The sequence below is a fragment of the Zingiber officinale genome, chromosome 6B (genome assembly GCF_018446385.1).
Source record: "Zingiber officinale cultivar Zhangliang chromosome 6B, Zo_v1.1, whole genome shotgun sequence".
NCBI classification, from domain to species: domain Eukaryota; kingdom Viridiplantae; phylum Streptophyta; class Magnoliopsida; order Zingiberales; family Zingiberaceae; genus Zingiber; species Zingiber officinale.
In genome coordinates this window covers 106,334,419-106,406,348 of record NC_055996.1, presented here as the reverse complement: position 1 = coordinate 106,406,348, position 71,930 = coordinate 106,334,419, and the positions used below count along the sequence as shown (strand labels likewise).

Genomic DNA, 71,930 nt, shown 5'->3' with positions numbered 1-71,930 from the left:
CCGGGAAGGAAGGCTGCTCGAGGAGAAGGCCGGAACATGGGTTCGGGTGAGCCCTATTCCGGAAGGCCGAGATCACCCAAGCTAGCGGAGCCGGAGCGAACATACCCGGACCGAGGCTGGGACTTGACGGAGAAGTGATCCCGGACAAAAGTCAACCGCAGTTGACTTTTTGCTTCGGGGCGCCCGGAACCATTCCGGGCGCCCGGAGCATGATTTTGACCAGGATCGCGATTTTCGCAATCTGACCGTTGGGGGATAAAGTTTATCCCCCCGGGGGCGCCCGGAACCCTTCCAGGCGCCCTGACCAAGACTATAAATATAGCCTTGGTCCAGAAGCAATGATCAATCAAGAAAAACTATTTGTAATCCAGTGTTTTCATTTGTGTTATTTATTTCAGTGCTTTCATTTGTGTTATTTATTTCTGTGCTTTCAACGCTGTAAGAGGCTACTCCGCCCAGAGGAGAATCAATTAGTGCGCCGTCTTTGCCTTGGATTAGCAATCCTCTGATTGCAAACCAAGTAATTCCTATGTATCCATTTTCTGTTTTAATTAGTCTCTGCCTTTTTAATTACAAGTTCTTTTAAGTTAGTTGAATATCCGAGAAGGATTTTTGGGTTTTATTTTGTAGGGCAATTCACCCCTCCCCTCTTGCCGGCCTCCAAAGGGACCTACAACAGTTTCCTTCTATAATTAACAACACACACTATAAGTAATATCATTTCCCAACTTATCGGGCTTATTGATTTATCGAGCTAAATCTCACCCTTTGATAAGTCAAAGAAATAAATACTAAATATATGTGCTTGTTATTATATTAGGATTAAGAGCACACACTTCCATAATACTAAGGTCTTGTTCTTTTATTAAGTCAGTATAAAAAGAACTTACCTTAAATGGTCCTGCTCAATACACTCAGAGTGTACTAGTGTAATTTATCAGTCAAGATAAACTAATACCTAATTACACTATGATTATTCCAATGGTTTGTTCCTTTACATCTCAGTCGTGAGCTATTGTTTATAATTTATAAGGAATTGATAACATAATCTTCTGTATGTGACACCACACACCATGTTATCTACAATATAAATTAATCGAACAACTACACTTAACTTATAAATGTAGATATTCTTATTTCTAAGTAAATGTTTATACAAAAAGCTAGACTTTTAGTATACATTCCAACACTAAGCATGAGGTCGATCGAGCGAGCTACCTTCCCGGTCAGCATGAAGAATAGCCGATCTGACACTTCGACAGCTCGGACAGATACTGAGCTTCCGATGCTCATAAAGCTCAAGCACGGAGGGGCAAAGGCCGAGCGGTCATCTCGCTCAGCTAAACAGCGAACGCAGCCTCGACCCGGCAGGCCAGGCTCCCTCGCTCGACAGGGCGAAGCCGGGTAGCAGATCATTGGCCGAGCGAACGCTCTGCCCGGCCATTGTATCACCTAGACGACAAACTGGTCGAGCGGCTCTCCCGCTCGGCCCAATAACAGACAAAAGGGACAGTTGGCGATATCTTCCTATAGACCAGTGTCACCGACGGGCTGCATGGTTGGCAGCATGGTCGGGTAGAGAATCATACGGTGGAAGCTTCCACTGTCACGTCAGGGATATGCTCGGGTTGTTCGGGGTATGTCGTTAGGCACGCTTTTCTGAGACGTCCTCTCCAGGTATGTTTTGAGAAGCGCGCACGCCTTGGGAAGCATGCATGCGCCTCCTGGTAGCCCTATATAAGGATCCCCAGGCTTCCACGGAGGTATGTTCACTATTGTAGCTACAGTTACACTGCTGCTCCTTTCTCTACTTCATTCTCTTGCCGTCGGTAACTAACTTGAGCGTCGAAGGGCCATCCCCGGGGAACCCCTCCTTGGCTCGGCACTAACGACTTGTGGTTGCAGGCTCAGATCGTTGGAAGTCCACATCATCTTCAGTTGACATCTAGTCAACGTGAGCGTCATCTCCCCAGCGTCCGTCGACTCACTCTTGGAAAGGATCAAATTTGGCATCGTCTGTGGGAACACACTTGAATCCGAGCCGAGAAGATGGAAGAAGCTGGATGTCTCCACACCGTGATGCTCACACAAGAGGATCTTGACGCGCTCATACAAGTATGGGCGGCAAAAATAGTCGAGCAGCAGCAACAAAAGGCGCTAGTCGATCAGCTAGCGCAGCAAGCAACATCGGCCTCGGGAGCCCGAGTGGTGCAAGAAGACCGGCCAGAGCAACTCTCCATATAGGGACAGAATAAGCTGCCGACCGACACTCTTGGAGAAGCTCCTCCCGCACCCATTCCGTTTCACCGGGCGTTGTTTGAAACACCCTCTAAAATAGCGCAAGCAAATCAAGAGCAAGGATCTACATCAAATGAAGCTCCCGTGCGGGACGTGCGAAAGGGCAAAGCGACCCGAGCTGGTCTTTCTCCCGAGCGGATCAATCGGTAATTCTTCGAGGCAATCCTGCAAGATCCACTGCCAAGGCATTACGCCCCCTTGGCGATCGGAGAATATAACGGGTCGACCGACCCGGATGACCATCTCGGTAAGTTTAATAACGTCGCTACTCTTCATCAGTACACAGATGGAGTCAAGTGCAGAGTTTTCCTCACTACGCTCTCCCGCTCGGCCCAACGGTGGTTCAAATGGCTGCCGGACGGGTCTATCCGAAGCTTCAAAGACTTCCGAACGGCTTTCCTCCACCACTTTGCGTGCAGCAAGCGCTATCAGAAGACAAGCGTCAGTCTGTTCTCTATGAAGCAAGGGCCAAGAGAGACTCTCCGAGCCTACATCCAGCGCTTCAACCAGGTGGCGATGGATATTCCCTCGGTCTCATCTGAGACCATGATGAACGCGTTCACACAAGGGCTCATGGACGGGGACTTCTTCCGATCGCTCGTCAGGAAGTTGCCCCGCGACTACGATCACATGCTGAAGAAGGTCAACGAGTATATCAATGTAGAGGAAGCTCAGGCAGCAAGAAGGAAGGAGGCATCGTCCGAGCCGCCCTCGGCGATCGAACAAAGGTCGCCGGTCAGCCATCAACCTCCGAGAGGGCCCCGAGCCGAAGGAGTACGCCCACACCAGGAAGCAGGGCCACACACCGTCTAGCATGTTGTCGCCGAGCGGCCGAGACCCAAGGGGAAGGTATAGACCTCTTTGTTCTGCTCATTCCATCAGTCTGCAACTCACAACACCCGCGACTATCACAGATTCAACCCGGTCGCCCAACCGGCGCCTAAGAGTTATCGTTGTCGGTCCCCCTCTCCTGATCAACGACACGAGCATCATCGTTCCGATCAGCGAGAGGACACAAGAAGATCCTCGCAGCAACCACGTCGAAGAAGCACCGATCCGACCAGAGCCGCACGCGACCGAAGCAGGTCGTCCGCTCGGGAGGAAAAAAATAGAAGTAACACCGCACGGGGCGAAATCAACATCATCGCTGGTGGGCCGACCAGTGAAGACTCCAACCGGGTCTAAAAGTCCTATGCTCGACGGTTGGAGATCCATGTTGTAGGTTGCAGCAGGGAAAAGGCGAGCAGACTAGAGATCAACTTCGGCCCCAGGGATCTTGAAGGAGTTGAAGTGTCGTACGACGACACCCTCATTATCCGATCAGTAATCGCCAATTATACCATTCACCGTGTATTCGTTGATACTAGCAGCTCAGTCAACATCATCTTCAAAAAAGCGTTCGATCAACTCCAAATCGATCGCGGAGATCTGCTGCCGATAACAACCCCATTGTACGAATTCATCGACAATGAGGTCCAACCAATCGACCAAATCAAGTTGGCCATATCACTTGGGGAGGAGTCGCTCAGAAGGACGAGGACCATGAACTTCATCGTGGTAAACGCTCCCTCCACCTACAATGTCATTCTGGGCCGACCGACCCTCAATGAATTTCGAGCGGTCGTCTCGACCTTTTGCCAGAAAATCAAGTTCCCAGTGGAAGATCGGGCCGGAGAAATAAGAGGAGATCAGTTGGCCGCTCGACGCTGCTACGTCGAAATGGTCAAGACGGAAGCAAAGTCCGCTCGGAAGATGCCCCGGTTGGAGGTAAGTGCCATAACCGAGAAGCCTCCTTTAGTTTATGAAGAAAAGGAGGAAGTACAGATACATCCGGTCCGAGCAGAAGCAACGACCTTCATAGCGTCTGACCTGGAAGCCGAGTAGAAGGCCGAGCTGATTAGATGCCTTTGGCAGAATCATGATGTCTTCGCATGGTCGACGCATGAGCTGCCTGGCATTTCCCCGAACGTCGCGCAGCATAAGCTCCACGCCCGACCGGACACTCGGCCGGTGAAGCAAAGGAAGAGAGACTTTAGTGCTGAGCAGAATCTGATTATCCGGACGGAGATTGAGAAGCTACTGGAGGTCGTCCACATACGCGAGATTTAGTTCCCGAGCTGGCTCGCTAATATGGTGCTGATCTCCAAGCCAAGCAATAAATGGAGGGTCTGCATCGACTTTCAGGATCTTAACAAGGCGTGCCCAAAGGACTTCTATCCCTTGCCCAGGATAGATCATATGGTAAACTCCATGGTCGAGTGCGAGCTGATATGCATGTTGGACGCTTATCAAGGGTATCATCAAGCGTCGCTCGCCCGTGAAGACCAAGAGAAAGTTAGCTTCATCACTGTCGATGGTACATACTGCTACAACGTAATGTCGTTCGGCCTAAAGAATGCAGGAGTCACCTACCAGAGGTTGATGAACAAAGTGTTCCGACGGCAGATCGACCGCTTCATGAAGGTATATGTCGACGACATACTAATTAAATCTCTCCAAGCCACTGATCTCTGTGCAGATATCAAGGAGACCTGCCATACCCTCCGGACGTATGAAATCAACTTAAATCCTGAGAAGTGTCTGTTCAGCGCGAAAAGTGGGTGCTTCCTGGGATATATCGTCACCCTAGCAAGGTGAAGGCACTTCAAGATATGCCACCATCGAAAAACTTGAAGGAAGCTCAGCGCCTCACTGCCAGGATAACATCATTATCACGATTCATCTCCAAGTCGTCTGACCAGAGTCTTCCTTTCTTCAAGATTCTGCGCCGAGCCACCAGGTTTCAGTGGGACGAGGAGTGACCAGACCTTCGAGGAACTCAAGGTGTATCTGAACTCGCTACCCGTACTAGCTAAGCCTACTATCGGTGAACCACTCCGGATTTATCTGTCTTCGACCAAGCACGCTGTCGACTCGGCGCTGGTTCGGTCGAACGACGAAGAACTGCCAGTGTACTTCTTGAGTCATATATTAAAGGATGTTAAATCTCGCTACACCGGTCTTGAGAAACTTGCATTTGCATTGGTACTCGCCGCTCGGAGGCTTCGTCCTTATTTCCTCGCTCACACTATCATTGTGATGACCAACAACCCTCTGGGAAGAGTCCTGCTTAACCCAGAGGCGTCCGGTAGGCTGATCAAATGGACAACGGAGCTTAACGAGTTCGATATCCAATATCAACCCCGAACGACCATCAAGGCGCAGTCCTTGGCAGATTTTTATCACGGAGGTACAAAACTCTGAACCCGACTCGATCTGGAAAGTATATGTGGATGGGTCGTCGACCCAGCAGGGCAGTGAGATCGGCGTACTGCTTATCTCCCCGCAAGAAGAGCGGGTGCAGTTGTCCGTTCGGCTAGAATACCGGACAACTAACAACGAAGCTGAGTACGAGACGCTTATAGCCGGCCTACAAGCCGCTCGGCATGTCGGGGCCAGCAAGGTGCTTATCCACTCTGACTCTCAATTAGCCGCTTAGCAGCTGATTAGAGCATTCGAGATAAATAACACGTGGCTCAAGTTGTACGCCGAAGCCTTCGAAAAGCTGAAGGCAAACTTTTAAGAGGTGATCATCCAGAAGATCCCCCGGGCAGAAAACTAAGCGGCGGACGAGCTGGCTAAATTGGCAAGCTCACTCTCGTCGATCGTCATTGCGCAGTCGATTGAGCAAGTATCTTTGGTGGCGCACGTCGATAGGATGGAGGGGCTCACTTTCCTTAGCGATTGGAGAACGGCCATAGCCGAGTTTCTACGATCGGGAGCTACACCGTCCGATCGGGAGGAAGCTCGCTTATTGAGAAGAAGAGCTGGTCGTTTCACCCCAGTCGGTGACCAGCTCTACAAGAAGGTCTTCTCCAGGCCATTGATTAAATGTGTCAGATCGGGGGGGGCCGACTATATATTGCAAGAAGTACATCAAGGCTCCTGTGGAGGGCATCCGGGCGATCGATGTTAGAGTGTATACTAAAAGCCTATCTTTTGTAAACATTTATTTTTGAAATAAAAGAATCACATTGGTCAATATCTGTATTTATTTGTTAAATGTAATTGTTCAATTAATTTATATAGTAGATAACATGAAGTGTGGTGTCACACTCAGAAGATCATGTTGTCGGTTCTCTATAAATTATAAACAGTTGCTCACGACTAAGATGGAAAGGAACAAACCATCAGAATAGTCGTAGTGTAATTAAGTATTAATTTATCTTGACTAATAAATTACACTGATACACTTTAAGTGTATTGAGTAGGACCATTTAGGTAAGTTCTTTTTGTACTGACTTAGTAAAAGAACTAGACCTTAGTTATTATGGAAGTGTGTGCTCTTAATCCTAATATAATAACAAGCACAGATATTTAATATTTATTTCTTTGACTTATCAAAGGGTGAGGTTTAGCTCGATAAATCAATATGCCCGAAAAGTTAGGAAATGATATTATTTATAATGTGTGTTGTTGATTATAGAAGGAATCTGTGTCCTAATTATCTAGGTTGAGAATGTCCCCAAGAGGAGCTCATAAGGATTGTCATGTTAAACCCTGCAGGTGGATTTAGTCCGACATGACAATGAAGTTGAGTGGTACTACTCTTGGAGCTAGATATTAATTAAGTGAGTTGTCAGTAACTTACTTAATTAGTGGACATTCGTAATCTTAAACACAGGGAGACTAACACACTCATAATAAGAAGAAGCCCATAATGTAATTTAGGATTGGTGCGGTAGTGCGGTAATAACTCTCTAGTGGAATGAGTTATTATCGATGAACTTGAGTTGTGTGTTCGGGGCGAGCACGGGATACTCAAGCTCATCGGAAGGCCAAAACCAATTTCTCCTCAAGGTCCCTGTCGTAGCCTCATTATAGCATCAAGTCTATCCAAATGTAAGGCTCTTCTTGGTGTCCAAGAAGTGGGTCGGTCCAATACTTGGTGACCAAGCAAGGGCCGGCCACATCCTCTTCTATAGGGGTCGGCCCTTTGCTTGGTGACCAAGCATGAAGGGGTCGGCCACAATAAATCAAAAAGGGAGGGTTGTTTTGAATTTTTAAAATATTCTCTTTATAGAAAACTATAAGTTTTAAAAGAGATATTTTAATTTTTAAAACTTTCCTTATTTAAATTAGGTCACATGTTTTAATAGAGAGTTTTAAAAGTTTTAAAACTTTCCTTTTTTAACCATCCTCATGGTTTAAGGAAAAAAGGAAGATAAGTTTTAAAATTAAAATTTTCTATTATCATGTTAAAAAAGGAAATTTTATAAGAGAAGTTTTAAATTTTAAAACATGGTTTTAATTTTTAGAACTTTCCTTTTTTAACTCCTACTTTAGGAAAGAGAAGTTGTAAATTTTATAAGAGGATTACTTCTTGTAAAATTTTAAAAATATTTTTTCCTTTTTTCTCTTAATGAGGTGGCCGGCCACCTTGCTTGGTGCCCAAGCAAGTGGCCGACCATAATTAAAATAAAAAAATAATCAAAAAAAAAATTAATGTTGGTGATTGATTCAATCAAGAGGAAAGAAAAGGAAAAATTAAAAGGAAAAAGGAAAAATTCTTGGATGATTTTATTTTTTATAAAAAGTTTTTCCTTATTTGCCTTGGGCAAGTAATATAAAAGAAGGGGTGAGGAGGCTTCATGAGACACAAGTCTTATTCTTTTGCTTGGAGACCTCTTGGTGGTCGGCCCCTCTCTCTTCTCCTTTTCCCTTTTCTCTCTTCTCCTTGGTGGTGGTGGTGGCCGGATTTTAGAATAAGAGTAAGAAGCTTTTGGGTGGTGTTCATCTTGGAGGATCGTCGCCCACACGACGTCCAAGGCGAGGCGAGGAATACGGCAGAAGATCTCGAGGTCATTAACTTACACAGAGAAGGTATAACTAGTAATTTTCTTCCGCATCATACTAGTTATTTTCTTTTTTAAGAATTCTAAATACAAGAGGCAATTAGATCTAATTTATCGAATTTATTTTTTGAGTTCGTGTTTTTTTTTTTTCGAATTTGTGATTCGATTGGTCTTTTTGGTTAACCTAGAGTTATTTAAGGAAATTAAATATTAGCTTTCCTTAAAAGGCTTTGACTAGGCGGTGGTGGTTGCTCCCATATCCAAGAAGGTCATGTGTCTCGCCATGCAGTCCTGGAAGCCAATTTTGGAAATTAATATTTAATGGAATTAATAACATAGGTGGATTTGAATCAATAGTGTTAAGTTCCGCTTGCGATTCAAATCTAAACCATTAAGAACAGATAAGTTAAATTTGGAATCAATGATATTAAGTTCTATCTGCGATTCCTAATTTAACTTCTAAAGAACATAATAGGTTATTTAAGGAAAGGTTCGACACTTGTACAAAAAAATTTTGTACAGTGGAACCGATACGTTTTCCTAGGACTAACCAACAGTCGGTCGCTAGCAAGGAGGATTCTGTTGGCTGGGTACTTCTGGCCGACTCTACAGGAGGATGCCGCTCGGACAGTAGCTAACTGCCTGTCCTGCTAGAAGTACCACCACCTCTCCCACCAGCCAACCCAAGAGATGAAGGCTTCCACTGTGTCGTGCCCGTTCGACCAATGGGGCATGGATATTGTGAGACCCTTTCCCATGGCGACCGAGCAGCGAAAGTTTTTGCTCGTCGCAGTGGACTACCTCTCCAAGTGGGTTGAAGTCGAGCCGCTAGTGAGAATAACCAAGCAGATGGTCCAAAAATTCATCTGACAGCATATCATCTGTCAGTTCGACATTTCACGTCGACTCGTCTCAGACAATGGTAGACAGTTCACTAGACGGAAACTCAAAGAGTGGTGCGAGGAGCATGACATCCAGCGGGCCTTCACCTCCATAGCATACCCTCAAAGCAACGGACAGACTGAAGTCGCCAATCAGGAGATCTTGCGGATTTTGAGAGTTCGGCTCGACCACAGCGGAGGAAGCTGGGTGAACGAGCTCCCCAGCATGTTATGGGCAATTTGCACGACCCCTAAGGAAGGCACGGGGGTAACCCCGTTCCACCTGATGTACGGCGGTGAAGCGGTCGTCTCGGTCGAGGTCAGAGTCGAGTCCAATCGAATACAACACTACAGGGAAGACAACGCCGAGCGAAGGCTTCTGGAGCTGGACTTTGTGGATGAGATGCACGGCAAAGCAGCCGTTCGACTGATGACTTATAGGAAGAGGACAAGACAGAACTGCAATCGACGGGTGATCCCGAGGTCGTTCCAAGTTGGCGACCTCGTGTGGAATAAGGTGAAGTCGGTCGGGAACGTCACTAAACTAGAAGCTTCGTGGGCTGGACCATTCAAAGTCGTGGAGAAGCTCCGCTCAGGCGCCTACTACCTAGAGGATGAAGACGGGCGACAACTAGAATGTCCTTGGAGCGCGAACCATCTCCAGTCATACCGAACTTGATGAAAGGTGTGCTAATGTAATTGAGGTGTACTCTCCGTTTTTCCTGTTTCCTTTGAGTGTAGGATTGGAATGAAAAACAAAAGGTTACCAAAATTCTCGTCAAGCGACGACGTTACACCCAGGTCTCCACCGACGGTCGAGCGGCGACCTTAAACCCCGGTCATCACCAAATCGTCGAGCGGTGACGTTAAACCCAGGTCTCCATTGACGGTCAAACGACGACCTTAAACCCTGGTCTTCACCAAATCGTCGAGCGGCGACGTTAAACCCAGGTCTCCACCGACGGTCGAACGGCGACCTTAAACCCCGGTCTTCACCAAACCGTCGAGCGACAACGTTAAACCCCAGAGTCGAGCGACGACTATAAACCCCAGGGTCGAGCGGCAACCTTAAACGCCTTACTTCATCAAATCGTCGAGCGGCGACATTAAACCCAGGTCTCCACCGACGGTCGAACGACGACCTTAAACTCCTGCCTTAGAAGATCGTCGAGCGGCGACGTTAAACCCCAGAGTCGAGTGGCGACGTTAAACCCCAGAGTCGAGCGGCGACCTTAAACTCCTGCCTTAGAAGACCGTCGAGCGGCGACGTTAAACCCCAGAGTCGAGCCGACTATAAACCCTAGGGTCGAGCGACAACCTTAAACTCCCGCCTTAGAAGATCATCAAGCGGCAACGTTAAATCCCAGAGTCGAGCGGCGACTATAAACCCCCGGGTCGAGCGACGACCTTAAACCCAGGAGGTATGATCCTAGCGAATTTATCAATAATGAAAGTATGGTTGTAGCAGCCGTTTGGGACTATACAACCAGATACTAGCAAAAAAACAACATATGAAGAAAAATCACAAAAAGACTTCATTTGATAATAAGTCAAGCACTGCCGAGCGACAGGAATACATTCAAGGCTTCCAAAATATATTCTCTATACAAACCCCTCGCTCACTCAATATAATCGAAGGCTGTGTCAGGAATGGAGTCGAGGAGTTGGACGCGGTTAACATCGCTGTCAGACAGGGCTTCGGAGATGTGGTCGTTCGCCTTCAGCTGGCTGAGCGTCGCATCGATGGCCAGCTCAAACGATCAGACAATCCAATTGGTCGTCTTTTCAAGGAATTGGTCCGAGCGGAGGTATTGTTGTCTTAGGACCGTGAAACGGCCCGATTCAGCCTCCTGGTAGGCTGTCAGTGCAGCACGGGAGGCCTCCAGATCCTCTCCAAGGCGCTTCACCTGATCTTGAAGCTCAGCCTCCTTAGCCGAACGACTCTCCCGCTAGGCAACCAGGGAGTTATCCGCATTCTTGAGCTTTTCAGCCAACTGACGAGCCTCCTAGTTCTTCAGTTCCAGGTCAGCAATGACCCGCTGTTCCTTTTGGAAGCCAGCTCGAGCTTCCAATCATAAGTCTTCAGTTGCGCCTCGATCTAACCCAACCTGCTGGCCTGGTTAGTCGACTTCTGTTGTTCCGCTGTGAGAAGTTGTCGGGCCTTTTCCAGGTCAGCCTCTAGCTGAGCGATCGGTGGCCCCTGAGAGGAAGAGGAAGCACCTCCATAGATCTTGAGCCTCTTCAGCTCGTCCTCCACTTGAGCAAACCGCTGACACATGACAATGTTCTCCACCTAGAACTACAAGCAAGCATTAGTGCCGATCGGAGGTAACTCATGAATTGATAGTTGAGAATACTAACCCCGGTGGACATTTTCATATGACTATCGGCGAGCACGCCGGGGAGTTTCACCGTCGCTCGTGCCCTTGATTCCTCCCAGATACGAGCGAGTCGACCGCGAATATAGACCTGATGCTGGGGAGAGCTGGGTTGGTCGCTGGCACAAGAAGGTCCTCCGTCGGCAGGTGAAGCGTGGCGGTGATGGATCGTCGCCCGCTCAGCGCCGATTGAGAAGAGGATATCGAGTCGGAAGCTTGGGCAGGAGGGGCTGGAATAATAGCGGACCGTGTTATCCTCCACCTAGCCGGAGGCAAGGAAGTGATCGGCTGAACGGCGAGCAGCTCTGGCGGCAGCTCAGCCAAGGACGGAGTCCGATCAGAGGAAGTAGCCTCCACTGTTTCGGGGGTGGCGGGAGACGGGGTGCCTCCCCCCGCGGAAGCTTGTACGGCCGAAGTGGCGGAGCGAGAGGGTGTGTCCGTTCGGCGTCTCTTTCGAGTAAGCGGTACTTCATCACCTGAAAACCCCGAGCCCTCAGTATGGACGGCGGCTGGCACTTCTCGAACCGGGCGCGGGCCAGCTGCCCCTCCTAGCTGGGCGTCCGTTCGGCGGTCCCCTCGCCCATAGTTGGGGTCTCCCCAACTGTACCCTCTTGGGGGGGAGGGGGGTTAAGCCGAGTCATTCCATCTCCTTGGATGCAGCTGCTTCAATCTCTGCTTGCTTGACCTTCATTATGCCGGCTGCCCAAGCGCGCATCATGATGTCGGCTGCAAAAGAATAAAAGAATCAGTTAGACTCAAAGGAAGAAGGTTGAGAAATTTCATACCTAGGCTGCTCGGGAGCTTCGTTCGGATCAGATTCAGCCCGAACACGTACATCACATCCTCCGACAACAACTTATGGATGTCGAGCTTCAGGTCGGCCAGCGCGTTAGCGGCATGGAGGTAGTCCGGCCAGGTTTTGTACTTCTTCAAATCGGGTTGAGGAGGAAGCCCGACCTGCCATTTGGTCCGGTAACTTGGTCGCTCGGGGATTCTCAAAAAGAAGAAGTACTCCTTCCAGTGTTTGTTGGAAGTGGACATTTTGTCAAAAAAGACCAGACCGATCCGGGATTGGAAAAGGTAAGTGCCCAGCTCAGACTGTTTGGGATAATAGAAGTAGTGGAAGACCTGAGGGGTCAGTGGAATGTTGTGTACTCGGAACAACACTACCACGCCGCACAGCAGGTGGAAGGAGTTAGGAACAAGTTGGGCGAGCGGGACATGGAAGTAATTGCAAACCTCGGTTATGAAAGGGTGGACGGGAAACCAAAGACCGACCACGAATTGGTCTCGGAAGAAACAAATTGTGCCGACTAGCGGATGATTGGGCGGTCGGACTGGGAGGCTAGAACTATTTCATGGTCAGAAGGGATGTTAAAGGTGTTTATCAAGCTCACAGCGTCGCCCGCGTTGAACCGAGTCTCCATGGCATTATACCAGAGACCGGGAGCTGGGTCGGAAGGCTGAGAGGAACTCGCCATCGCCGCAAAACTGAAAAGCAAAGAACTCGACGGATGAAGGGGGAGAAAAACGTAAAATGGACGCTGGACAGACGTCGGAACAGTGGCGGAGAAAGAGCAGCCGAAGAGCAGCGATAGAAAGGGAGAAGGAAAGCTTACGAGAGGAAGAGGACCGTCGCAGGGAACAGTGGATCGCTGCAGCAAAGAGCCGAGGTTCGCCGGAGCAACTAAACACACTAAATCGCCGGAGCACACAGCAGACGCAAGACGATGGAACAGAAGCCAACACCGCGGTTTTATAAAGAATGGCTCGGCCAACCGGAGCTGTCTGATCTAGGGCACGGGAATCGAAGCACACATCCAACCGTTGAATTCAAATCGTCAAACGTCACATCAGCAGCTGTCACCTCGGACGTGCGGCGACTGCGACGACGACACGTGGCACCCTCCCACAGGGTAGCATTTAATGGGTGTGGCCACGTGCTCGGCCTTAATGGGGGTGAGTTGCGCGTATCCGAGGAGATTCGGGTGGCGTCGGCATTGACCGTCTGGCTCACGCCCCTCCGGGAACAATGAGGAAAAAATATCCAAGTACGAAAGCTCAAAGCGTCGACCGGCAAAGCAAGATCAGTCCTACACGGGCCGATCGGGATCCAACCAACCCATTAGTCAATCGGTCAATCGGTCGCTAGACTACTTGTCCAGTCAGTCGGACTTGCAGCCTCCTTCGACTAGACTTGAGAGGAAGGCACGTGATCCGGTGGTAAGGTGGGGCCCGTCTAACAGGAGGTCAAAGTGGTCAACGTCCTAGGCATGAGGCCAATCAGGCGAGCTACCTTCCCGGTCAACATGAAGAATAGCCGATCCGACACTTCGACAGTTCTATCAGATACCGAGTTTCCGACGCTCATAAATCTCAAGCAGGGAGGGACAAAGGTCGAGCGGTCGTCTCACTCGGCTAAACAGCGAACGCAGCCTCGACCCGGCAGGCAAGGCTCCCTCGCTCGGTAAGGCGAAGCTGGGTAGCAGATCATTGGCCGAGCGGACGCTCGGCCTGGCTATTGCATCGCCCAGACGACAAACTGGCCGAGCGGCTCTCCCGCTCGGCCCAATAACAGACAAAATGGACACTTGGCGATATCTTCCTAGAGACCAGTGTCACCGACAGGTTGCATGGTTGGCAGCATGGTCGGACAGAGAATCGTACGGTGGAAGCTTCCACTGTCACGTCAGGGATATGCTCGGGTTGTTCGGGTATGGCGTCAGACACGCTTTTCTGACACGTCCTTTCTAGGTATACTTTGAGAAGCGTGCACGCCTTGGGAAGCGTGCACGTGCCTCCTGATAGCCCTATATAGTGACCCCCAGGTTTCGACGGAGGTATGTTCACTACTGTAACTACAGTTACGCTGTTGCTCCTTTCTCTACTTCATTCGTTTGTCGCCGATAACTGACTTGAACGTCGGAGGGTCATCGCCGAGGAACCCCTCCCTGGCTCGATACTAACGACTTGTGGTTGCAGGCTCAGCTCGTTGGAGGTCCACGTCATCTTCAGTCGACATCTAATAAGCATGAGTGTCATCTCATCAACATCCGTTGACTCACTCTCGAACAAGATCAATACCTAAATATATAATGGATGGTATAAATTGATTTATTTAAATTAATCTTAAACCATAAACTAACTTTATTGTTAAAAATATAAGAATAATTCACTTTATAATGTTTTATATAGTTTAGTATTTTAAGGTAGCGTACAATTTGGTTATTTGAAGGAAGCTGATGTCAAATATTTTTTTTTTGGAAAAATAAAAATTATAAAAGTATTTGTGAGGTTAGCAATAGATTTTCGGTAAATTAAATTAATAATGTATAGATTATGATTTCAAGACTTTCTTATCAAGGTTGATGCCGTTATATGGATTTAAATCCCCAACTTTTAATTGAAAGTTGTATGAATCTAATTCATTTATGATTAGAACAAACAATTATTTGTAATAATATACACATTTATGGTCATTATGACAATAGATCCCAAGAAGAGTTTATGGTATACAATAATATCCTACCTGATAGGATGTTTCCGCAAACCCATGACCATCACCACCTAATCACATGGTAATAATTTTACTGTTGATCTAAAGCTTCCCGTCAGCTTTCATATTAACATAACATCTTAATCGTAAAAATTCTCATTAAAATTTTGGAAACAACTAGGTGTCAAAAACAAAATGTAGAGAAACACTAACACAACTATATTCTCACTCATGAAATAGAACCTATACACAACTATTGGAACTAAAAATAAAACACAATAAAATTACACCTTCCAAAGCTAAAGTGATTTAGGAGATATATAAAGTCAAGCTCATAAAAGAACAAACTAATGCACCATTTAATGAACATGTCTCGTTAGATTGAACTAAAAATAAAAATAAAAACAAAAATCAAAACTTGGCAGATTAAGTTCATCTGTACAAATAATTTGCTGATGAGACCACTTTGTGGATAGATTTGCAGAAGAGAAGGTCCTCAGACGCTTTCTTTTCCATCACTATTTATTTGTTTTGTGTGATAATCTGAATCAACTTCAAGAATTTTCTGATCTGTTGGTGATGTTGGAACTCTAACTACACTGAATAGTCAAACATAGAATCAGTATTTCCGGTTCTTTCCTGCTGCTGCAAACCAAACCAACAATTGCAGGGAGCCGCGAGAATTCAATACATTTACAGGATATTTTATAGATGAGAATTGAGTAAAACACTTGTTCCAGCATATAATTAAGTTTCAATTTCAGTTTTGGCAGTCCTTTTTTAATAATAGTTTCAATTTCAGTTGGAATGAATAAGCCAACGGCGATTAATAGACTCTATAATTAGAAGAGTTAAATCTAATTAGGTAGAAGGCATAAAGCATAGAGAGATGAAAACAAAGAAGAGACAATATAATAAGAAATGATTCAATGATTTGAATATTGACTAATGACAAGGTCTTGCACAAATAACAATTGAAAGATAAGATTTATGGCGTTGATCCAAATAGTTGAGACAATTATGGCTTGATGATGATGATAAAAATGTTGACTAAATACAACCAACGCTAATATTTTTCGAGATTGGATAACTTCAAAGCCTTTACTTGCAGTACTATAATGACTTGATGTTCCTAGCAGTTTATATTGCGCTTTAAATTGAGTACTCTTTGTAAGAAAACTAAATCTTTTAACAAGATTCTTTAAAAGTTAACTCATTCTACTACACAATGAACCAAAACTTTTATGAAGCAAAATACTTGTAAAAGTTTATTATTTTTTCTACTCACAGATTTAAGAATAGTTTAAATTCAGAATGGGTCACGAAAGATTCACACTTACATTGTCCTATGAAAAGAGGACATGCATCTCGTTAACTCGTAATCAGCATGGATCCTGCATGAAAAGAGTTCTGATAAATGCAAGGAGATCTTAAAACAGAAAATATTCCAAAATCTTCTAATTTAAATGGGCACTTGCATGGTTCCATAGAAATTTCTTCAAACTTTTTGCTAAATATGAATTCAAGAATATGATTGTTGATGCTCTAAATCAATAGAAATAGAAGCGCCAAGTGGGCGGTACATGAAACTAACCTGGTTTCCGACAACAGTCATGAGCTCATTTTGTATGTCATCGAGCAACACATCTTGATAACTCATGTCTGGACCAACTCCATAATGTAATCTGATGGAGTCATCATCTATATTTGCATTTTTGTGCTGAGCAAAACTGGTTGTTTTCTCAACATCAATATCATTTGACAGTGATATTATTTCTTCTTTAACTGTGACACTGCTATTGTTATCTCTATTAGACACAGTAGCAACTGTATTGTGATGACTCATTAACGACGAGTGAGACAGTATATTGCTTTGTTCAAAGTCAACAATATGATCTGTTTGGTATGGAATATTAACACTTTGCAACTTCCACTCATGGCTTCTGTTTTGATGTTCATTGATGGTATTGAAACCTGGAACATTTTCGATTTTTCCTTTCAAGTCATTATTGCTACCGAGCGACTGGAAACTTGTCGTCTGTGGTGAAACTCCAATGCAACTTGAAGAAGGATAGGAATTTCCAGATAGTTCATTCATGAAGCTGCTCTGTGCATCGACATAGAGGTCCTGAGGAAAGGAACTAAACGATGACTTCATGTAGTTGGCAGGTGAGGATGTAATATTTGTGGTAATGCCCAGCCTTCCTAAAATATGATTTGAGCTCTCATTCGAAGATGTTTGCTGCATTAAAGCTGATGAAAACCTAGAACTATTACTTGCATTATTATTCAATAATTGCCCACTTGAATGTAGGATACTGATATTGCTCCTTGGCTGAGAGAAAGAAAATTGTTGCAAATTGTGAGTCTGCTGCATTGTTAATGACTTGTTCATTTGTTCACTCATAGTGCCTCCGGGCAGCGAGAAGTTTGATGCTTGTGAAGATGTAAGAAAATTCGGCATTTCTTCCCCAAACTGTAAACTCATGCTCCCATATGGTTGAACTACTGAGGGTGTCTGCCCTAATTGGCTTGATTGAATGTTGCTAGAGGATCCACGAGTGTTGCTCATCTGTTTATTCATTTGCTGAACAGATGGGAAAACCATGTTTGGTGGTGCACCAGAAGCAATGAGACCTAATTGACCAACAGTTGACGCACCGATGCCAACATTTGTGTTACTTCTCGGTGCTGGGTGTATTGATGTTCGGCTTTGTAGGGGAATCTGAGTAGAAACAGCAAGACCGTGAACATTAAAACTGTCGATCAAACCCACTGATCCATAAGATGCATCCTGGCAACCTGCAAATGAATCTAGTCTTCCCTGATACTGTGGCATACTTACTCTTCTCAAATATAGGCGATATTTCTATTCATATACCAAATAGCAATAATCAGTGCTTAGAGAAGCAGCATAGAGAAAAAATGATAAAAAAATAAAGAACCAAATAAGGTGAAAACTAGAAAGTGCAGTAGTAGAACCAAATTAACAATTATTTCAGCATGGAAAACTGATTTTAGCATAGAAAACCTGAATTCAAAATTTAAAAAGTCAGTACACAACTATAACTACAGCATCTACTCTTAAATGTCTTGTGACTTCTCTCATTCATTATAATTTGTGAACCTATATTTGCAGGATATGGAAGCAGAACTCTGAAGCATTCAATGTCATTAATAGAGAAGACTATGACTTTTAGGTGGTAAGCGAAATATTGCTGAAGTTGACAGGAGATAGTAACATGGATTTGCATTTTAGGATTAACAAAGACAAACAACAAAAGAATTGTCCAAGGTTGAGTTGGAAATGGAAAAATGACACTGTTGATTCTGCCAAAGGCTTCATTTAAAGAATAGTCAATTACTAAAGGTAAGGCAGAAGCATGCCCCACTCATGCAAGTGGTGGCAACACAGAATTTGATTTAAGTAATATAAGAATCATATAAGCAAAATCAAGATTATCTGACAAATTTTAACTTTATTGGATACAAGAAGCGACGGTTGTCTCCTAAGGAAGGTCTTAAAGAGGGTGAAGAAAGACACTCTCACTCCCAAAAGGTGGATTGGCTCTAATATCAATTTTTTAGAACCATATTCAAGTTGAATCAAATCCTATAATGTTGATTCTGAAGGGACTATATTCATGTAACATCTCCGCCAACAATGGACTTGATATGCCCTCAGTTATTGGTGATTTTAGGCTGAGTGAGACTTTGTGCATTCACGAAGAAGATGTTGTCTCTTAAGTGGAAGCAAAATGACACTGGCTTAGTCATTGATAGAGATTTATGAGTTGATGAAGAGTGTTTAGTCACCCTAGATGTTGGTGGCATTGGTTGTGCAGTGCCACCACTAATTTAGGCAACATTGCTTCCAATGGTAACAAGAAATAGGATCGCGTATGAAGAAAGAGGAGGGCAGAAGAAAAGAGGAATGAGAGTGAAGAGTAGGACAATTTTGACAAAAAAGGAATAAATTTTGTGTTTTTATCAAAAAATATTGGCTCAACATCCCAGTTAGTACTCAACTTGCACCTTGTTTTGATTTTCTTTATTCTATTATGTCTTACTCTCAATTTTCAACTATCTGTTTGACAACTGAATCTGAGATTTTATTATAGCTTTTAAGCTTAGTGCCAATTTAACAAAGTACTAATCACGTAGCTGTTCTCTAAGCATTACTTAGCAGAGAGCATTCTAGCATTACAAAAGAATCAAGAATAAAACTATATAATACAAGTTAATAATCACAAAGCAATAGATTGCACTGATTCATTAGCTTCTTCAGTCTAGTCATGGGATTCAGAAATGACTACAGACGAGTTGATCACTCAGGGAAAACAATAAGAGTTTAAAAGCAACTGACTAAACCTCAAAAGTAAGCATACCTGCAAGTGACTTGCAACATTTTCCCTGGTAAGTCCAGCTACACTCATCAACTCGAGAATTTTCTTAGGAACAGCCTCTAAACATAGAGAAAGCATATACACTAAGTATCGATACAATGACTGGAAGCATTCTCAAATGACAAATAACAGTGATTCAATCAACATATCAACTAAAAAACAACACAAACAAGCTCCAAAACTCTAATTATACTGTCTAACAAACTCTAATATCAATCTTGTACCATTTTCCATACAGATTTCATAATCCAGAAACCAAGAATTTCAAATTAAGAAAGGAATTAGGGAGATGAAGCATAGACCAACTAAAGCAACACAAGAAAGAACTTACTGTCAACGCCCAGATGATGGACAGCATTCACAAATTTTTGGTGGAGATCAACAGACCATACAACCCTAGATTTCTTTGCATGTGAAGGGTCTTCATGCTCTTCCACTGCCTCGTCGTCGTCGTCATCATCCTTCCCTTCCACTTTTTTCCTCTTCACACTCTTCCAACTCCCTGCACACACAGAGGAAGCATTGTCTCCTTCATCCACAACCCCTCTCTGCCTATCATTATCGTCAAGACTCCCAGAGTTATCCAACTCCTTCGATTCATTTTTCTTCTTCCTCACCACATGCTGCCATATATTCTTCAGTGACTCCATCCGAACAGGCTTTATGATATAATCACAGGCACCATGTGTGACACCCTTCATGACAACATCTTTATGGTCATCCGCAGACATCACTACAGGTTAACAGATACAATCAAACTCAATCAAATAGAATCATATTAGTACTATTGGAATCGAAATCAAACTAATCAAGAAAAAGGGGAACTAAATTTTTTCTGAACTTGACAGAGAAAAAATCTTTTTTTGAATTACATTGAACTCAAAGATGACTTAAAGGAACCAGGAATTGATGATAAATTAAAAGAGGCGAACTAAACGCGAACATGACAGGGGAAAAAAGGTATTTTGAACTGAAATTGAACATAAAGATGAATCAAGAGAGAATTAATTGGTTACAAATCAGAGTTATCTTAACTAAAACTCTTCCAGCCGAAATCCATCTTAGAGACAAAAAGATAGGAATTAATTGCTGACTGAACATGACAAAGAAAAAAACGAGATTTTTGAGCTGAAATCGAACATAAAAACGAACCAAGAGAGAAGAGATAGGAACTATTTGTTGCCGGAACATGACAAGCGAGAAACGTATTTTCGAACTGAAATCGAACATAAAGAAGAAACAAGAGAGAGGAAATCGGTTACTGATGACAGGGAGATCCATCTCCAACCCGATATGCTCCAACAACTTGAACCCGTCCATATCGGGCATGTAAACATCGGACAGCACCAAATCGAAGCACTCCTTCTTCGCTCGTAAAATATTAAGCGCCGCCATCGCCTGGGAGCAAGTCGTCACTACCAACAACACCAATACTCTAACGAATCAGCCTCACCCCCAAACCTAAAAAAAAGAAAGCAATCTTTCCATCCGGGGTCGGAAGAACGTACCGTGGTAGAGGCACTTGCGGAGCATCCGGTCGAGGATCTTAAGGCAGGTGGGGTCATCGTCGACGAGGAGCACCCGGAGGCCGACTGGGAACTCCGGCGCCGCAGCAGCACCCTCGGAATCCAGCATTAGATAACAGAATATACCTCGATCCAAGAAAGAGTTAGGAATCCAAACAAGATCTAGAAGAAGACGGATTCGACCCTCGATCTCTTCCTCAAATCATCCTCTTCTTCTTGGATCTACAATCGTTAGTTTGCGATGGGGATAAGAACAGCAGGACCAGCTCGGTTTCTTTAAGAGGCTCGTCAAAATCGTATCTTTCACATCCTTTCGTTGCTATATAAATACTATTTTTTACCATTGAGAATTAAGAATTTTGACCAAAATTTGTGATTTCACACATCTTTTATTACTATTTATGAATTAGGATTTTATTTAGTAATTGTTTTGATTTGGGAAAATTATATATATATATATATATATATATATATAGAATCAATAATTATGAAGTCACGGAGCATTCCTATTTAAGTATATAGTATGCAAATATTAAATAATAAATTTTTTAGGAAACATTTTTAAAAAGGAATTTTTTATGTGCAATGGTTTTTTTTTTGAATAAATTGATAATAAACTTTTATTTATTAATTTTATTGATTTTTTATTAAACTATGAAATAATATTTATTCGTACATTATTATTATTATTATTACTATTATTATTATTATTATTAAGTCACGGAACATTCCTATTTAAGTATATAGTATGCAAACATTTAAATATTAAATTTTTTAGGAAACATTTTTAAAAAGGAATTTTTTATGTGCAATGTTTTTTTAATAAATCGATAATAAACTTTTATTTATTAATTGTATTGATTTTTTATTAAACTATGAAATAATATTTATTCGTACATTATTATTATTATTATTATTATTATTATTATTATTATAATAGTAAAATAGTCATTACAGTATCTTTTAGGTTAGTAATGTTTAGTTTTTAAATTTTAACCTTTCTCTTAAGCCATATATATATGGTACAAATTAAAATGGCTACTAAAATTAATAGAAACATTATATTAGTATTTTTTTTCTAAAAAAAGTTAAATGAGCGAATCTCTTGTGATTTTATCTCAAAATAAATTCAACACTATTATTGAATATACATGCTAGTTTCTACTCGTTAGATCATAATTAAATTATATTCATTTAAATTATAATGAGTGTATGAAGTCATCTTTGTAGAAGCTAGTAACGAACTTTTACTTGTAGTAAAAGCTACATGTTAACTTCTACAAGATTGAACAGGATTAGATAATATTCATTTAAAATATAATAAGTGTTAGGGAGTTTTAACCATTTATTTTGCTCATTAAAAATATTATTTTAATCAAATTATTACTCGAATAAAAAAAATCAAAATGATATGAATTCATTGTTATAGAAACTAATAACTAGCTTCTACATAGTGAATGATTAGATAATATATTGTAAAAGTTAGTTGCTAGGTTTTACACCTAGCTTCTACACATTGTAGAAACTAGATGTTAACTTTTACAATTGTAAAAGCTAGTTGTTAGAATATAAGAGTATTTTGGATGGGTCGCTTTAAATGGGGCATCAATTTGACTTTAATCAGAAATTAGGCACCCATATAAAAAAATATAGATCCGTTATATTAACAACCCTCCTAGTGTCGGCCCATGAGGTGCCCATATAAAGGAAACACAAATGATGGACGACCATTTGATTTTGTGTGTGTGTATATATATATATATACACACACACACTGTTGTGCTCTGTCGCGACACTAGTCTAGGAACTTGAAATGAATCCAGGCATCTAGATTTATTCAGTAATTTTTTTATTTTGGATATATTATATGTATTTAGGATTTAAAAATTAGGTTATAATGAATTTGAGCCAATAAGATTTTTTCCTCTAGAGTTCATGTTTCCTTTTGAATTATAGTGTTTAAAATTAAAAATTTTATATGCTCATAGAGTATATTATATGTATTTAGGGTTTAAGATTTTAGAATTTAGAGGTTGTGTTATAATGAATTTAAGATAATAAGATTTTTTCTTTAGGGTTTAGTTTTCTCTCTTGGGTTATAGTATTCAAGATAAAAAAATTTGATGCTCACAAGGTATAGTATCCATTTTTTAAGAAAATGTTGATTTAAAAAATAAAAAAAATGAATCCAAACACTTGAATTGAATCTAAGCACCTGGTTGATTTTAAAAATAATAAAAAAAATGAATCCAAGCATCTAGATCGAATCCAGGCACCTTGATCGCTGTGACACATACAAGCACGCGACATTTCGTCCTCAGCAAAGCACGGCTCTCTCTCTCTCTCTCTCTCTCTCTCTCTCTCTCTCTATATATATATATATATATATATATATATATATATATATATTTCTACTATATAAAGCATCTTGACCTTTAATAACTAATTTTGGTGAAATCCAAAATAAAATTACATTAATATCCTTTTTTCTCTCACATTGAAAATAAGTTTAAGGCTTATTAATAATTTTCTCTGGTAATTTTATATAAAAATATGCATTGTCATGGTTCTCTTTAGTCCCACATATTAGTATTGACAACACCATGAGTAATGAAAATTTTATAAATATCTTGGGTCAACGATATTAGAAAGCATAGCTTTCTTTATTTTTTAGCTAAGATCAAGTGTCATATTAAATTAATTTTTTTATGAGCGAGAGTTCGTTACAGTAGTTTGTTGCTGGGGTTCTCGAGTGTCGCCTACTGCATGAGCTTAGGGTACTAATTTATACATATTTATATATTATATTATACATGCAACATGTAACATATGCTCATAGATGGGTGACCAGGGTATATATATATAGAGAGAGAGTTTTATTACCTTGTATATCCATTTATATGGACAACTCGCTTTTAAACACATTAATTTTTGTAATTATTCACTTCCCTTAGCCTAAAACTGTTGGGCTGTTGGTGGCCGGTAAGAGAGAGAGAGAGAGAGAGGGGGGGGGGGTGAATTGTCTATCAACAAAAAACAACATCCTTCCCATTCTTTCAACTCTAATTAAAGGCAACAAAATAGTAAATTAAATTAACAACTAAAAAGACAAGGCACAGGATTTACTTGGTTACAACCTAGGTGGTTGTTAATCCAAGGACAATGAAAAAGCTTTAAAAGATCTCCTTCAGTGAAGGCAGAGAAGTCTCTTACACTCGTTAATTGCTCAGACAGTTGCTAGGGAATGAATATTGGAGTTGATGCATATTTCCTAAGTATAGGAGTCTTTTTATAGCCCTTGTAGAATCTTATCCGTAGCTTGAAGGCGCCTCCAATAGAGGTTCAAGGCGCCTTCAAGGGATGGAATTTTATCTACCGAGGATAAAACATTATCCTCAGCAATGTTCACCTCCGCCAGGTCTAAGGCCCCTTCAATCAAGGTTGAAGGTGTCTTCTATGGTGGGTTGAAGGCACCTTCCCACTGAAAGTCACGAAGGCGCCTTTAATCCCTATTGAGGGCGCCTCCAGTTTCTCCACAGCTCCCTTTTAGCTTTTCTGCTGCTCCGATCGCCTGAGTGATTTAATCCATCCAGAATAGGGCTCACCGGAACCCAATTTCTGGTCTTCTCTGTTGGACCGTTAGATTCGATAAAGGGGGGTGAATATCGATTCGAAAATATCGAGTATAAGCGCAGCGGAAAAGTAAAGTAGACACAGTATTTTTTTACTTCGTTCGGAGCCTGTGACGACTCCTACTCGAAGGCCCGTACTCCTTGAGTACTTTCGTTGGGCAATTCACTAGCAATTCGGATAATTACAATTTAAGTACAAAAAGATGCTAATGAAAAGAAAAACAAAGCTGTACCGACAGACAAGGAATTTAAAAGAGCGGGATCGTGTCGTCGGAGCTCTGTGATCGTCGTTGGAGCGTAGAGCAGCAGAGTGAGTAATCTCAGAGTTCTCAGATGTGAAAGATGATTCTGAAGCTCCTGCCTGGGGCTTCTTTTATATGTTGCTCCGGGCGCCTGGATTCCTTCCGGGCGCCTGGAATGTGACGTAGCTGCTCAAACCGAGATGCTCCACGTGGCGACGACTTGGCCTGGATATAATTTGCTTTCTGGGCGCCCGGATCCCATCCGAGCGCCCGGACCACCTTGTTCCAGAAAACTCCCTTTTCCTGCAAAACAAAGTTAGTCCGAGGCAATATATATCTTGCAAAATAGATTGTTAGCACATTTATGAATTTGCACAAATAGTATGACTTAGATTCCGTCTTTCCGAGACCGGAATCTAGTCACGATCTCGACTTAGACATCCGAAATGGATCTAAGCCGGATCGACACCTAATGTTCCCTTCCCGGGAACGCGTCCTCGCGGTCACTCCCCTCTAGTCACTTACCTCACTTACCTGCCAGACGTCCGGTCAGCCCTTCGACCCGTCTGGACTTCTCGCTAAGCGTCCCGTCTGGACTTCTTGCCAAGCGTCCGGTCAACCCGTCGACCCGCTTGGACTTCTCGCCAGCTATCCGGTCAGCCCGTCGACCTAGCTGGACTTCATGTCAGACATCCGGTCAGCCCGTCGACCTGTCTGGACTTATCCTGCACACTCGATCAGAGTGTTAGATAACGACGAACCTAACTTAACCTGATTTGTCATTCATCAAAATCTGAGTTAGACTGTTAGTGCTAACCGCACCAACAATCTCCCCCTTTTTGATGGAATGACAACCTAGTTAAGTTAGTGATAAATATATGCAAAAATCAAGCATGATTTTCGAGGTTTTTAAGGTTTTAAGTTAGTTTTTCAAGTTTGCTTTTAGTTGCTCTAACTTAACCACCTAACCCTCCCCCTTTGGCATTCATCAAAAAAATAAGCAAGGGTAAACAATCATAGTGTAGAGTTACTGTAAAAGGTAATCAAAATAAAAAATAGCTAATTTTGAAAAATATCTAAGTTTGGTTCAAAATTCAAAGATAAAAGTACAATTTTTTAACACTAAGTTAAAAATAGTCAAGTTGACTTGGGGGAGACAAGTTGAATTTTGAAAAGTATAATTTTAAAGTTAATCAAGTTTAACTTTTCAAGCGTGTAAAATGTTTCAAATCAGGTTTTTCAAATTTACTTTTCAAGTTTAAGTAATATTTACTTAAGGCTAATTTGATAACAGCTAAGTTTAGAAAGTTTAATTTTCAAGCATATGTTACAAAACTGAATAAGTTTAAATTTGCAATATTCAACTTTTAAAATCAGGTTTAAAAATTAGGTGGGATTAAACTTCCAAAATTTTCAAACACTTAGTTAAATTTAACTTTTTGAAAACTAGTGTTTTAAAAAATAAGTTAGTTTTAAAATAGATGTACAAAAGCATTTTTCAAACACACACAAAATTTTAATTAATTTCTCCCCCTGAACTTGATACTTAACATTAAACAGCTGTCTAACCAATTAGGTACTAACTAACTATCAGAAGATAGTAGCTTTCACTTGGTTAGTCAGATTAAGGTGATTACAAGCAGTCAGTGTTTGACTTGACTGATGATCTTAATCTGATTACTGTCTGATTTGTATTTAACGTCCAGACTTATGCTGATGCACTGAAATAAGCATCTTAAGTCCAGACAGTTGGCCTATGCGTCTCACCCCTTTCTATGTTTGTCAAACACAAGCAAGGTAAGCCTAAGGTGTTGGTGAGATGCTCAAAAACTAGTCCTATGGGTACATGCTTTCTAAGGATTCAAAGCTAGTCTAAGGACAAAACTGTTTTTGAAAATCTAAAAATGGAAAGTTTTGAAAACAAACAATTTTAACTTATAATTTGAAAACAATTATTTTTGAAAATAAATTTGAGAAACCCTAGTCTATTAAGCACATCCCTAATTTTCGACGTAAGTTGTTAAATTCACTTTCAGGGAGTGGTTTTGTGAAAATATCAGCTAAATTTAATTTGGACTCAATGTATTTGAGTTCAATATCACCTTTAGTAACATGATCCCTGATAAAGTGGTGCCTAATTTCAATATGTTTGGTTCTTGAATGATGCACAGGGTTCTTGGTTAAGTTAATTGAACTTATATTGTCAATTAATACTTTTACATTTGTGATGTTTAAGTTGAAATCTTTTAGAGTATGCATCATCCATAATAATTGTGCAACACATTCGCCTATAGCTATATATTCCGACTCAGTTGTAGATAGAGCAACACAATGTTGCTTTCTACTAAACCAGCTGACAAGTGATGAACCTAATAATTGGCATCCACCACTTGTACTTTTGCGGTCTAATTTACATCCAGCATAATCTGAGTCAGAATACCCTATTAGTTCAAAATTATTTGACCTAGGATACCAAATTCCTACATTTGTTGTTCCCTTAAGGTATCTAAAAATTCTTTTGACTTTTGTCAGATGGGATTCCTTAGCACAAGTTTGGTATCTAGCACACATACTAACTGCAAATAAAATATCAGGTCGGCTTGCAGTTAAGTATAGTAGGCTACCTATTGCACTCCTATAATATTTTAAGTCAACTGGTTTTCCACTTGGGTCATTGTCTAAGATTGTGTTTACTGTCATAGGTGTTTTTATTTCTTTTGTATTTTCCATTCCGAATTTTTTAAGTAAGTCTTTAGTGTATTTATGTTGATAAATATAATTTTCTTTATTTGTTTGTTTGATTTGCAATCCTAAGAAATAAGTTAATTTTCCTACTAGACTCATTTCAAATTCTTTTTCCATTAGATTAATAAATTCTTCTAAAAATTCTGAATTTGTTGAACCAAAAATTATATCATCTACGTATATTTGTGCAATAAATATGTCTGTATTTAATGATTTAACAAACAAGGTTGGGTCAATTTGACCTTGGTTGAATCCTTTAGATGTTAAGTACGATGTTAGCCTTTCATACCATGCCCTGGGTGCTTGTTTAAGTCCATATAACGTTTTCTTTAACTTAAAAACATAATCAGGGTGTTCTAGACTTTCAAACCCAGGAGGCTGACCTACATAAACTTCTTCTTTAATTAGTCCATTAAGAAAGGCAGACTTAACATCCATTTGGTATAGTTTAAATCCCTTGTGGGTTGCATAACTTAGTAACATTCTAATGGATTCTAATCTGGCTACTGGGGCATAGGTTTCATCATAGCCAAGTCCTTCAACCTGACTAAACCCTTTGGCAACTAGCCTAGCTTTATTTCTAGTAATTTCCCCAGTTTCACTTAATTTGTTTATGAATACCCATTTTGTTTCTATTATTTTCTTATTCTTAGGTGGTGGTACTAGGTCCCAAACTTAATTACGCTCAAATTGGGCTAGTTCTTCTTGCATAGCTATAATCCAGTCTGGGTCTAGTAGGGATTCATCCACAATTTTGGGTTCAATTTTTGAAATTAGAGAAATTTGACTTAGGTTTCTAAAGGATGATCTGGTTTGAACTCTCAAGTCTGGGTCACCAATTATTTGATCAGTTGGATGGTTAGGATTTACTCTTATAGTTCTAATGGGTTCATTTTCTTGAGTGTGTTCATCTTCTTCATAGTCTAGGGATTGATTGGTTTCTTCAGAATTATTAATCTCAGTAGGTTGAAGTTGAGTTTGTCCTTGGGTTTCTTCAAATTTTACATTTGTGGTTTCCTCAATTTTTAGCGTAATTTTATTATATATTCTGTAACCCCTACTGTTTAGAGAATATCCTACAAAAATTCCATTTTCTACTTTAGAGGTGAATTTTCCTAAATGTTCTCTAGTATTTAGGATGAAGGCTGGACACCCAAATACTTTAAAATATTTTATGTTGGGTTGTTTGTTATAAAATATCTCAAAGAGGGTTTTATTATGTCTTTTATTTAATGTTGTTCTATTTTGCACATAGCAGGTTGTGCTAACAGCTTCTGCCCAGAAATATTTAGGTAGGTTATATTCATTTAACATGGTTCTAGAGGCTTCTAGTAAGGTTCTATTTTTTCTTTCTACAATTCCATTTTGTTGGGGGGTTTTAGGACATGAAAATTCGTGATGGTAGCCATTTTCAAGACAAAATTTGTTAAAATTATGATTTTTAAATTCTCCCCCATTGTCACTCCTAATTCTTTTAATTTTAATATCTTTTTCGTTTTCAATTTGTTTGCAGAAGTTTATAAAGATTTCAAAAGTTTCATCTTTATGTTTTAAGAATTTTACCCAAGTAAATCTAGAATAATCATCTATAATTACTAAACAATATAAGTTTCCATTTATAGATTTGACTCCATGGGAGTCAAAAAGGTCTAAATGTAGAAGTTCTAATATTGAGTTAGTTTGTGGCTGATTTGTTTGTTTGTGAGTGGATTTAGTTTGTTTACCTTGTTGACAAGCATTACATATGGTTGAATCTAAGTTAGGTAATTTTGGTAAGCCTCTCACAAGTCCATTTAGTTTACTTATATTTCTAAAGTTGGTGTGAGACATCCGCCTATGCCAAGTTTCTTCTTTTTGTGTTAAATAACACTTAATGGAAGAAGTGGTTAAGTTGATGGCATAGATGTTGTCTTTTCTAAAACCTTTTAGGCTTATGGTAGGATTATCTAAATGTTTGATTAAACACTCTGTGGATAGAAATTTAACCTTATACCTAGTGTCACACAATTGACTTATACTCAGAAGATTATATTTAAAATTTTCAACAAGTAAAACATTTGTAATTATAAAGTCTATTTTTAATTCAATATTACTTATATCAATTACCTTGAGTTTGCCGTTGTTTCCAAAGGCAATTGTTCCTAAGCTTTTGTAAGTGAGTTGAGTGAACTTGGTGTGATCTCCAGTCATATGTTTGGAGCAACCACTGTCCAAAATCCACTTGATTTTCTACAGTAAGTAGGATTTAAAGTTAGTCTTTTTATTTTTGAGCAGGCATTATTTAAGTTAAGTTTTTTTTTTTTAATTTAAAGTGAGTTTAAAGTTTGAAATTAGAATTTTGAAATTACTTAATAAGTTTAAAATTAAAGTTTTGAAATTAATTTTTAAGTTTAAAATTAAAATTTTGAAATTAATTTTTAAGTTTAAAATTAAAGTTTTGAAATTAATTTTTAAGTTTAAAATTAAAATTTTGAAATTAATTTTTAAGTTTAAAGTTAAAGTTTTGAAATTAATTTTTAAGTTTAAAATTAAAATTTTGGAATTAATTTTTAAGTTTAAAATTAAAATTTTGGAATTAATTTTTAAGTTTAAAATTAAAATTTTGGAATTAATTTTTAAGTTTGAAATTAAAATTTTGAAATTAATTTTTAAGTTTAAAATTAAAATTAATTTTTAAGTTTAAAATTAAAATTAATTTTTAAGTTTAAAATTAAAATTTTGAAACCTTATTCATCTCACCCGATCTATATTATCAATCAGGGAATCCTATGATTTTGTGAGATGAAATTAGATTTTTACTTATGGAGTTTTGGTTTAACTTGTGTTAGATTCAGATTTAGCTTTGGTCTCCACAAATAGGCATTCTTCGGATAAACTTCTAAGCTTGGTGAGTCACATGGACGTCATTAGAAGTAACCAACCTTTCGAGGTTTTCCGAATAGTCCTATCCACGGAGCTTAGTACTAAATCTTGGTCTAACTGGTTAGGGTTCATTTAAGGGTAGCTTCGGTCAGTTCCACTTGGTCAAATGCACCAGATCGAAACCATATCTTTCTAGACATGCGATGCCCAAGCTTCCCTAACGTACTATCATCCAAAAACTTCACCAGTACCATGATTCAAGTTAAACTTGGTCTCTTTTTAACTAATCCTAATTACCCTGCCGGGTTAGTTAATTTTGGAGGTGCCAACTATTCTGGAACCTCCCCCTGAATTATTGACCTTTTAATTTAAATTTTCGTTTTAGGTTTGTGTCGATTCCTTTTATAGTTATGGTTAACTTGGTGATAATTTTGTTGATTTTTAAAGTGTTTAAATTTTGATTTAGGTTTGTATTTTGGATTTTGGTTTGGTTTATTCGACTTTAGATAATGAATTTTTTCTTTAGGTATATAATATTGATTAAGTCCTATTTGCGTGGTTAAGCACGCTTTCGGAACCCAAGCTAGATTGGTTGATTTGTATTGGGTTATTAATGATTTGAAGGTTTTATTTGAATTCGACTTATATCATAGTCCGGTTTTATTATAGCATGTTTTTTTATTATTTAGGATTAAGTCTAGATTTTTTGATCTTGTTGTGAATTTTTCTAACATTTCTTTTAAATTGTTGATCTCATTTTTTAATGATAAATTTTCCTCCTCAAGTGTCAGATCTTGAGTTGGATTTGTATTTTCTTTTTGTTCCTTGAGGTTTTGATTTTCCTCAAGAAGTGATTTGTTTTCATTTTCTAGTTTAATCAATTTACTATTTAAACAGGAAATAATTCTAAAAAATTTTTTGTTTAAATTAAAATCTACCTCATTCGGGCCTTCGGAAACGAGTACGGACTCGTGGCTTGTTTCGGGTTCAGACCCGTCTTCATCTTCCGACTCGTCTTCTGTTTCAGCTTCGCGGGCCATCAGTGCGAGGTGGCTCTGATGTTTCTGCTCTTCTTCCTCCGATTCGTCCGAGGAGTCGTCCCACGTTGCTTTGAGGGCCTTCTTTTTGGTTGGCTTCGGTTTGTCGAGCTTCAGTTTCGGGCATTCGTTCTTGTAGTGTCCCTTTTTGTTGCAGCCGTAGCAAGTCACGTTCTTTTGTTCTGAGGGAGAACTGATCTTTTGAAGGTCCTTTTTGCTGAAGCTCCTTTTTCTCCTGGTGAACATTTTTCTTACCAAGTTCACCAGGTGTTCTTCGTCTTCGGAGTCTTGGTTGGAATCTTCTTCATATTCAGGTTTGCTCTTCTTTTCTTTGGAGGAACCTGCAAATAAGGCTATACCTTTCTCGGCTCCAGCATTAGTTTGTTCATGTAATTCTAATTCACAGAAGAGCTCGTCTAATTTTAATTTAGAAAGATTTTTAGAGATTTTGTAGGCATCTACGATTGATGCCCACAAACTATTACGTGGAAAAGCATTTAATGCGTACCTTATTAAGTCTCTATTTTCCATCTGGTGGCCTATCGCATGAAGCCCGTTGAGGATGTCCTTGATCCTCGCGTGGAGCTGATTCGTCGTTTCACCTTCCTGTATTTTTATATTAAAAATTTTATTTAAGAGCAGGTCTCGTTTGGTTACCTTGGCGTCGCTCGTTCCCTCGTGCAGCTCGATCAATTTGTCCCACAGCTCTTTAGCATTTTTGTGTGGACCGACTCTGTTTAGTTCTTCTCTTGTTAATCCGCACTGTAGAGTGTTGATTGCTTTATTTTCTGTTGACGCCTTCTTCTTCAAATCTGCTGTCCAGTCTTCAGGATCCAGTATATTCCCGGAGTTATCAGCTGGAATTTTATAGGGTCTCATAACGCTCATCCACTGGTCGAAGTCTGTTTTGAGGTAGACCTCCATGCGCTTCTTCCAGTACGGAAAATCGTCCCCGTTGAAGAGTGGAGGTCGTACTGTACTGAATCCTTCTTGTTGGGACATCCTGTATACAAGTAAATAACCAAGAAAAATATCCCAAGACTTGGTCTTGGATTAGTAGTGCGGGAAGAGAAAATAGTAGAAAAATCTAGATTGGTGTTGCACCAATTTAGATTTAATTGCAAAAAAAATGTTAAAAAAAATGATAAACTAGTTTGGAGTTAAGTGTAAAACTGAAGAAAGAAAAAAATTTCACCCCCAGTCTGATTGGTGGTTGCACCAAATCAGAGCGGTACCTGCTCTGATACCACTTGTTGGACCGTTAGATTCGATAGAGGGGGGGTGAATATCGATTCGAAAATATCGAGTATAAACGCAGTGAAAAAAGTAAAGTAGACACAGTATTTTTTTACTTCGTTCGGAGCCTGTGACGACTCCTACTCGAAGGCCCGTACTCCTTGAGTACTTTCGTTGGGCAATTCACTAGCAATTCGAATAATTACAATTTAAGTACAAAAAGATGCTAATGAAAAGAAAAACAAAGCTGTACCGACAGACAAGGAATTTAAAAGAGCGGGATCGTGTCGTCGGAGCTCTGTGATCGTCGTTGGAGCGTAGAGCAGCAGAGTGAGTAATCTCAGAGTTCTCAGATGTGAAAGATGATTCTGAAGCTCCTGCCTGGGGCTTCTTTTATATGTTGCTCCGGGCGCTTGGATTCCTTCCGGGCGCCTGGAATGTGACGTAGCTGCTCAAACCGAGATGCTCCACGTGGCGACGACTTGGCCTGGATGTAATTTGCTTTCCGGGCGCCCGGACCACCTTGTTCCAGAAAACTCCCTTTTCCTGCAAAACAAAGTTAGTCCGAGGCAATATATATCCTGCAAAATAGATTGTTAGCACATTTATGAATTTGCACAAATAGTATGACTTAGATTCCATCTTCCGAGACCGGAATCTAGTCACGATCTCGACTTAGACATCCGAAATGGATCTAAGCCGGATCGACGCCTAATGTTCCCTTCCCGGGAACGCGTCCTCGCAGTCACTCCCCTCTAGTGACTTACCTCACTTACCTGCCAGACGTCCGGTCAACCCTTCGACCCGTCTGGACTTCTCGCCAGCTATCCGGTCAGCCCGTCGACCTAGCTGGACTTTTTGCCAAGCGTCCGGTCAGCCCGTCGACCCGCTTGGACTTCTCGCCAGCTATCCGGTCAGCCCGTCGACCTAGCTGGACTTCGTGCCAGACATCCGATCAGCCCGTCGACCTGTCTGGACTTATCCTGCACACTCGATCAGAGTGTTAGATAACGACGAACCTAACTTAACCTGATTTGTCATTCATCAAAATCTGAGTTAGACCGTTAGTGCTAACCGCACCAACATTCTTCTCGAGCAGGCTTCCTCCTCAGCTTCTCGTCCCTCAAATGTTATGTACGTTCTTCTCGTCCATCGATGTACTCTTCCGCACCACCTCATCCCTCAGATGCATCAAGCCCGTTGGTTCCCTTCCCGTGTCATCCTTCTCACTAGTTGCGTCTTCCGCTCGACTTTTTGTGTTCCTAAGCTCCTGCACACTTAGACACAAGGATTAAATACACAAGACTTAACTTTAACTTGGTTGATCATATCATAACTACCACAGGGTTCCAACAATCTCCCCCTTTTTGATGTGATCAAATCCAAGTTAAGTTAGGGTAAACCACAAAAAAATAGTTTTAATTTTTGTAAAAAAAAATTTGTAAGTAAAAAATTTGTATAAGTAAAAAAATTTCTAAGTAAAAATTTGCAAGTAAAAAATTTTTCTAAGGAAAAATTTGCAAGTAAAAAATTTTTCTAAGGAAAAATTTGCAAGTAAGAAAAAATTTTCTAAGCAAAAATTTGCATGTAACAATTTGTAAGTAAAAAATTTTCTAAGCAAAAACTTTGCAAGTACCCTCCCCCTAGACTTGTTCTTCCTTCTCCCCCTTTTGATCACATTAAAAAATGGGTTTCATTAAAAAGTCTAAGGAAAAAAAAAGTTCAGAAAAATATTAAGGTGTAAGCTCAAAAATTTCTAACGGTTAAAAAATATAAGTGATGAAATAATAAAAAATTTCTAAATAATTTCTAATAGAATTTTTATAAACATTGAAAACATTAGTTAATTTAAATGCTTAATAGTTAGTTTATTAAACATTTATTTCATTAATTGGCTTCGAGACTATAGCGAGGCACTAGACCTTCTTGGTTATTGGAGCAACAACCACTTTCTAGACAAAGCCTCTTAAAGAAATTAAACATTTAATTTTCTCTCTGAAAGCTCAAAAGAAAATTCAATCCAAATTCGATTTGAAAATCCAATATAGGTTTCTTTCTATTGGGTTAATTAAAAATTTGGGGAGTATATAACTTCTAGAGATTTTTCTAAGTTGACCCTTGTTAAATCGTAAATATCATTTTAGGCTACTGATAGGTCTAACATTTGAATGATTATAGGTATTTGTGCATGCAGAATTTTGTTTGAATAATTCTATTTTTAATTTTAATTTTCCATTTTCTGACTTTAAACTATCAAATAATTCTAATGACCATGCCTTGGCTAATTGTCTTTTCAAATCAGTATTTCCATTTTTTTTAATTTGCATAAATTTTTAGAAAGCATTTTGATAAATTGGAAAGATTGTTCCGGTGAAAGAGCATGTACCTCACTTACTTCGTGAACTAATGCTCCCCCTTCATCGGAGCTTTCCTCTGATGATCCTCCCCCTTCATTGATGCTCATTTCTGAGCTACTTTCATCTTTTTCTTGGTGGTCAGCCAGTAGAGTTAGTCCGGCATAAGCTTCGATCTCAGATTCAGAGGACGACGATTCATCCCATATGGTCTTCAAATTCTTGTTCTTTATTCTGTTGCCCTTGTCATTCTCCTTCTTCTTTAGTTTGGGGCAGTCATCCTTAATGTGCCCTTTTTCATTGCAGTTGTAGCATCGACCCTTCCTTTTATTCCGATAGTCCCTTTTCGTCTGTGAATTAAATTTATTAGATCTAATAAATTTATTAAATTTCCTTACCAATAGTGTTGCTTCATTTGCATCGATGGATGTTTTAGAGTCTGAATATGATTCGCCCTTTTGGTTGGCTTTTAGTGCTATGTTTTGGGTTTTCTTTTCTCCTTTGTTACGCAAGTCTACACATCTTGATTCGTGAAGTTCAAAAGTGGAAAAAAGACTTTCTAATTAACTAATTTCGAGGTCTTTAAATATGTAAAATGAATTGACTAAAGTTGTCCACTCGGGTGTCCTAGGAAATGCATTCAAAGTATACCTTAATGAATCTCGATTCGTTACCTTTTCTCCGAGATTTTATGAGTCCGGTGATGAGTTCTCTAATCCTCGAGTGCAGATGTGCAACTGTTTCACTTTCTTCATCCGGAGGTTTGTCAGCTGGTTCTAAAGTAAATCCCGTCTCGCGAGCTTTACTTCGAAAGTTCCTTCGTGCAGCTCCAAGAACTTCTCCCAAAGTTCCTTTGATGATTCGTAATCTCCGATCCGATTTACTTCCTGGGGTGGAAGTACGCTGAGTAGGTGGAACTCGGCTCTTCCGTTCGTTACGAAGTATGCTTGCTCCTTCTTGGTCCATTGATGTTCTTCCTTTTCATTTCCTTAGGAGTTTTTAGGAATTACAAAACTATATTTAAGGATTAACAGTATTTCAAATCAGTTTTGAAAAATACCTCCATGTATTTCTTCCAAGACGTAAATTCTCCCTCAAACTTTGGTGGGAAGATCGTCAGTCCAGCCATCGTTTCAGTGCTTCATTCGGTGATTAGTCCTTCTGAGGCAACTTGGCTTTGATACCAATTGTTGGGCTACTGGTGGCTGATAAGAGAGGATGAATTGCCTATCAACAAAAAACAACACCCTTTCCATTCTTTCAACTTTAATTAAAAGCAACAATGATAGTAAATTAAATTAACAACTAAAAAGACAAGGCACGAGATTTACTTAGTTATAACGTAGGTGGTTATTATTCCAAGGACAATGAAAAAGCTCTAAAAGATCTCCTTCAGTGAAGGCGGAGAAGCCTCTTACACTCGTTAATTACTCAGACAGTTGCTAGGGAATGAATACTGGAGTTGATGCATATTTCCTATGTCTAGGGGTCTTTTTATTACCCCTGTAGAATCTTATCCGTAACTTGAAGGCATCTCCAATAGAGGTTCAAGGCGCCTTCAAGAGATGGAATTTTATCTGCAGAGGATAAAACATTATGTAGGATCGAAAAAAATTTAGATATCTCCACAATGGTATGATATTGTCCACTTTGGGCCTAAGCCCTCATGATTTTACTCTTGGGCTCTCCCCAAAATGCCTCATGCCAATGGAGATATCTTTTCTCTTACAAACTCATGATCTTTTCCATGTGTTTTCAATGTGGGACTATGTTTGCAACTTTACAACCCCAACAATTCCCCCTCAAATAAAGGACCACAGGCTTCCCACGTCCGATTCTCGACCCACCAGGTCTTCCTGCCCCTCGGTCCACCCGACCTACTAGGACTTCCTTGTCTAGCCGCAACTAGGACTTCTTGCCTGGTGTATGGTCCTCTTGATCCGAACATAGGAGCCCCCCTTCTTTATTCGAGGTCAATATTATACCTGTTGGGACAATTTCCTTTGGTCAAGTTTGACCAGTTTGACTAAGCTTGAGTTGAGTCAAGCTTGAGTCGGGGTTTAAGTTTTGATGTTTGGAAATATATGGAGATTGCTAGGGCAATCGTCCGGGTGTGGAGATGGTCAAAGGGTTGACCAGGTTGATGAGAATACAAGTCAAGTAAGTCAAGGTTGACAGGAGACTTGACTGGGAAAGTCCTAACTAGAGGTTAGGCGTATGGAAGTCCTAACTGGAGGTTAGGCATATGTAAAGTCCTAACTGGAGGTCAGGCGTATGGAAGTCCTAACTGGAGGTTAGGCGTATGGAAGTCCTAACTGGAGTTTAGGCAGTGGTGGAAGTCCTAACTGGAGTTTAGGCAGTGGTGGAAGTCCTAACTGGAGTTTAGGCAGTGGTGGAAGTCCTAACTGGAGGTTAGGCAAATTGGAAAGTCCAAGTGTGATCTTGGCAAAGGAGAAAGTCCTGGTGAGAAGCTAGGCAATTGGAAAGTCCAAGTGTGATCTTGGCAAAGGGTGGAAAGTCTAAGTGTGATCTTGGCAAGTGAGAAAGTCCTGGCGAGGAGCCAAGCAATTGGAAAGTCCAAATGTGATCTTGGCACAGGTTGTAAGTCCAAGCATGTGATCTTGGCAAGATAAGTCCTAGTGTGACTTGGCAAAGAGAACTCGATAACTAGGATGAGGCCGAAGGAAGCTCTTGAAGGCAAGGCGTGAAGGATGGAGAGATATCCGAGGGACGCAAGGCTGATGAAGGAGGCTAGAAGGCTAGTTTGAGGTTAATCGAGTGTGGTGGTATAATCCGACAACTAGGATGAGGCCGAAGGAAGCTCCTGAAGGCAAGGCGTGAATGATGGGAGATATCCGAGGGACGCAAGGCTGATGGAGGAGGCTAGAAGGTTAGTTCGAGGTTGGTCGGGTGTGGCCAAATACTAGGCACGGAGACCCAATAGGTCACAGTTGACCGAGAGTTGGGTTGGAGGCTTTGGACTTGAGTTTGAGTCAAGTCCAAGTTGGTCAATCGATCAGGAGATCAATGAACTAGGGTCCAATCGATCAGTCGATCGATTGGGATGTGAAATCGCGAGCACAAAAGCTTTCCTAATCAATCGAGCGATCGATTGGGAGCTGCCCAATCGATTGGTCGATCGATTGGGCAGGGGAGTTCTCGCGCGATCGCGAGAACACAGAACGCTTTTGAATCGATCCACCGATCGATTTAGATGTTCCCAATCGATCGGTCGATCGATTGGGATTCGACCGTTACGCAGGAAACAAGCGATGGACGACTACGATGAAGCGGTGCTGACGTGGCAATCGATTGGAGATGAATTGGATTGATTAGGAGCACTGTTTAAAGTCTGGGCGGAGCATTTTCTCCGTAGAACTTTGTGTTCTTTCCTGCGATTCTTCTGCGACTTTCACAACGACTTCTCCACAGCTCTCTCCGCCAGTCTTGAAGGTTCTTGGAGGCACGTCCAAGTTAAGAGGCGAGTTGCAACAAGAAGAAGAACTTAGGGTTAGGATTTATTGTACAAATCTTGTAAGATTTCCCTTGTATTTGCTTCTCTTTATATTCTTGTTGTATTGTGAGCTTGTAAGGCTTCTCTGCCTTCGGTAGCTACCGCAAAGGAGTGGTTTCATAGTTTTCCGCTGCACATCATCAAGAAGAAGCAAACCAATGCAAGCGCGACGAACCACTATTCACCCCCTCTAGCGGGCACAAAGGTCCTAATAATACCCACATGGCTCAATCAGATCATAGCTCTTGTGCACAGTCCCAATTGTAGGATCGAAAAGAATTTAGATATCTCTACAATGGTATGATATTGTCCACTTTGGGCCTAAGCCCTCATGGTTTTGCTCTTGGACTCTCCCCAAAAAGCCTCATGTCAATGGAGATATCTTTTCTCTTATAAACTCATGATTTTTTACATGTGTTTTAAATTTGGGACTATGTTTGCAACCCCAACACATTATCCTATGCAACGTTCCATGGTGGGTTGAAGGCGCCTTCAACCCTGTTAAAGGCGCCTTCCCACTAAAAGGCGTGGAGGCACCTTTAATCCCTATTGAGGTTGCCTCCAGCTGCTCCGCAGCTCCCTTTTAGATTTTTCGTTGTTCCATTCACCTGGGTGATTTAGTCCATCCTGAATAGGGTTCATCCGAATTCAATTTTCGGCCTTCTCCTCGAGCAGGCTTCTTCCCCGGCTTCTCGTCCCTCGAACGTCGTGTACGTTATTCTCGTCCACCGGTGTACTTTTCCGTAGCACCTTATCCCTCAGATGCACCGAGCTCGTCGGCTCCCTTCCCGTACCATCCTTCTCGCTAGTTATGTCTTCCGCTCGACTTCTTGTGTTCCTAAGCTCCTGCACACTTAGACACAAGGATCAAATACACAAGACCTAACTTTAACTTAGTTAATCACATCAAAATTATCACAGGCTTCCAATAAAAACTGTACCTTAAATCCTAAATTGTAAAAAAATTAAATAACACTAGTTGTTCAGGGTTGCCTATAAATGGGTGCAGGATAACAAATTATATACATATATAGGGTGTTGATCTGCTACACACCCACATGTGCTCACTTGAGGGGGCACGCCCACATGGCAGTCAGGAGTCAATGTTGCAACATGGGCACCTAGTAGATCACCTACGTACGAGAGGTGAGAAGGGTATCGAATTTACATATATATTTTACTATTTAATTAAGAATCTAGATTCTTCAATAAATAATTTTGGTGAAGCCCAAAATTAAATTACGTTAATGTTTTTTTTTACTTTTTTATACTGAAAATAATTTTAAGATTTATTAGTAATATTTTCTGGTTGGTTTTTATATAAAAAATATACACTGTCATGGTTGTCTTTAGTTTACATATTATGATTCGTAACATCGTGAGCGAAGAAGCTTCTATAAATATCTTAGATTAGCGACGTTATAAAGCATACGTTTCTTGGCCTTTTGGCTAAGATCATGGGCAGAGCCACATTGGAGCTAGGGTGGGCTCCAACCCTACCAACTTTAGAAAAATAAAAAAAAATCATCCCTATACTTTTTTTCCTTAATTATTTCCTGTTTTCCCACATGCACTTTCCATTAAATCAAAATTTTTGATTTTTTTTAATTAAATTTTCAAAACACAACTCAATTTATTAGGAATTTTAATTAAATTAAAATTTTATAAACTCCACGTATGCTACCTCTTATTTTTCCTCTTATCCACAGAGCCACAAGTGTCGCCATCCCCTTACCTCCTTGTTTTTCCTCTTATTCGCAAAGTCGTAGGTGCGAAAGATTTTAATTTTGATCCTCTTTTTCTGTCACTAGGCTCGAGTAGATCTATTTATTTTTAGAATGGATTTCCTTCGAGCGATCAAGCTCCTTTCTCGGCGACATAATCTCTCAATTTCTTGAAGATCTTTACATTATCATTCACATGATATTTTATATTCATGTCCTATACTGGTGTTCATCAATAACTCGACGAATACAAGCGCGACATCCCTTCTCTGTAATAGCACACGATATCGGTACGACCATTGTCGTAGGTATATTTTCTTTTGATATTATCTGTATGAGTCAACTAATATTTTTTATTTTAATAAATTGATTAAATTTATTAACAGATTTATTAATTAATTTGATTAGTTTTATTTAGTGAGTTTGTTGAATGGGAGTTGGTTTAAAAAATTGACAATGATATAATAATTAATGAGTTTGATTCTAAAAAAAATTGAAGAGCACAATTTCAATAGCATTTTTTGCTCTATGCTTTAATTTTGATTGTATTGAATATTAGATACTATTATTCTATAATATAATTTTGAAAAATTAATAATCATTTTTTGTTTATATTTTTGAATCAATTAATTTATTATATCTCGATGATCAGCCCCAGGTAAATTTAGATTCTGGTTACATCCCTGTCTAAGATTAAGTATAGTTTCTGTTTTTATTAGTTTAATATCTGATATAAAAAATTAAATTAAATTTTTATGAGGGAGAGTCCATTATAGTAGCTTAATGTTGAGGTTTATGAGCGTCACTCTTGCATTGTATTATTGCATAGTCTAACGTACCCTTACCAAGTCTAATTTATGGACCTACGCATTAATATAAGTGTATTTATATATTATATTACACATGCAATGCGTGTGTGCGATAACTATTATATATAAAAGAATTTGTTATACTGCTCGATTTCATGTTCGACTCTCGTGCCCGACAAGTATGCAAGGCATTTGAAAGTAATCCAAACTCTCAAAAGTCTAAGTGAATCACGAACGGGATCATGCACCGAGTGTGAAGCCTATCAAGTATATATATATATATATATATATATGTATGTATGTATCCTGCGCGCTCGCACAGTGCGCGACTGTGCGCGCGCACAGGATATCACTGATTTTAATTTTTTTAAAAAAATTTTGAATTAAAAAAATAATTAAAATATTTTTAAAAAATTTATTTCTAGAGTTCAGGCTTTAGGTTATAGTATCAAAGATTTTTTTTTTTTTAGATTTTACCTCTAGGGTTCAGATTTTGGGTTATAGTATCAAAGCTATTTAGGGTTCAGGCTTTGGGTTATAGTATCAAAGCTATTTTTTTTTAGATTTTACCTCTAGGGTTCAAGCTTTGGGTTATAGTATCAAAGTTATTTTTTTTAGATTTTACCTCTAGGGTTCAGGCTTTGGGTTATAGTATCAAAGCTATTTTTTTTAGATTTTACCTCTAGCGTTCAGGCTTTGGGTTATAGTATCAAAGTTATTTTTTTTAGATTTTACCTCTAGGGTTCAGGCTTTGGGTTATAGTATCAAAGCTATTTTTTTTTAGATTTTACCTATAGGGTTCAGGCTTCCCAATTAGGTTATAGTTTTGATTTAAAAAATAAATAAATAAAATTAATTTAAGTATTTATTGAGTATTGTAATATGTTGAGGGGATATATTAATGTATTAGAAATTTATATAAGGAAATGTTTATTTTTTTAATTGATTTTCTTAATTTAAAATATTAAAAAAAATCAAAAAAATAAAAAAACTGATTGATATCCTGCGCGCGCACAGTCGCGCACTGTGCGGGTGCGCAAGATATCAATCCTGTATATATATATATATATATATATATATATATATATATATATATATATATATATATATCTTGTGGATCTTAGCATGCGGACTTTTCTGTACTAGACTCGGGGCACCTAGAATTAATCCAAACACCCGTGGGTAAATAGTTCAGGCGCCTGGACTCCCTTAGTATTTTTTTTTAAATTTTATTTTGGGATATATTATATGTATTTAGAGTTCAAAATTTTAGGATTTAGGAGTTAGGTTATAACGGGTTTAAGTCAATAAGATTTTCCTTCTAGGATTCAGGCTTCTCTTTTGGGTTATAGTGTTCCAGATTAAAAATTTTAGATGTTCACAATTATATTATATGTATTTAGGGTTTAAGATTTTATAATTTATGGGTTGAGTTTTAATTGGTTTAAGCTAATAAGATTTTCCTCTAGGATTCAGACTTCCCTTTTGGATTATAGTACTGTTCAAAAAAAATAATTTTAGATGCTCATGGGGTATAATTTATAAGTAAGTTTTAGAGAATTTTTTTATTTTTAAAATTTTAAAAATAAATAAATAAAAGAATTAAGGCGTTAGGATTTAATCCAAGTGCCTCAGCCAACAATTAAACAAAAAAAAAAATCGATTCGAGGTGCCTGGATTAATTCTAGGCGCCTCGAAAAATTTATTACGGACTGTTCCGCAGGGAATGATCCATAATATATATATATATATATATATATATATATATATCAGTGATATAGAATTTGATACTCAAGGCGTATTATTGAGAATTTTTCTCATTGATCAATTAGAAATCTAGAGTCTTCTTTAGTCTCACATCTTAGAATTGGTAACACTGCGAGTAGAGAAACTTCTATAAATACCTTAGGCCGGCGATGTTAGAAAATATATATTTTTTTAGCTTTTTAGCTAAGATCAAGTAATCAAGTATGATATTAAATTAAATTAAATTTTTATAATGGGAGTTTGTTATAGTAGCTTGTTATTGCGATTCTTGAGCATTACCCTAGCATTGCACTATTATATGAGTTTGGCACACCATTACTCAATTTATGAGAGATCTTTTGGCTAAGATTAAATATAGTATTTGTTCTTGTTAGTTTAATATCTGATATAAAGAATTAAATTAATTTTTTTATTAAGGAGAGTTCGTTATCCTTACGTGTTCATGTATTATATTACATACGCAACCAGGGGCAGAACCACGTATAACTTTCATGGGATAGTTATCTCATCTCAATTTTTTATATGTACCCCTGAAGGTATATAATACCTTTTTCAAAAATTAAAACCATTTTTCATAGGTCAATTCTCTTTCCCCTGGTATAAGGGGCCTAGCTCACGTAATATGGGTGTACGATCACTAGTATAAATTAAGAATCGATCCCCTTTACTAAAACTTTGGTGAAGCCTAAAATAGAATTACGTTAATGTCCTTTTTTTATTCACACCAAAAATAATTCTAAGGTTTATTAGTAATTTCTATAAACACATCAATCAGTTATCTAGAGTTCAAAACTCAACTGCGACGTATTATTAAAAAAATTTCTCATTAGTTAATCAGGGATCTAAAATTCGAGACTCCGCTGTGGCGTATTATTGAAATTTTTTTTCATTAATCAATTAGAAATCTAGAGTTCTTTTTAGTCTTACATCTTAGAATCTGTAACACTACAAGCAGAGAAGCTTCTATAAATACCTTGGGCAGATGATGTTAGAAAGCATATTTTTCTTAACTTTTTAGCTAAGATTAAGTATGATATTAAATTAATTTTTTATAAGAGAGAGTTTGTTACAGTAACTTAATGTTGGGATTCTCGAATGTCACCCTGGTATTTCCTTACTAAATTTATGGACAACCTTTTGGCTAAGATTATATATAATATTATTCTAATCAGTTTAATATCTAATATAAAATATAAATTAATTTCTTATAAAGAAGAATTCATTACTCGTATGTGTTAATATATAATATTTACACATACAACTAGGGACGGAGCCACATAATTTTAATGGGCAATTGCTCCACTTTAATTTTTTTTTGTAAGTACTCAAGTGTATAAAATTATAAAATTATTAGAGTCTTGTCCTTATAAAAAAATAAAAGTAAGAGTAATATTAAAAAATTAAAAATATTTTTGATAGGATAATTCTTCTTCCTTAAAATCTCTTTCTGTATTGTTCCATCTGATATAAGGTGCTTAGCTCATATGTGTATGACGCTAGTATATATAATTATTAGCATGTTATCTCCGTTAAATAAGATTAAAATAAAAAAATAGAAATGAGTTAAAACAAAAAGTAAAATTTTTAGAATATTCCAAATTCAAGTGGTACATGAATAGTGGTGCTAGAATCGTAAATAGTTCCAAATAGAGGGGCTTTTACGTTACTCGCCTAGAAAATATCTCGCGGCCTCAATTCTCTCGAAGCTTCACCGGTTCTCTTCAAAATCCAGTTCTCTCATTAAAAAAATCGAACAACGAAAAGATATTTTTTTTCTGTCTCTCTCTCCCCAAATCGGTCGCCGTTGCTTCGATCTCATGCTATAGCTAACGCCGATCGATCCATCGATCTCGATCACTCTCCGGCCATGGACGCTTTCCCGGCCGGTTCGGACACCGCTGCCGTCTCCTGCTACTACTCCCTACTCGGGATCCGCCGCAATGCCTCCCCCTCCGACGTCCGCGCAGCCTACCGCCGCCTTGCTCTGGTAAGCCTCGTTGCCTTCGTTTTTATTCGTAAACTTGGTCCGATCCGTGATTTTGAGGCGGGATTGGGCAGCGGTGGCACCCGGACCGGTGGGCGAAGGAGCCTGCATTCGCAGCCAGTCAGGCTAAGCGGAGATTCCAACGGATACAGGAAGCCTACTCCGGTGAGTGGTTGCTGTATTATTCTCTTTGTCTTGTTATTGGCTTCTGGTTTGGCTGACGTCACCGACAATGCGGTGGTGTTCGCGCAGTGCTCTCTGACAAGAGCAAGCGAGCCATGTACGACGCCGGGCTCTACGACCCCCTTGACGGCGACGATCAGGTTTTTCCCTAAACAGAATACATAATTTCGTTCCTAAAATGTGATTTTTTTTTTTTTTACTCGGTTTTTCGTGGGACGCACAGGGATTCGCCGATTTCATGCAAGAAATGCTTGCGATGATGGAGGGTGTTAAATCCGAGGTAGTTCCGTCTCATACGCTATCTGATTTCCCCGATTACCTTTTGTCTTCTTTTTCTTTTGCGTTTGCTATGAGTGGGAAAAATACTAAAAAGGTTGAAATAAATTACAGAAGCCGGATAGTTTGGAGGACCTGCAGCGGATGCTGGCGGAGATCGTGGGCGACACCGTCAGCGATCCGGGGACCAGCGACCGAGGGGCGAACACCAGCTGCCGACGGGGGCCGTCGGATTCGACGAGGAGGAGCCGCGGTGGCGGCCCGATTATAAGGTGACCTGGGAAGTTGGAATCTGAATCTGACCATTGAATGCCCGTTTGATTTTAAAATATCTGGAGGTGAAAAACACTTAAAAGGACGATAGCGTTCCATTAATCTAATTGTTATTTTTTTTCTGTTTTTTTTTTTTCCATTGGGTGTTTGCTTGTCAATATGCCGTTTCATAAGCAAAAATGGGTTCGAAGCGATTAGGTATTTAGGCATTCAAAAGTTTGAAAAAATATGTGAAAAACTCATAATCTGAATTACATAGATTTAGAATTTTGAATTGAGTTTTTTTTTTTGAAATTATAAAATTGATATAATTCACAGCATTTTACATGTGATGTTTTGAAGAAATAAGTTAGGTTGATGATGCGTGAGCATAGCGTGAAGCTTAGGAGCATATGTAGTAGCTTGATGGTGATAACCCGTCAAGCTGTTTGTTCCTAAAACACCTAGATAATGGTGGTTGAGGTGAGGGCACCAATGAAGTCTAAAGTCTAAGAAGCACGTGAATCATAGTTTGGTGGTTTTGCTGTCTTTATTTGACTTGTTCATGGACAAAACAAATATTTTTCTAGATCCATCACGGTTCGGAACTGTCGAAAGATGATTATCACGGTTTGGAATTACTGATTTATGGTTTGTTACAATTTAAGATTATTAATATTTTTAAAAATGTCTAAAAATTATAAATTTATAAAAACATATATGAAGGACACTTCTCTGCAGTCGGCATATCCCTTATAATGTTTGAGTATCTTGAATAGTAAGAACCAGTCTAAAGATCAGAATTACTTTCTCTTTTTTCTAAATTTTAAATCCTACTAGTATAAATAAATTATTATAAATTTTTAAGCAATTATTTTCTCTCTCTTATTTGTCTTTCAGCTATTAAGAATAATAATATAATAAAAATGTTATAATCTAGTTGGGTAGGATGTAAGCTCTCCCTCAAAAATCCAAGATTCAAGTCATGACAATACCTATTTTTAACAAGTTTCCATTAAAAAAACCGAACCGGTTACACACTTATAAAGGCCGACCTTCAAAACACGTCTATTTTGATGATTTTACTCTATAATTACATTTTAAAATACCTAAGCTACTCATAGTTTAATCCCTATCAAAATCTCAATAAGCAATATCTAAATCACTAAGAAAAATAATATTTTATGACCGTGCATAATTTATGCACAGTATAAAGGATTATAATTGAAATATGACAGAATAGAACAAAGAAATTAACATGACTTGTTTAGATGGAATAGATTGCCTTTGAGAAAAGACTTTAGATTTTACAATTTGACACTGAAAAAGTTTCAAAGAATAAAAAACTGTGAAGTTAAAGAATAGGATTGAAAGTTGAGTTTAGGAAATGAGATGATAAGCACCAAAAATGTCTTTCCTATAGAACTAGAAGGATCAAATCAAAGTGAAATCTTGTGAGAATCTAGATCAAATTATTCAACAGGAAGCATCCATGCAAAAAAACAAACTCCTCGAATTTGGGAGAACTCGGATGTGATTGGCACACACATACAAAAGATTATACAAATCATTTATGAATAATTTAAATGAGAAGCATCCATCGTAGATACAATCAAATTACATTTTACAATTGTTCTACGTGGCTGAGCCTTTCAGGGTTTTTTTTACACTTTAATCAATTCTACATGACTAAGAAATTTGTTATCACAACTGAGATCCTAATCAACTGAACTAGCAAAAACAAATTTGCTATCACAAAGAATGGCTGACCCTATTCATGAAATAACTGTAGGAGAGAACTGAATTCCCAGGAAAGAATGGCTGAGAACCTGGAGTTTGCATATAAATGGTTGAGCCTGAATAGGATTCTTGGCTAGGAATTTGAATTTCTTGTATCCCAGTTATACCATACTTTGGGAGAGAACTTATAGGCACAAAGATGAAGATATGCTAAAGAAAAACTAAAGGCCACACGTAGAACTCACTTTGACTAAAGGCAGGTCTCAAGTCCTCATTGCACATGAAATTCAAAGGAAATGATACGAGGTGGCCTCTCACGGACTGTAACTGCTTTGTTGGGTTGGTGTCTTTCGGCTCTGCATCCTCACTTGGCTCCAGCTTGGATGAAGCAACGCCTAGATCAATGGTTATGTACCCAAATTTCTCTTTAAAATAGTTAGCGCTTTGTCGGAATGTCGATCTGGGCAAAGGTAGCAATTAGTTAGACTGGTAATAAACATTTGAAGGTAAAAAGGAAACAAACAAAGAAAACAGTTGAGACCTGGAGTCAATATGATCGTTAGGAACACAAGAAAACACTTCCTGGTAGATTGTGGTGTTTGTCTGCCAAGACGAATGAAATCATCAAATGAACATAAGGAAGCATGAGGAAACATGAGGCTTGTTCAACTAACAAATTCTTATACAAGAAAATAAGAGCTGTGCGGTGAATTTCTTTTATTGTTTTACTAGGTATGATCGTAGATTACTGGAAATAACTTAAAATTTCTCTAACATGTTTAAAGCATTTCGCATTTAACTAAATCTCATATAATCACAGGGTTTAGAGAATTATAAATAAGCATTTGTGAGATGGCAGATTCCTACGACAGATTACATATAAGCATAATAAGAACGAGAGAATAATTTGTCTTGAAGCATTTACGGTATCCCACTCAAGGGATGCATAAAATTACCACTATTTGGTGAAACCACTATCTTTTTTTTGTTAGAATGTGATTCTACTATGTAATAGCCTAGTATGCAAAAACTTAACTTTATCAAAATACAACAATATGATATTCTCAAAACATATGTAGAAATCCTTTAAACATTCCAGAAACAAAAACTCCCCTTTAGATTGATCTATTCCAACAGGATACTACTGAGTATTATGACAATTCAGACGACAAACTGAACTTAGTAGAGTATCACGTTGAATAGTTTGTTCTGTGTTTGCTTGTCACTCTATATATGATGGAAGTCATATTCTGAATTTTAGGACATGTTCGTGATTTATTGATCTAGGTTTACCGCATCTATTTATATTTTAATTCCCCATCTCCTTTCAATTCTGATAATTGATATACACGATGTGACTTATTACATAAGAAGAATTATAATGAAAAAAATAGAGTCAAGGCATTGCTTCCAAGAAAGCACATGATATTTTTGAATTTCTGCACCTTAGCTGTGGCCATCCAGATGTCATTGTATGTTGTGTCGCTGACTGGATCTCTAATCTTACCAATCTGCAACGATTATAATGAAGATTATCAGATACAATGGAAATTTTCTATCTTATGTCCCTTTACAAACTTTATGAGTCAAAGTAACATTGTAAAAGAAGTATGAGAATCAATGGAGCACATAGTAATGTAATAATCTAGATTTTATATCAACTTTTTTTGTTGTTGTTTCTGCAACGTAATACTGGCCCATCCCACATGATGTCATAGTTTAAGGCTGTATTCTTTGTCCATATTTTATTTACAAAAATCATATTTGTTTTAAATCATGTTATCCCTAACCAAAAATAAAATATAATACATTTTATGTTTTTTTTATAACTCAAGCCTATTCCAAGCATGACCATGCACAAGTCTAAGATAGACTAACACCAACTCAAGTCATGCTCAACATGGCCTATTATCTAGAGCTAGGACTTGTTGGGGTGTAAAGTTACAAACAAAGTTCCATATTGAAAACATATGGGAAAGATCATGGATTTATAAGAGAAAAATATCTCCATTGGTACAAGGCATTTTGGGTAGAGCCCAAAAATAAAACCATGAGAGTTTAGACCTAAAGTGGACAATATCATGTCATTGTGAAGATATCTAAAATCCTTTTGGTCCTAACAATTGATATCAGAGCCTGGACTACCAGAAGGACGAACCGCCGATTGTGCACAAGAGTCATGGTCCAATCAAACTATGTGAGTGAAATATTGACCTCAAACGAAAGGAGTGGGGGCTTCCGTGTCCAGATCATGAGGACCAAACACTAGGCAGGAAGTCCTGGTTACGGCTAGACGAGGAAGTCCTAGTAGGTCGGGTGGATCGAGGGACAGAAAGACTTAGTGGGTCGAGGATCGGAAGTCAAAGAGTCTGTGGTCCTTCGTTCGAGGGGGGGATTGTTGGGCTGCAAGGTTGCAAACAAAGTCCCACATTGAAAACACATAGGAAAGATCATGGGTTTATAAGGGAAAGATATCTACATTGGTATGAGGCCTTTTGGGTAGAGCCCAAAAATAAAATCATAAGGGTTTAGGCTCCAAATGGATAATATTATGTCATTGTGGACATATCTAAATCCCTTTTGATCCTAACAGGACTAAGTATTCGATTACAAGTGAACCAAACTGAATTAACCGAAACCGAATAAACTAAATTTTTTGGAACTAACCGAACCGATCAAACTAATAAAATATCGGTTAATTCGATTTTCAATCGAATTAACCGAATTTATGAGAGATTTATCGATTAGTTAGGGATTTATGGGTTCACTAACTTAGAAATTTACCAATTAATTTTTTTATTTTAGTTTCTTCGGTTTAACCAAATAAGGAATTTTAAAACTGAAACTGAACCGAATTAACCAATATGACCAATTTTTTTTGGAAAAAAAAACTGAAATTCTAAAATAATCAAATTGAATTTTTAAATTCAGTCAGTTAAGTCGATTTGTTCGATTTAACCGAACTTTTGCTCACCCTTATCTAGAGCCGTGTTAGGTTGGGCATGACCCAATTTGAGTCAGATCATCTTAGATTGGAGGGCACTGATTTTACAATACGACGACCAATACAAAAAATTCATAGATAGATTATCAACCAGTGTTTGCAATTACAATTTATGCAACTTTGTACACAATGGTCATCACCTGTTTGAAACTTTGTTACAAATAGTTGAAATGTTGTATTTGTCATGACTTGTATAGGAGAAAGAACTAACCCCCATCAATTTTATTGAATCAAACTACAGGCCTAAACTCTCTCGACTAGCCAGCAACTTCCAATTAAGACAAAACTGGAATACAAAAGACTCCCCTACTTAAGATTCCACATCTTCATCAGGACCAAAAGTGTAACTCATAGCTCAATCATCAATGATACATAAGATTCAATGGCAGCTCCACTAGTACATAAGTAACCATACATAGAATTAGGTTACCTTTGATATAAATTATTATGACCCACATAGACAAGAAATTAACTTTGTTGCACCCAACCACTCCCTGAAATACCTAAGCTCAATAATAGCCGATCCATGCATGTAAAACCTCTTAATTAGCCTACATCTTAACATATTGACCAAATTGTCACCATTGAGGCTAAACTGAGATGCCACCATATTGTTCTAGCTAGAGATTGTAATCGCTACCTACATTAAAATTTTGACATTGATATTAAGTTCATCAAGAGAATGAGGAAATCCTGACATAGGTAATCTGAAAGCAGAAGGGTAATTCACAGTGAATCCTCAGGTGGTCAGGTTAAGAAGACTTGTTGAGGCAGAGTGAATGTATTGCTTGCTTTACACCCTCTATTAACCATCCGATAAAACTCAACAATAAGCACAAACAGGTAGTGGGCAGACGGTAATCCACAGTGTAAAAAGGGAAGTATGTGCAAGAAAAATGTTGCAGGTACTGTCGAATCAATACAATGAGGAAATTAAAAATGAAAAACCAGTGATTGATTGTAGTCATAGGTGAAAATAGGAACATTTTCATAATCAACCAAATTGAAATTTTCAAAGAACCTGACATCACAAATCAGATAAGACTCCTATGAGAAAATAGCAACTTAACTACAAACCTCTCCAGAATGAAGTCCTAGATGTTCCAGCCACAGTGAGAGGCGAAGAGTAAGGGAAAATTTTCCTGCTTTCCATGACTTTCCATTCATGAGTGAATCAACAAATTCTTTATCTTCTATAAGTATACCAATCTGAGATAAACAAGTCATTTATGGTAAAATGGTAGATGTCCACATATTAACTTTTTTAACAACATATATTTATTGTGAAATTCTTGCTCACTTCAGATGATTCTTAGAATAACTAAAAAGTGTGATAATTGATTGTACCTCAGAATCTCTTGATCCTAACAAGCTTCTATCATTAATATTAGCGGAACCGATCAACACCTCCCGATCATCAACTATCATTAGCTTGCTGTGAACATAAACCTGGTAGAATAAAAGAGTGAAGAAGGCCTCTCATGTCAAGATAAGAAACAAATTGTGGTCATGAATCTCAAAATGAAAGAAAAAAAGTGGCAATAAATCATACAAACAGAATGCCCTAACAATATTTCTGGTGGAATCCATTGCATGATCATGATCATGGCAACAGATAATAGAGGCCCAATGGTGCCACTGTAATCGTGGCCATCCCAATACCAATGGGCCTATCATTATTGGGATTAGTACCAAGAAAAAATATTATTTAATCAAACCTGAATATTCTAATATTCTTAACATAAATAATTTAATATTGTTATATTTACTCATTTGAATCATTTTTAAAATTAAATAATATCCCATTATTACTAAATAATATTAAAATTTTAAAACTAACATTGACAGTGTTATATTTATATCGATTGTTTGAATGTTATATATTTATATCAACAAATCTATTTCATTTTCTTTCATATTTTTTATTTTGAATTTTTCATGACCATTCCCACCCATCCTATCAATCTGATTTTACAAGCTAATTTTGACAACAATGAATGAAAAAAATGTGAAGGTTACAAAAACATCAAATGTATACACCTGATTTGTAACCAGAGGACCACCGTCTGAAAGCTTGCCATATGTTCGAAGTCCATAGAATGAAATAAAATCATGGGCTCTAGGACCCATTCTATCATAAAGTTTTTGAATTATTGAATGAGAACCTCTACAAATGGTTTGATATTGCCAGTGCATGATTGCCCGTACGGATGCAGCACCAGCATCATCTATGCCTCCCTGCAGTTAACGATGTTAACATAAAGAAAATACATTTAAAAAAATTAAAAACAAAGGTGTGTTCTACAGTACTACCTGAAATCCAGGTAACAAGGGCAAAACTATAATAACCCTGAAGCATTTATTATCTTTTTCTGCTTTGATGATTCGCTTAAACAATGCATCAAGTACACGGTTTCTTATTATATAGTTTCCTTCATGTCCAGATATGAAAAATTGATTCTGGAAAAAGCAAGAAAACGTTGTTAGAAATTATTAGTCCCACATTATCTTTTGATCATGAATTTAATTATATACAAAATAAGCAAATAACTAAATGCTATTACCAACTCGGTTTTAGAAGTGAGAGAAATAAGGATATATGAATATACTGTTGTAAAATTCAATCCAAATATCATTATTTTGTGACAAGAATTTTTCAATATTCCTACCAAATAAATGAACATACAAATATTTCATGAAATTCAAGACCATAAGTAGAACAATAGTTTAAAAAGAACTATGAATGTGACAAAAAGTAAACTTTCAATATTTCCATTCCACAACTGGAATTAGAAGAGCATCTCAGATCTGAAAAGGGCTCTACCAAATATGTAGGATAAATCAGTTATGTGAAACTACATATATTTGAACTATCAATTGTCAGAGGTGCCTCTATTTCATATGAGATCAATGAATTTAAGCAACTCACAAGTTAGTTGTAGTTGATGGGGATTGCTTTCCATTATGGGAATCAATCCTATTATCATCCATGTAGAATCCATGTCAGATAGATACTAGTAAGTAATCCTTCTAGATTTACCCAATTGAAGTTGAGTGAAGCTCATGATCTTATTCTCACCAAAAGAATTCAAAGAACAAGAATAGATATATTGAACAAAATTGGGGCAAACTAAAGTCCAAGAAGATATATCAATCATAGGGTCATAGGCAGAGTGGCCAAATAGGGCACTTGCAAAAAAGAGCAAAGGAAGAAACAGAACACTAGCTACAAGAAAAAAGGAAACAATCCCAACAAAGGTTTAGAAGTAATCTAAAAATGGCAAAATCCTGTTACTCAACATCAATTTCTACAAAAGCCCGGAAATGAAGCTTAGATGCTCATTTCATGAACCATGGCAACACAGAAACTTGTGTACTCAGTATAGGAAAACACATAGATGGTTCACTACTATACATCCAAAAACAATTATAGCTAGAAGGCATGAACACAAATTTTGAAGTCTTAGGCATGTCTTAGAGAATCCATTAGTAGAGAACTAAAACATATTAACAAGATAATATCAATAACAAGAAAACATAAACGTCATTCATAGGAAAAAGAACCTCCATACCTCAATGTATATGAAGTGTTCTGCTTTTTCGATAAGAGAAACATAAGCTTTGTGAATGCTTTCTTCTGTTTGGCTCGTACCAGCCGACCATGGACCAACACTTCTGATAACCTGTGCTAACAGGCCATGATCAACCTCAGAATATGCCCATATACTGATTCAACTAAATGAAACAACTACAACCAAGGGAATATAACTTCTAAAAACCATGAGATACATATCACTTGTCTCCTGTGGGCAAGTAGATCGCCTAAATTCACTACATATGGCTCACACAATGTACATACAAGTGAGATGTGCTGCAGAATATATTGGCATTAACACTAGGCTAAATTAACCGGCAATTATGGGCAAGAAAATGATACAATGCCAAGAGCTTATTGCTATGCTAAGAAGATGAAATGCACACATTACTATTGGTGGTAAAATAAACATAAATCAATAAATTCTCTGCATTCATCTTGCAAGTGTATGTCTTCAATTGCGTGTCAAAAATCAATCTGAATCTATTAAACGTGGATTCTACAAATATCAAATTTCCATCATTCACTATGAGAATAATTGTTGTTACCTACCTTATTCTTAGATGTCCAACAAAGCTAGGTAGTTCTTAAAGATATCATATCTTATTATGGTAGAAAACAAACCAAGTTCTATTAGCTCACATGGTTTCAATTAGTTAAGGTGAATCCAAGGTTAATGTAACTTATCTAGAGTATTATCAGAAAAATAAGATTTGTTACAATCAAGTGATGAACAAAAAGCATAATGTCACATACCTTAAAATAAAGATAAAAAATAATTTTAAAAAGAAAAAAAAAACATGTTGCAAATCTGTCTTCCCAGGTTTACATAATTTTGACATAAAAATTTAAGTCTTGTGAACAATAGTAATAGAGTTATAGAGGTTTCAATTTGTTGTTTCTCTTAACATCTCTTCAATTGGGGAGTGAATAGTAGCAATGAACCTAACAACCACAACAATATTATCCTCATTCATGAAGCTTGTTATAGATCTATTTTGCAATTTCTAAAGCCCACTTAACAAGCAAATCGAGTAGAATAATAAAGTAGTGAAAACTATAAAATAGATTTTATAGCATCTAGTTTCAGATGGGGACAAAAACTACAACACAAAATGAGATTTTGAGCCGTGCTCCAAACTGTATATGACATGATGAGGTTTCTCGTGAGCACACTAAAACAATACTATGAAACTACTTTAGATCAAAAAAAATCAGAGGCAGCAGAGCAAACATGAATAGATAATAATGTTCCAATTTTCTCCAAGTGATTTTTTACATACTTGACACCGACATGAAGTCCTTGGACCAACTTGTCTTGATTCATCTGTAGATTCTAGTTGTCTACCTCGCTCCTGTGTCTCCCACCACTCCACATTTTGAATGGGTGGTTGGTTTATTAAATTAAAATTTTGTTCTTTCCGAGCTTTGGGATAACTAAGATCATCAACAAATTCTTTCTTCTGTACATCTTTAACTGATTGTCCAACGTTTGCATTTTGAAAAGAGTTATTCTGGCATTGGCTGGATCTGGTTGGCTGTTCAGATAAACCAGTCCTGATCAATCCATTAACCTTAGCATCACCCTCATTCTTTGAAAGCACATCAGGTTCAAGGGATGAAATAAGTGGAATATCTTGACATGGAGAAAATGGAAATTGCTTTGTAATATCTTGTGAGAAGACATTTTGTTTCTCAATGTAAGGGTTTGGTTCTCTACTTCCCATGTAATGTGGAATAACCATGTGCTGCTGAGGCATCAAGAGTGGGATTGTTTGTTCATTCAGAGCTTTATTTCTCTACAAGACAAAAATAAATAAGAACCTAAAGACTCATAAGAGATTTGATTCTGGTAAAATAGAATATTTTTTCTACCGGAATATTTCTAGTCTCGAAAGGAATATAACCTTGGCATAATTCCATCGTTGGACAAAGTGCCTTGCAACATCATGACAAGGCGGTCCCCATAAAGCACATTGGACATCATGCCATGGCATTCGAGGATATCTTTCACGGTCTAGTTCATCTTTCATAGTATCTTCCCAAGAGTTTGGTTCAGATTCTCTACAAAAGTATTGAATGAGATAAATTCACAAAAATAGAATCACCACAACTAGTTAGATTCATCCTCTGGTACTGTCATTTATTGGGGAAAATTACCTAGGATTATAATAGTCCTTTCCAGGCCAAACAAAAGGAGGCACGTCCCCAATTTTGTGCTCAAAGTTGTCATAGCGCCCAAAGCACAAATCAAGTCCTCCAATAAAGCTTATTTCATTGTCAACTGTAACAATTTTCTCATGGTGGGACCTAGTATAGTATAAGTTTTGCACATTAATAACAAACTACCTAAAATCAAGAAGATAAAATAACAAAAAAAGGCCTACCAGTAATAAATGCCAGTTGACAGGTGATCTGGATAGCGTAGAACCTTTACATTTTCATGGATACCTAGTAATCTTCTTTTACTATATACACTATTAATCTTCAAAGCAAGAGGCACTTCCTTATAGAGAAGAATATAAATCTGGAAAAAAAATGCTAAACTTTTGGAATGAATTAGAGACAAAAGATGTTCCTGCTCCACAAACTAAAGTGAGACTAATGTCTCAAGATTGAACCTAAGATTTCATATCAGATAATAGATTAAGATTTACTACTCAACTTTAGTCAGGGACCCATGGAATAACCCAAGGAATCTTTGTTAATACAATGTGATCCATCAAAATTCATAGTAGATTGAACCAAATTGTCTAGACTAACATGTTAATCCTTTAGTGCATACATAATGCTGGTTATTAGTAGTAACCAGTAAGATTTTAAAAGCACATAAGAAACATTACACCAGATGACCAGATACTCATCCACAAGTCACGCACTTGATCCACACCCATGCCATGTTCTCATACAAGCTGTTGTAATATGGATGCAGTGTAACTCAAAATGTAATCATGGAGCAATTATGTTAATTATGTTCATGCCATTAATTATACACTCAATTTTCTGTAATTCACTTGATGATCTTAATAATTGCTCATACACAGCAACAGATGACATTGTTAAAGGCTAACTAAGAGAAAAGAAATAAGAAAAAGAACAAAAAACTTGAATAAGAATTGGAATATCTCAACATCTTGGTGTAGCTCATGTAACACGTAAATTGAATGACGATCACTTCTATTCTGTTACCGTTTATATTTGTAACATAAACTTGTCCAGTTTTAGTTTATTAATTATCTGTCATCATTTCAAACATCTAAGTATACTAAATAATAATAAGGCTTTTACAAGATCTTTTTAAAAAACTATAACTATAAAAAGAATAGCAACAGTTACATTAGCAACAACAATAATAATTACATAGGATTTTTAAAATATTAAATATATTTTAGTTTCTAACTCTGAATAAATCATACTAATGAAAGAATGAACTTTTTCCTAACAATGAAGCTACCACCTTAAAACTCCAAAGTATAAAAATCAAGACTACTATGAAGCAATGATTTAACATCCCAAATGCACAAGTAAAAACAACTATAGGTGACTTTGTCGAATTTTTTGAAATAAAATGTAGAGAATAAAAACTAACAGTACATGGTACCTGAACACCCAGCTTAGCTTTGGCCTCTAGCAGAATATCAAGCCGGGAACTGTCATGAACACTAAAAGGACGTCGTAGATACAACTCTGGACAAAGCCACCAGTCGGTTATGAATATCTGTGTCAGACTCCTTAGTGAATAATCTTATACTTCAAATCAAAATTAGAATTTATTGTTAAAGAGTAAAGACTATCTCTAAAATCAAAGAGACCTGTGATTTTGCTTGTTCAATTGAAGAAGCAATTGCTTCAAATGCAGCTTGGCCATCAACGAACCATTGAACATAGCTATCATCTTCAAGTAAGCCTCTTGGTGGCGCAAAAGAGCCAAAACGATGAGGATTACACCACCCTTCAGCAGGCTGCAATCCAGCATCATTTATTGCTGCAACCCACTCTTTAACCTTTGCATTATTGCTCATTTGTAACTTTATTGTACGACTCCCACAGAATACCTTCAGTACAATCACATGAACAACACAAAAATTGCCAATATCATTCTCAAAAAGTAGATAATGACTGAGATAAATGAATGAAATCTCAGAGTAGAAAATACACTAAAATAAAATGACTCTAATGGCCTGTGCTAATTTGGTAATTCTTATTAAAAGGCTATACCCATTTAGTGCTAGGCCACCTAGCAACAACATAATACAAGTATGTTGTTTCAATGATAATAACAGAGAATTTTCTTTTCATCTAGGGCCAAGAAAAAAAGAATTATTGTTATAGACATTTTATCATGGAAAAAAACCTCTTACCATTTTAAAGGAGATTTTACCTGAAACCCAGAATGCAAAGGATTACGTTCCTTTGTTTCTCTCGCTAGAAGAATTTGGCTTCCCTTTTCTCCATTTGCATGTGGTAATACATCGAAAACGATTATATCTAAAATCTTTGTATCAAATGGGTTTTCCAGTAAAGCCAAGAACCCTGGTTTTAACACAGCCCAAACCTGTAAAAGATGCCCAATTAATATACATAATGTAGATGCAGAAAAGAAAAATGCAGCTCTTTGGAGGGCACAAGATGGTTTGCTCTAGTCTCAACTCTCAACCAATATGAAACTAACTAATACTAGTTGATAACTTTATCACGTTAGCAGATCAACAATGTAAAAACTATGGAAGATACACAAGAAAAGGGATGGATGATGTTGTAATAAGGCATAGGGACAGCAAGCAGCAATGGTTAAACCGTTAAAGAAGAACAGATGCAAAACCTTGGACAGAGTTAGCCAACCCTCTTTGCTGACTCTGCTTCTATTCAGAATTTGTTATTTTACTACTACTTGTTCAGTCTCCACTATTTTAGAGACTCAACTTGATGTTGATATAATTTGTTTGACTCTCCAAGCAACAGCAACTTAGCAAACTAGTGTGAATGCCTTGGTTACACTAGTGCAATTATGGTGACCACTGTACCCAACCTGAGGACAAGACAAACATTCTCAAGGTTCACAACAAAGCAGTTCATATCCTCATGTATCTTTGCTATATAAGTAACTCCGTGCAATCCATACAGGGCCAACATAGACTTCAAAAAAGTCAGTTGACACAAAAAAGTTAGTGCTTCGAAGAACCTTTTCTAACATATCCACGATGTTATCTTTGGCAACCTTCTTTGTGGAAGTATTACCTTGTGAATTGTGATATCAAATCATGCACAAAGTGATATCTCATATCAATTTGTTTGGTCTCATGAAATATGTGATCCTTTGCCAAATATATAGCAACTTGATTGCCCTAAAACAGATACTTTTATCCGGACAAGTAATCATCCCATTCACTATAGCATTTTAAATACCTATGGTATGAACAACATTGTTCTAGATAGTCCCTACCCTAGGACACTATTCATCAATGTAAAAATTATACAAGATAACCCCCTCAAGTATATCCTAGTAAAAGGACAGTCCGATGCACGAAGTCCGGTGCACGAAGCTCTCGCCAATACAGTCCCAGGGAAGGGTCGGAGCACATTAGGTCTATTGTACGCGGTCTTACCTTACATTGCAAAAGACTATTTCCGCGATTCGAATCCGTGACCTCAAGGTCACACAGCAGAAACTTTACCAACGCCCCACATCCTAGTATTATATTATTTTTACATGTATGTTCCTAAGTTCATGAGAGCAATTAAGCTGCCTAGGAATCAAACTCATGACTTGTTCATATAAAATTTTTGACAATGCAATCAAGAGTTCTAAATGCTTAAGCTATGAAGGAAACAATTTAGAGATTTATTCTCAACAGGAATCATGCAACATAAATTATATTCAAAATCAATGTGTAACACTTAAAGGAATTACTTTCTGAAACTTTGTAGTATGTGATTGCCTACACATTGGACAGGAAAAAATTGAAGAATACCTGTTGCTTGCTTCTACTACAGCAACTAAACCAATGGCATGGACAACAACCTTTAACATCATCACCCTTTTGAGCTTTTGCCAAATGTTTTACTGTGGCATAACCTTCTTTGAGTTTAGGTCCATATTCTTGCAAAAATGACAGCCTTGAGACCTCCAAAAACTTACAAACCTGCACATAATTAGGTGATTTTTTTCCAACTAAGTGAGGTCAGCTTTTGGTGAAGCTAGTTAGTCAAGAGAAGAAATTCTATATATTGATGAAATGGATTTTACTCTCAGAAACACAGTAAAATATTTTAGATTTTGCATGTTTTTTCAACAAGTGGTGTGATGTATCTTAAAGTTGGAATATAAATCTTTAGGAAGGATCACGCTGTCTTGATTCTTGAGTCAAAACTTGGAAGGAAGAAATGAAAAAGGAGGTAAGATGAGTGAAAGGATGGAAAAATTTCCTGAGAAATTAGTTTGTGATTTCCCTTTTAATTAAAATTTTGATTCAGATTGAACCAAACTAAAATTTTGGTTTGGTTTCAACTTAAAGGTCTTGGTTTGATTTTTTTTCAAACTAAAAAGAATTCAATTTGGTTTCAGTTTGCCTATATAAAACTGAAACACTAGATCGTGTCCACCCCTATCATTATTTGATCCAGAAAAATATAGATATGTTAGCAAACTGAACTATCTACTGGTTTAAAGGCCCAATTCCTCCAGAAAAATATATCATTCGTAGTAAGTGCATCAGCCAATTCCTTAGACCTCAATGTCATGATCATTTAGAGGTCACCTTGAGGATCCTACAATATTTGAAGAATCCTCTAGGACAAGGTTTCAGCTATCATGATTGAGGTCACCTTCAGATTGTAGGGTGTACTGATGTAAACTAAGCAGGTTCCCCAACTTTCAAGAGATCTATATCAGACTCTTGCATCCTTTGGGAGCTAAGCTGATGTTTTGAAAAGCCAAGAAGCAAAGTGTCGTAGCCAGATCAAGGGCAGAGGCTATAGCCATAGCTACAATGACCTTATATGAGTTAAATAGATATTATCCAAGTTGTAATGTGGCAATCAGACCACCACACACATAGCTTCTAGTTGAGTTCCATGAGAGAACAAAACACATAGGCGCCATTAATTGTTATTTTGTCAAGAAAGGTGCAATCTAATTGTGACAGCATTTGTGAGTTCTGATGATCAATTAACGGACTTCTAACCAAGTCTTTAAGAGGTCTTAGGATCTACTATATTTGTACCAAGCTAGGTTTTCATAATATCTTTGCACCAGCTTGAGAGAAGTGTTACAGATTGATTTATAAATAGCATATATTACAGGGGCCTATAAGTAATATTATATTGATGAACAATATATATGTAGAAGGGACTGCCAATGGTATCATCCTCAAATTTTTTCCCTCTTCACTTGGAAAGAGAAGTGTAGAGAGAATTATTGTTACTTTTCATTATTTATTGTGAACTAAAAGTGAGATGAAATAAAATAATTTTAATATTATTTGACAAAGAGGAAAGCAAGAACACTTCCTTCCAACTTCTTGTCCACTTTCGCATGGATTGTTTTAAAGAAAAGAAAAGATCATAAGTCTCTTCATTTTTCATTTCCTCTTTCTTCCAAATAAACATAAGAAAAAATATTTTCCATCTAATTATTCTTCTTTTTTCACTTTAATTTCTCCAATTTCCCTCCAAGTAAGTGCATCCTTAAAGAACATGAAGAAAACAAAATGTTATCGCAGTCTAATATACAACCAAAAACGACAAAAGAAAGCTATCAAAATACTAATGAAATAAAAAAATGCATGTTGAATATGGCTTTGACAAGCAACAGTTCAAAATCAAAGTACAATTCAATATTAACCAAGGTATGTTATGTGATAGATTCATACTTCTTTAGAATTTGCAATGTCCAGGTTGCCAAAGAAGTGATCAAGATACCCCTGCATAGCCACTTTAGCCCTGTCAGAAATGGAGGGCTGCCCTCTAAGTGTTGGACAGATGATCGGTAATGCAGCACTAGAAGGTATATCTCTGAGTAAAGAGTGAAAATCTTAAGTGTAAAAACCGAAAAGAGACCATCTTGACTATAAATTCTTAGTGAAGATCAATACAAGTTAATTAACTGAAACCTAAGCAATTTTGTAAGTACAAGGACAAAGATCAGACGTTTTGCATCACTGAGGTGCATAGATCCAAGCGCAAGGTTAAAATAAAATGAACTTCAATTCCAAATATACTATTATTTGTTTGATAATTTCCTCAAAAGAAAAAACATCATTCTTCAGTCTACCTTTATGTACATTTCAATGAAGAGAAAGCTCATAATATAAAAAAAGAAGTCAAAAATCCTTGTTTAATAAAAAAGAATCTGATTGTAGATTTTGAGCCTCAATATTATTCTTTTACCTATTAGTCAATCTCTTGGTGGCACTTGATGCAGCAAGCAGCATAAGACAATAGTCAGTGACTCAGCAAAAGCAGGAGATGGAATTTGTTGAGTTCATTTAGAAAGATTTCTGAAAATCTAGACGATATCATTCTTAAAGGTAAGTCAGATTATCTGAAAAAAACATATCTAAAATAACCATCTGGGTTTGGATCCATTGACCCCACTACACTTCATTGCAAAGAAAACCAATTCAAATACCTATAGGATAGTTTGAACATCCAGAAACTTACAATCTTTCTCTGATATGGCAATGCCTTACAGCTGTCAAATTACTTCTCTTTGAAGGAAGGAAAGACCAAGAGAATAGTCCTTAACACTAAGCTAAATACACTTTAAACAGCATGATGCAAACTAAGCTTGTCTTTATCGTATAGATGAGATACTGTGACCTGTTAACTTGTCTGGACTTCTGAGAAATACATAAGTTCATTTCACTAGTTTCTGAAGCTTGAAAGCTCAACAAATTTATCGCATTGATCAATCACTTGTTTAATAAATTCATCTTGAGAAGCTATGTTTTTTTATATTTTTGATGCACCATTGCCTTCCATTTTTTAGGACTTGGACAGTCATCGTGACAGTTCTTGTGAAAACTTTGAATTTAGGAAAAGAAAAAAAACTTGCATTATCTCTAGTACAAAAGTATTTTTATCATGAATCAATTTAAAAGAATATACACTTTTTGTGTAATCTATTATGAGTTCATAAATTTCCTTAGTCACACTATATCTCACCTTGCATCATAAATGTTGTTCAACAATTAGATGATGTCATCCTGTAGAAGCCATTATCTAGCATGAAGCATAGGTATAACTTGTCATATGCTGTGGTTGTAAATATTTTCAAAGAAACAATAGTCTACTCTTCATCTACGCCCTTACTAGTGTGGGAGACCTAACAGTGACACCAACACTCTTAGTCAGACACTAATACCCCCATTAATCTTGTGTAAAATCTTTAGAAAATCACATAGCAAATACATAGATCCATATTCATGACAAATACTCATATTCAAGTTCGAGCGATGCACATCTCCCTAAGTTAGGAAAGTGCAATTTATTTGACCATGTCAAATTTTTGTTGTCTTTTTTATTTCTACGTTATGGAATTGTGAACTTAAAATTACCTGCTTTTAGCTGCAGTATTCTCCCCATTCGGGTACAGAACAGATATATCATCAGCTTCATCATCATCTTGAACTGAAGGCACTTGCTCCCCTAGACCAAGATTTTGAAGCCATTCTTTAACCTTCAGTAGATGACATAAAGAGAAATGAATATTAAATTTGACTATTAGTCACACAAAAGAGGACAAAAAACCCACAATGTGTTTTATTAACTATTGAACACTAACTCAAAACATATAGTTCGTCATAGTCATATGAAATTTTCCTTCTAATAGCTCAAGGGGAATGTACTACTAAGAATGTAATAAATAATTTTCTCATAAACATTGTTTACATCATGAGTCATCTCTAAGTCTATCTCTTCAAATTAGGACTAAATCAACTTATCAATCATGTACAAGATATAGCTCATTAATGAATGTTATTTCAAGAAGATATAATGCTAATTGATACGTACAAGAAAATTAAACTTGAGGTAAGAGTGAGTGGTTGAAATTTATGAGCCCAAAGTCTTCTGTGATAATTGTGTGCTCACGAGTTAAAAGAAAATATTTGTGGTGTGGTAGGTCATACTTAAGCTATGAGAGTATCGGGCAATTAGAAAAAGAACATTTACATTGATAATGTAGCAGAGATGATAATATTAAGATGGATGTGTGAGGTTGTCAAAAGATAAAAGGGTACATGAAGCTCATACCATTGCGGGGTCCCATTGGGTCAAAAGATAATAATAAATTATAATAATAGGAGAAATTAGATTCAACAGATGATAAAATAAAAGAAAAGTGGATTAAGATGGGATAGACATGTTCAAAGATCAATAAATCATATTGTTAAAAACATGTTAATTCAATAAGAGATTTAGAGTTGGAAGGTAAAGGATAGAGGGAGACTAAAGAAAACTCTACTTAACCTAATCAAAAGTGATTTAGGAGATGGTAAAAGTAATTTAAAGATACTAGCATTAGCATTACTAGCGGTGTAATCGAGCCGAGCCGAGCCGAACTCTTGGATGTTTGAGTTTGGCTCGTTTATAATCGAGCCGAGCTCGAGCTTTATTTAACGAATATATTCATGGCTCACGAGCTTATTCGAGCTTTTATCGAGCCTAAACGAACTTAATAAATATAAATTATAAATTTAAATATTCATTAAAAACTAAATTATATATTTTAAAAAAAGTATAATTTTATTCTAATAAATAAATTTAATATATTTGTATATGTTTTTCATAAGTAGAGTGTAAAATCTATAAATTCAATATCAAAACTATTATTTTTTTATTTAAAAGTTGATTTATGAGTTTAACGAACATGTTCACGAGCTAACGCACCGAATATTGTGAAGCTTGAGCTTGGTTTGTTTATCTTAACGAGCCTCATTAAACGAGCTCAAACGAGCTTTTATCGAATCGAGCTTCGAATAGCTCACGAGCAGCTTGGCTCATTTACACCCCTAAGCATTACTAAATGATATAGCCTTGTGCAGAGCATAAATTTCATGCAGTTGACCTCAAATAGTTATGACAGTTTGATGACAATGAGCTTAAAGGGCAGAATGGCAGATGGCAATCACAACAAACTCATATTTTCAACAAACATGTATAGTAAAACAAGACGTAAATGCAGAATCATGGGAAAATTTGTAAGAAGAAATTCATGTTGTGAATATTATATGTTTATCACTATTTTCAAAGGGCAAACTGATTTTTAGTGAGAAAAATCTTACTATAAATAAAAGATATTGGGATTATGTAGGAGTTACGCACCTGTTCATGTTTATCATGAAGTTCCTCTAAAAAAGCACGCTTTTTCAAAGAAACATGTAGATACAAAACTTGTGAGGCTTTCTTTACCAAGTGCCATTTGAACTGATGAATGAAATAGCATTTATGCATTAGATGACAGTATGGATGGGATGAACTAAGCTCAAGAAAATGTTTTTACTAGGAAAAAAATATGAACAAAAATTTTCCATAAAACAGAAAGAAAACTAATGTAGATTAAAAAAATGCAAAACACAAAAAGTGATTTGATTCTCAAGAACATTTTAAAAGCCTTTGCATTACAACCCAAATTCATAAAATGTTGTTGCATAATTAAAATATTAGAAAAATACTTACTGAATATCAAAAAGATGCATGGAATAGTGCAAACAAATGACCTATCAGACAACCTCTTTTTGATCAAGATTCAAGAAGACGAGTAATGAATGAAATTAAGAAACAACTTACCTCTTGAGAATAACTAAGTCATGCAACCTAAATAATTTGAAGGGATACGGTCAATAAAAAAACCAATAATTTACAGACTTAAGTTTGCTATCAGTACACAGTATCACATGTTCCAAACATCATCCATCACTATGAACATAAAGTTTCCTTTCAGTTCCATATAGATTTCACTTATTTTGAAGCAATATTTCATAAGCAATCTATGACAATAAATTGAATGTGTTATATGGAAGGCATAATCAGATCCATTAACTTAGTACATGGTTTGCTAACATCTACATCTTAGAAATGTTCTTGAGCCAAATACTCTCAGATTGGTATAGAAATTACAAGCATTTGTTTATCACCCATCATTTTACCTAAACTGCACAATTCTCTGATTGTATTTTGAGTGCACATTCTTCCTTTTTCATTTTTGCTTCTTACCCCAAATCAATACTCATTTGTTTTCGTCCTAACTCAATGACTGGATATTAGCTCACTTTGAACATCAACACTAGTAAAGTTTGTCAGCAAAATTTTTTTTTAAAAAAAAAACAATTATTCATAAGCTAACCAAAGAAGTTGTGTGAAAACAAAATAGAAGGGATATCCAAAGGCAAAAATAGCAATATCACTCAAAGTAAGAACACCAAAATTAATGCCTTACTTCATTAGCTGCTCATGATGAACCAAATTGGTCAAATCATTCTCATCACACCGAAACAATGTACAAAGGAAAAAAAGGATGGTCAACCATAGTCTCAAGTAAATGAACATATTCACATACCAACTATAAAGCAAACACATCAATAATATGGTTCCAATTCCTTTATGCACTTGTTACCAAGAGAAAATTCAAAAATGCATTAACATTTCTCCATCATAGCATTTGTACCCTATTTACTACCAGCAGACGAACCCCATTCGCATTAAAAGGGGGGAAAAAAGATGCTATGATTAAAAACATCCTTCAGCTGCGACTAGTTTTTCTGTTTTTATGTATGAACATCTGGCAAATATCAGCAAATTAAAAACCGGCGTTAACTCGCCATAACGAGAAATCTAAAATAGAAGGCGAGAGATCCCCGGTGCTGGCACCTGCTTGTACTGGAACTCGATGGTGTAGGAAAGTAGCAAGGGCGTGAAATCTCCGGCGTCCGGTCGGGAGACGGAGACAATCGCGGCGGTGGGTAACTCGTCAAATATTCTCGGCGGCAGCTCCGCGATTTCCGGCTCCGAAGGAAGCCTTATGTAGCAATAGCCCTCCGTCGCCGGCGCGGCGAAAACATCGGAGGCGGCCATGGAGGAGATCGATCCTCGCCGATTCCTTTGTGCGCCTCCCGATTCGCTCGCGGCGCATTTTAAAGACGATGATTGGTGATAACGATATGAGTTTAATAAATCTCCGGAGGTATCAAAATAAAGCCTGAGATCGTTCGTTGGGTATATTCTGGATTCTGAAATGACCATGTTGACCTTAGTTTGTTAGCTGGCGGGGGCAATTAGTGGATGAACAAAATGGTCAAATGGGGAGATGGAAATATCCATTTTGGCCATGATAGATTAGGTATTTTTTTCTTCTATAATTTTAAATTTGTCAACATGCTCCCAAAATGTGATATTATCAATTTTTTGTTAGAAGGCCGTAAATAAGTTCAGCTTTATCCCTCCAATAGATCTTGGGGTGATGGGATCATTCCTAGACAATGTAAAATGCCTTATAAGTACCTTACCTTTCCACATAAAGTCGAGGTAAGTGATTCATTTATGTGTTAGTCATTATTTCAAAGATTAATAATTATCCATGATATCTCCTCCATGTTGATCTCGAAACAGATTGATGAGGCGCTGAGGATGAATGTATTTATTTTTTACCATCATTATATAAAATAAATGTCTCAGTAATTTATTTTCTTTCAAACAGTATGGGACTCATGAAGAAATTACTGAGATGGTTGTTTCACCTTTCTACTCTAACAGTTAATAAGTCAACTTTATTTGATAAATTAATTGAGAAATCAATTAAGTCATTGAAAATGATTATTAAATTTAACTTAATTTCTTTTTTATTAGACTTGATTTGAACTCCATTCATTTAGAGGTTATTGAGTTTTAATTGAGCTTATTTAATTGTTTAAATTTTTTATATTTTAAATTTATTTAATTGGTTAATGAGCTTTGTGTCTTAAAGTTTTTTATTGTAATTATAAATTTGATAAAAACTTTATTAATGATGTTTACAGTCTTTTATCGCCTTTCAATCATTCCCTTTTAACAAAATTTTTACGTCAAAAGGTATGAATTGATAATGATGGTCACCACATGAAAATGAGTAGAAAGTTGGACAGTATTGAATCGTGTCTTATATCCCTTATTGAGCTTTAAAAACAAATAGATCCGTCATCTTAACATGCAAAATTATCAAATTCTCTTAACAACAATGATAACAAATGCTAGACCTAAATTAGTACGTAACAAATTATACTAATTATTAAATACAAGATTGGCAACAAAGAGAGTGCGATCAAAGATCTTACAGGATGATTCCAAAGAGGGCGTTATATAGATATAGTTTGATAGACTATAAAAGTACAGATAGAAGTTAGCAAAGTTAATTTAACGGACAAAAATCATAGTGCAAGATAATCTCGATCCCTGGTAAAAAAAAAAATTATAGGATTGAGTCGGTTATTTACTGGATTAATTGATTCAAAAAATTAAATACATAAACTACATAAAAAATTAAATTTATTTTAAATGCACATTTATTATTAGGGCTAAAAGCATATTTATTCTATCGAGAGATCGGTAAAAAAAAATTATAGAATTGAGTAGGTTATTTACTGGATTAATTGATTAATACATAAACTACATAAAAAAATTAAATTTATTTTAAAGGTAAATTCATTATTAGGGCCGTAAGCATATTTATTCTTAATTTGTAAATGAGTAGTCCAATTAAGTTTTATGTTATTGAAGCTTTTTTGATAAAATATTGAACCAAGATAATCTAAACTTTTTTTTACAGAGTATTACAGTATTGAAATGATTATTTAAGTTTGACTTAATTTATTTTTAACGAGCTTCAATTAAGTTGTTTGGTTCATTTAAATTTTATCGATCTGTCGATTTTTAAATTTTTTAAAATAATTATATTTTTAAATTTATTTGGTTGATAAAAATAAACTTATTTATTTTTATCTGAGAGCTTATTTATTTATTTATTTAAAATATGATAAGTGCTTTTGTCGTTTAATATATTTATTCTAGCAAGTCTAATATTAAACTTGTTCATACATATGTAATTTATTTATTACCCTAAAAGATGATATTTGTTCCTAGAATTTCTTCCGGGCTGTCTATAGCTTCCAACACAGTAATATTTAATTGACCCGTGATTATTACAGTAATATTTAATTCATAAATCCTATTTATTAACAATATAGAGTAAAATTAAATGGTAACACGAGAGTTTAGACACATAGAGAAAATATGAGGGACGTAAATGGAAAATTTGCCATTGACTGAAAAAATAAGAGTTTCCCGTTGGATCTGGATGGGGAGGATGTGGACGGTGGAGAATATCCACAAAATTATGCGGAGGAGAAGTGCGGGAGTGGGAGTCTGATGCCGTTGCCGTCTACGTGGCAATCTTTTAATTATTTGTCGTTGTGTGTAACCCACACGTCAAGTAGAAAATTCATCCGTGGAAGAAAAATCCAAAACCTCGTCATGCAGATGTTTACGGAATAAAAAGTTGTTTAAGTTGATTACGAATGCAACCCACCATTTTTTTATTATTATTATTATTTTCCTTTTAAAATGTTTAATTATTTTGGGAAATTAATTTATAAAAGCTAAGATTGAATTCATCGACTTTATTTTTCGTCGAATTTTTCGAGAGAACTAGGAATAATAATGGGTAGGATTTAATTAGAATTTCATATCATCTGTACTCATTTTCATTTATTATATCTATATTCATACTCATTCTCATACCCATCGGATATTTAACTTTCATACTCATCCCCATACCCCATTGGAGTTTCATGTACCCATATCCTACCCATCATCGTATTATTCCCTACCATTCTCGTTTAAAAAAATTTTCAATGTACTTGTCAGCTCTTCCTCGTCTCGCGCTCTTCGTTCGGGTGAACATTTTCCGTGAAAAAGAAGATGAGATGCGTGTTGATAACAGGATAAAGAAACAAACTAAGTTTTTTTTCTAAGACGGAAAACGGGCTAAAATTTTTTCTTTCCCAATAAAAAATGAGACTTATAAATAAATAAACATATCGGATATCGGGTAGGATATGGGTAGGATTTTACCACATCCGCCTCCATACTCATACACGAAATACTCATACCCGAATACCCATTTACTATAATCGGGCATAAAAATTTCCTCCATATCCTCCTTCATTCGGGTCGGATGTCGGATTATCCATAAATTTCGGATGAAATTATCATCCCTAGAGAGAATCGGATCAACTGAGGGAACAATTCCGATTCAATTAGACAAAGTGAACCCACCGGGTCAATACGATAACTGATAGAACAATAGCTTATTCTGCCATGGATCTAAATTTTTACTATACTTGAAATCCTCTCCTCGGGATTATAATCCTATGATAAGATATTTAAATTGTCATTCAGATATTTATAATTTTATTCTCCAATTATAATATATTTATAGAAATTTTCTCTAAATGAGGAGTGTCATCCAAGGATACTGAACTTGTATGTGATTCCTGATTTATCTTGATGGTGTTAGGACCAAAAGTAGCTAGAGGGGGGGTGAATAGCTCGTCGCTCTTGCTCGGTGTTCTTCGTTGCTTGTTTCTTCAAGGATATGGCAGCGGAAAATACAGAAACAATCACACAACACTAACACGGTTGGTTTACTTGGTATCCACCTCATAAGAGGTGATTAATCCAAGGATCCACACCAACACACACACCCTCCTCTAATAAAACTCTCCTTTATGGTTACTACCAAGGGCGGAGAAGCCCTACACAACTCAATACAAGAAGAGAGGGAAAGGATACAAGAAATACAAGCTTACAAGCTTACAATGTGTGCAAAACCCTAACCCTAGCTTCTCTTCTTGGCTTTGATCCGCCTCTTGACTTGGAGAGCTTCCAAGATCCTTTAAGAACTGGCGATCTGAACTTTGTGAGTGCTGTGGAGGAGCTGGCGAAAGATCTGAGATGAATCTGTGAAAAGATGCCGAAGACAACGCTCGCCTGCGGCTATAAACACGACGCAACGGTCGGATCTCGATCGATTCGAATGTTCCCAATCGATCGGGGAGGCTTTGGATCGATCCACGGATCGATCCAAAGCGCCTCTGTGCTCTGGGAAAAATGCCTGGATCGATCCACGGATCGATCCAGCGCTTATCGCGCGAAGCAGCCGCGTCCCAATCGATCCACTGATCGATTGGGACATCTGGATCGATCCACGGATCGATCCAGAGGCTCTCTGTTCGCTAGGAAAGGCCTGGATCGATCCACTGATCAATCCAGCTCCTGGATCGATCCACCAATCGATCCAGCACTTGGTTTTTACCCAAAACCAAGTCCCAAGCCTCTCAAACTAACACCCGGTCAACCTTGACCTGTTAGTACATCATGCCTAGCATCTGATCACTCCTTTGACCTGCTAGGACTTCCCACCAAGTGTCTGGTCAATCTCTTTGACCCACTTGGACTTTACTCGTCGTGCCAAGTATCCGGTCACTCCCTTGACCTACTTGGACTTCCACCAGATGTCTGATCATCCTTGATCCATCTGGATTTTTCCTTGCCTGGCTTCACTCACCAGGACTTTCACCTGACTTCTTTCACCAGGATTTCCTTCTGCCTAGCTTCACTCACTAGGACTTTCACCTGGCTTCACTCACCAGGATTTCCTTCTGCCTAGCTCCACTCACTAGGACTTTCACCTGGCTTCAGTCACCAGGTCTTTCCAGTCAAGTATCCGGTCACTCCCTTGACCTACTTGACTCTTCTTCAATCAATTTCTTATTGTCAAACATCTAAACCCAAACCAAGACTCAGCTTGGTCAACCAGGTCAACCTTGACCTGAGGGATGTTGCACCAACAATCTCCCCCTTTTTTATGTTTGACAATACCACAATAACACTTACAATGTCACATGTAAGTTAGGCTAATCCCATAGCCTCATTCTTCATGCCACTAGGTAATGAAAACATAAGTTAAGCTCTTCATTCTCCCCCTAAGAGGGCAAACTCCCTCTTAGATAATGAAAGCCTAACTTACTCCCTTTTTCAAGTCCTTTCATTCTCCCCCTATTGGCACACATCAAACTCCCTCGTAGGACTTGCTCAACCCATCTTCAGGCACACATCAACCC

At 37.7% G+C, this 71,930-nt stretch overlaps 3 protein-coding genes and 2 pseudogenes across 8 annotated transcripts; 3 read left to right on the top strand and 2 right to left on the bottom strand.

Moving 5' to 3' along the window:
* Positions 1–15,156: 15,156 nt before the first annotated feature.
* LOC121988727 (two-component response regulator ARR2-like) lies at positions 15,157–21,111 on the bottom strand. Of its 4 annotated transcripts, none has more exons than XM_042542306.1 (7): positions 20,802–21,111; positions 20,556–20,708; positions 19,625–20,026; positions 19,276–19,352; positions 16,482–17,756; positions 16,228–16,281; positions 15,157–15,532 (listed from the first exon to the last, which is right to left on the bottom strand). In XM_042542306.1, the coding sequence occupies exons 1-6, from the start codon at positions 20,926–20,928 to the stop codon at positions 16,270–16,272; spliced, it is 2,046 nt and encodes a 681-aa protein (XP_042398240.1). In that variant the 5' UTR covers positions 20,929–21,111; the 3' UTR covers positions 15,157–15,532; positions 16,228–16,269. The 4 variants fall into 4 exon arrangements, with proteins under 4 accessions (XP_042398240.1, XP_042398242.1, XP_042398241.1 ...); XM_042542308.1 differs by having other exon boundaries at positions 15,157–15,529; XM_042542307.1 differs by having other exon boundaries at positions 15,157–15,486.
* Positions 21,112–40,844: 19,733 nt separating this feature from the next.
* On the top strand, positions 40,845–41,009 carry LOC121993520 (annotated as a pseudogene).
* A 1,895-nt stretch (positions 41,010–42,904) lies between these two features.
* LOC121993286 lies at positions 42,905–43,057 on the top strand (annotated as a pseudogene).
* A 1,437-nt stretch (positions 43,058–44,494) lies between these two features.
* On the top strand, positions 44,495–45,579 carry LOC121990507 (dnaJ homolog subfamily B member 7-like). The gene is made up of 5 exons (XM_042544624.1): positions 44,495–44,728; positions 44,800–44,890; positions 44,978–45,048; positions 45,132–45,188; positions 45,299–45,579. The coding sequence occupies exons 1-5, from the start codon at positions 44,609–44,611 to the stop codon at positions 45,458–45,460; spliced, it is 501 nt and encodes a 166-aa protein (XP_042400558.1). The 5' UTR covers positions 44,495–44,608; the 3' UTR covers positions 45,461–45,579.
* Positions 45,580–47,011: 1,432 nt separating this feature from the next.
* Positions 47,012–66,943, bottom strand: LOC121988726 (phospholipase D zeta 1-like). Of its 3 annotated transcripts, XM_042542303.1 has the most exons (21): positions 66,646–66,943; positions 65,101–65,202; positions 63,333–63,454; positions 62,164–62,187; positions 61,647–61,788; positions 59,748–59,918; positions 58,157–58,330; positions 57,588–57,830; positions 57,377–57,493; positions 56,163–56,302; positions 55,936–56,085; positions 55,683–55,839; positions 55,059–55,574; positions 53,753–53,863; positions 52,494–52,640; positions 52,221–52,418; positions 51,528–51,629; positions 51,258–51,389; positions 48,622–48,687; positions 47,718–47,779; positions 47,012–47,636 (listed from the first exon to the last, which is right to left on the bottom strand). In XM_042542303.1, exons 1-21 carry the CDS (start codon positions 66,847–66,849, stop codon positions 47,387–47,389), a joined length of 3,330 nt encoding a protein of 1,109 aa, XP_042398237.1. In that variant the 5' UTR covers positions 66,850–66,943; the 3' UTR covers positions 47,012–47,386. The 3 variants fall into 3 exon arrangements, with proteins under 3 accessions (XP_042398237.1, XP_042398238.1, XP_042398239.1); XM_042542304.1 differs by lacking the exon at positions 62,164–62,187 and having other exon boundaries at positions 47,013–47,636; XM_042542305.1 differs by lacking the exon at positions 62,164–62,187 and having other exon boundaries at positions 47,013–47,636; positions 61,647–61,716.
* Positions 66,944–71,930: the final 4,987 nt, after the last annotated feature.

What these genes read in the sequence shown, in the direction of transcription:
- LOC121990507 (XM_042544624.1), top strand. Translation starts at nt 44,609, where the DNA reads ATGGACGCTTTCCCGGCCGGTTCGGACACCGCTGCCGTCTCCTGCTAC. An exon ending in GATACAGGAAGCCTACTCCG is followed by an intron (nt 44,891 to 44,977) that starts GTGAGTGGTTGC and finishes GTGTTCGCGCAG; the next exon opens with TGCTCTCTGACAAGAGCAAG. An exon ending in CCCTTGACGGCGACGATCAG is followed by an intron (nt 45,049 to 45,131) that starts GTTTTTCCCTAA and finishes TGGGACGCACAG; the next exon opens with GGATTCGCCGATTTCATGCA.
- LOC121988727 (XM_042542306.1), bottom strand. Translation starts at nt 20,928, where the DNA reads ATGCTGGATTCCGAGGGTGCTGCTGCGGCGCCGGAGTTCCCAGTCGGC. An exon ending in CCGCAAGTGCCTCTACCACG is followed by an intron (nt 20,709 to 20,801) that starts GTACGTTCTTCC and finishes TGTTGTTGGTAG; the next exon opens with TGACGACTTGCTCCCAGGCG. An exon ending in GATGGATCTCCCTGTCATCA is followed by an intron (nt 20,027 to 20,555) that starts GTAACCGATTTC and finishes GTTAACCTGTAG; the next exon opens with TGATGTCTGCGGATGACCAT.
- LOC121988726 (XM_042542303.1), bottom strand. Translation starts at nt 66,849, where the DNA reads ATGGCCGCCTCCGATGTTTTCGCCGCGCCGGCGACGGAGGGCTATTGC. An exon ending in ACCAAGAGATTGACTAATAG is followed by an intron (nt 61,789 to 62,163) that starts GTAAAAGAATAA and finishes CTCTTTACTCAG; the next exon opens with AGATATACCTTCTAGTGCTG. An exon ending in TTGAACAAGCAAAATCACAG is followed by an intron (nt 57,494 to 57,587) that starts GTCTCTTTGATT and finishes AGTCTGACACAG; the next exon opens with ATATTCATAACCGACTGGTG.